The 68,632-nt window shown below is 44.1% G+C and overlaps 1 protein-coding gene across 1 annotated transcript; it reads left to right on the forward strand.

Annotated features, from left to right (window-relative positions):
• Nucleotides 1-33,333: 33,333 nt before the first annotated feature.
• MED18 (mediator complex subunit 18) lies at nt 33,334-42,809 on the forward strand. Its single transcript, XM_053576158.1, has 3 exons — nt 33,334-33,510; nt 34,401-34,547; nt 42,209-42,809. Exons 2-3 carry the CDS (start codon nt 34,475-34,477, stop codon nt 42,760-42,762), a joined length of 627 nt encoding a protein of 208 aa, XP_053432133.1. The 5' UTR covers nt 33,334-33,510; nt 34,401-34,474; the 3' UTR covers nt 42,763-42,809.
• The last annotated feature ends 25,823 nt before the right edge of the window (nt 42,810-68,632 follow it).

Here is a 68,632-nt window from a genome sequence, read left to right on the forward strand (position 1 = left end):
TGGGCTCGGGCAATACTCGAATCTCAGTCTCCCAAATAGCTGGGACAATGGGTGTGAACCACTGCAACTGGCTAAGCATTTTACAACATAAATGAATTCTGAGAACATTATGTTAAGGGAAATAAGTCAGTAACAAAAGATCACATACTATACAATTCCATTCATATGAAACCACCAGAATGGGTGGACCTACAGGGGCAGAAAATAGACTAGTTGTTGCCTACAGTGGAGAGGGGGAGAGTTGAGGGAACATTAACTGAGTGACAATTAATGGGTGCCAAATTTCTTTTTAGGGTGATGAAAGCATTGTGAAGGGCGGCACCTGTGGCTCAGTGAGTAGGGCGCCGACCCTATATACCTAGGGTGGAGGGTTCAAACCCGGCCCCGGCCAAACTGCAACAAAAAAATAGTTGGGCGTTGTGGCAGGTGCCTGTAGTCCCAGCTACTCGGAAGGCTGAGGCAAGAGAATGGCCTAAGACCAGGAGTTGGAGATTGCTGTGAGCTGTGTGATGCCACGGCACTCTACCCAGGGTGATAAAGTGAGACTCTGTCTCCACAAAAAAAAAAAAGAAAGAAAGAAAGCATTGTAAAATTAACATTGCTTAGTCCAGCATGGTGGCAGGTGCCAGTTACTCCAGAGGCTGAGGCAAGAGGATCGTTGGAGCCCAAGAGTTTGAGGTTGCTGTGAGCCGTGTGACACCACAACCCTCTACCAGGGCAACAGAATGAGACTTTGTCTCCAAAACAAAAAAACTGATTATGCTGATTGTTGTTCAACTCTGTGAATATACTACAAACCATTTACTTGTATATTTTTATGATCAAATTATATGGTATGTAAATTATATCTCAATAAAGCTATTATCTACAAAAAGAGAGAGATAATTACAGGAATAGCAGTCCTTCTTTGTTCCACTAAGGTCTAGTGGAGCTAAGACATTATGTCCTCAGGCATTGCTTGGAACTATGACAATCATCTTTTAACCATGAAAGCGAGAAAAACCCTGACATGATAAGAATGGAAAAACACACAGAGAGAAAGAATTTGGGCCCTTGATAAAATCTTAGAGCTACTGGAATTACCAATGCTAGAGCTTCTCTGTGTAGGACTTCTTAATATAAAGGAGAAAATTTTCTTAAACAATTCTGAGTATTTCGTCTTTTTTTAGAGACAGAGTCTCACTTTATCACCCGTGGTAGAGTGCCATAGCATCACAGCTCACAGCAACCTCCAGCTCCTGGGTTTAGGCGATTCTCTTGCCTCAGCCTCCCGAGTAGCTGGGACTACGGTGTCTGCCACAAAGCCTGACTATTTTTTTGTTGCAGTTTGGCCAGGGCTGGGTTTGAACCCATCACCCTCGGTATATGGGGCCTGCGCCCTACTCATTGAGCCACAGGTGCTGCCTGAGTATTTTGTTTTTAATACTTTATTGAGATATTCACATAATATAAAACATAATGTAAATTCACAATAAATAATTAACCATCTTCTTTTATTTCTTTTTTTTTTTTCCTTTTGAAACAGAGTCTCACTCTGTCACCCTGGGTAGAGTGCGGTGGCTTCATCACAACTCACAGCAACCTCAAACTCTTGAGCTCAGGTGATCCTCCTGCTTCAGCCTCCTGATTAGCTGCGACAACAGGCACCTGCCACAATGCCCAGCTAATTTTTTCTGTTAGTAGAGATGGGGACTTGCCCTTGCTCAGTCTGGACTCAAACTCCTCCCTGAGTGCTTACAATTACAGTTACCACATCGGCCCCAACGATTCAATGGCCTTTAGTACATTCACAATGTTGTATAACCACCACCTCTATCTTATTCCAAAACACTTCCCTTAATCCAAAATAAGACCTCTGACCCATTAAATGATTTTTCCTATACTCCCCTCTCTTCAGCCCATGGAAACCAGCAATTTGTATTTTGTTTCTGTGGATTTATCTATTTTTTGCATTTCTTGTGAAACTTCCAAGTAATTCTGTGGATTTATCTACTCTGAATGGTTCATATAAATAAAATTATACAATATATGACCTTCTGTGTCTGGCTTCTTTCACTTAGTATAATTTTTTAAGGCCCATCCAGATCATAGCATAAATCAGTACTTCATGCTTTTTCTTTTTTTGAGACAGACTCTCAAGCTGTCGCCCTCGGTAGAGTGCCATGGCCTCACACAGCTCACAGCAACCTCCAACTCCTGGGCTTAAGCGATTCTCTTGCCTCAGCCTCCCGAGTAGCTGGGACTACAGGCGCCCGCCACAACGCCCGGCTATTTTTTGGTTGTAGTTGTCATTGTTGTTTGGCAGGCCCAGGCTGGATTCGAACCCTCCAGCTCTGGTGTAGTGGCTGGCTGGCGCCTTAGCTGCTTGAGCTACAGCTCCAAGCCTACTTCAACCTTTTTTATGGGTAAATAACATTCCTTTGTATGTATATGCTACAGTTTGTTTATCCAGTCACCATTGACGAACATCTTAGCTATTTTGGTAGTGTTGCTATGAATATGTATGTACAGGTACTTTTCTGAGTAGCTGTTTTCAGTTATTTTGGATATATACCTAGGAAAGTAATTTTAGGGTTATATGGCAGTTCCATATTTAACTTTTTGTGGAACTGCCAAACTGTTTTGCATAGAGGCTGAACCATTTGATATTCTTACCTGCAAGGTATAAGGATTCCAATTCATCTACACCCTGACTAGCACTGGTAATTCTCTGGGGGTTTGTCTTTTTTTTTTGAGACAAAGTCTGTCTCATTTTGTTGCCCTCAATAGAGTGCTGTGCTGTCATAGCTCATGGCAACTTTAAACTCTTGGGTTCAAGTGATCCCCTTGCCTCAACCTCCCAAGTAACTGGGACTACAGGCACTCAACATAATGCCTGGCTATTTTTAGACAGGGTCTAGCTCTGGCTCAGGCTGATCTCAAACTCATGTGTTCAGGCAATCCACCTGCCTCCATCTCTGATTTTCTGTGTTTTAATGAAAAATATTACGGCCATCCTAGTGCATTTGAAGTAGTATACTACATCATTATGATTGTTTTTCTTTTACTTGCAGCTAAACACATAGAAATTGTCACATGTGTTAGAAGTGGTAAAATTGTGGTTCTTGAAAATAGTTTCTTCATTTTGATTTTCTGTTATTTCCAAGTTTTCTATAACCACACTAATTTTTATTAAGTCCTTACAGTGTACCAGGTACTGCACTCAGCATTTTATATGCATAACACGTTTATCATTTACTTCACACAGCAAATCTGTAAGTAAAAACTGAGGGACAAGAGAAAAAGTTGGGCTGGGCACAGTGGCTCACGCCAATAATCCCAACACTCGGGAGGCCAAGGCACGTGGATTGCCTGAGCTCACAGGTTCAAGAACAGCCTGAGCCAGAGCGAGACCTTGTCTCTGAAAGTAGCCAGGCAGGACGGTGCCTGTGGCTCAGTGAGTAGGGTGCCAGTCCCATATACCGAGGGTGGCGGGTTCAAACCCAGCCCCAGCCAAACTGCAACAAAAAAAATAGCTGGGCGTTGCGGCAGGCACCTGTAGTCCCAGCTACTTGGGAGGCTGAAGCAAGAGAATCGCCTAAGCCCAGGAGTTGGAGGTTGCTATGAGCTGTGACGCCATGGCACTCTTCCAAGGGCAACAAAGTGAAACTTTGTCTCTAAAAAATAAAAATAAAATAGGACAGCGCCTGTGGCTCAGTAAGTAGGGTGCTGGCCCCATATACCAACGGTGGCAGGTTCAAACCTGGCCTCGGCCAAACTGCAAAAACAACAAAAAAATAGCTGGGTGTTGTGGCGGGCGCCTGTAGTCCCATCTACTCGGGAGGTTGCAGCAAGAGAATTGCCTAAGCCCAGGAGGTTGCTGTGAGCTGTGACATTATGGCACTCTACTGAGGGTGATAAAGTAAGACTCTGTATTAAAAAAATAAAAATAAAGTAAAATAAAATAAAAAAGAGAAAATGTAACTTACTCCACGATACACACTGTAATTTATACACAGGGCCCAGGATATTTTCCATTAAACTTTTTATTTATTTTGAGAGAATTATAGATTCACATGCAGTTGTAAGAAATAATACAAAAGGATCCCATGTACCCTTCACCTAGTTTCCCCCATGGTAAAATCTTGCAAAAGTATAGTGCAATAATCACAATCAAGATATTCATACTGATACAGTCAAGATACAGAAGATTTCCATCACTGCAAGGATTCCTCATACTGACCTTTCCATACCACCCCCACATCCCTCCTGTCTCCACCCCCTCCTTCATCTCATCAACCCTGGCAAGTAGTAATCTGTTCTCTATTTTTATAATGCTATCATTTCAAGAATTTTATATATATAAATGAGTCATAAAATGCGTAACTTTTTGAGGTTGGCTGTTTTTTTTTTTAGACAAAGTCTCACTATGTTGCCCTCGGTAGAGTGCTGTAGTATCACAGCTCACAGCAACCTCGAACTCTTGGGCTTAAGTGATTCTCTTGCCTCAGCCTCCCCAGTAGCTGGAACTACAGGCACCCGCCACACACCTGGCTATTTTTTTAGGGGGAGTTGCAGTTATCATTGTTGTTTAGCAGGCCTGGGCCAGGTTCTAACCTGCCTGCCGTGGCGTCGGTGGCTGGTGTCCTAACCACTGAGCTATGAGCGCTGAGCCAAGGTTGGCTTTTTTCACTCAGTACGTCATCCTTTGGAAATTCATCCAGGTTGTTGCAAGTATCCATAATTCATTCCTTTTTATTCATGTATTTATTTGTTTATTTATTTATTTTTGAGACAGAATCTCACTCTGTCACCCTGGGTAGAGTGCTGTAGTGTCATAGTTCACAGCAACCTCAACCTCTTGGGCTCAAGTGATTCTCTTGCTTCAGCCTTCTAAGTAGCTGGGACTACAGACATCTGGCACGTGCCTGGCTAGTTTTCCTATTTTTAGTAGAGTCAGCATCTGGTTCTTGCTCAGGCTGGTCTCAAACTCCTGAGCTCGAGCAATCCGCCCACCTCGGCCTCCCAGAGTGCTAGGATTATAGGCGTGAGCTACCACGCCTGGCCATTTCATTCCTTTTTATTACTAAGCAGTATTCCATGCCGAGAGGTATTATTATTATTATTATTCTTTTTTTGAGACAGAGCCCAAGCTGTCACCCTGGGTAGAGTGCCGTGGCATCACAGCTCACAGCAACCTCCAACTCCTGGGCTCAAGCGAGCGAGTCTCCTGCCTCTGCCTCCCAAGTAGCTGGGACTACAGGCGCCCACCACAACACCCTGCTATTTTTTGGTCACAGCCGTCATTGTTGTTTGGCAGGCCCGGGCTGGATTTGAACCTGCCAGCTCAGGTGTATGTGGCTGGCGCCTTAGCTGCTTGAGCCACAGGCACCAAGTTGAGAGGTATTATTTTTATTTATTTAGTCTTTATATTTTTTTAATGATTAGAGTATTCATTTTAATTATAATCTATTCCAAGATATTACAGAGCTAGAAATTAACAAATTTCAGTCAGGATAAAATAGATTTATTGTCAATATTCAGTCATTAATATAACCCAGATAAATGAAACATCACTTCATACAAGGCTCTGCTACTCTAAAATGCTATCTTGATTTCGTACATGTAACATACAATGGTAAATAAAATTATAATGCAAGAAAACAATTACAGAAAATGCAACTATAATAAACCCTTGTATGAAAGTTCTTTATTTTTCAAGCTCTTCGTAGGGAAGAATACCATGCTACTCATCAGAATCCAAAATAAACCAAAATAAAGATCCTTGAGGTGATAATACTCAAAAATCTACAAGATGCACTCTAAAAAACCATGTCTGATGAGAATAAAAAGTGAGACAAAGAAAGCCTTCGATGATGTTGGGGAGGAGGGGGAGAGTAATCAATTAACCTATGTTGGTTTCTGCTGGAATGGCCTCTTTTTTGTTGTTGTTGAGACTGAGTCTCATTCTGTCACCCTGGGTAGAGTGCTGTGTTGTCACTGTAGCTCACAGCCACCTCAAACTCTTGGGCTCAAGTGATCCTCTCGCTGAGTCTCCTGCGTAGCTAGGACTATAGGCATGCAACACCACGCCTGGCTGATTTTTCTATTTTTAGTAAAGATGAGGTCTTGCTCTTGCTGAGACTGGTAGAATGACCTCACTAAACAATTTATAGCACCGACAAGAGGTCTATAGAAGAAGGAGGGGAGGGGAATGGGATTAGTCTTAGCTCTATGTAAAACAATTTCCAAATCAGATCAAATTCAGACAGTTGTAAGGTACTCTTCCCAATGCTCTCTGCTCTTCAATCCTTTTTATAGACTTCCTATCTTATGTCTATGTTTTTTCTAATTTTATCATAAAGGTTTACCAAACATGGGCTGGGTGCAGTGGCTCATGCCTGTAATCCCAGGACTCTGGGAGGCTGAGGCAGGTGGATCACCTGAGCTCACGAGTTCGAGACCAGCCTGAGCTAGAGCAAGACCTCATCTCTAAAGATAGCCGAGTGTTGGGTGGCGTCTGTGGCTCAAAGGAGTAGGGCACCGGCCCCATATGCCGGAGGTGGCGGGTTCAAACCCAGCCCTGGCCAAAAAACTGCAAAAAAAAAAAAAAAATAGCTGGGCATTGTGGCAAACACCTGTAGTCCCAGCTATGCAGGAGGTGGAGGCAAGAGAATTGCTTGAGCCTAAGAGTCTGAGGTTGCTGTGAGCCATGATGCCACGGCACTCTACCATGGGCGACAAAGTAAGACTCCGTCTCAAAAAAAAAAAAAGAAAGCTATGGTTTACCAAGCATACTTTCTGTTTTCTAACATCCTAAGTCCAAACAAAAAAAAGACAGGTATTTTTAAATTTATTTATTTATTTATTTTTTAGAGGCAGGGTCTCACTCTATAGCCAAGAGCTGAAGTACAATGGTGTGATCATAGCTCACTGCAGCCTGAAATTCCCGGCCTCAAGCAATCCTCTTTCCACAGACTCCTGTGTACCTGGGACCACAGGCGTGCACCACTGTGCATGGCTAGAATACATTTTTCTTTAAAACTTGCAATACGAGTTATTTATAATTAAAAAAAAATATTCACAGGCTGGGCATGATGGCTCATGCCTGTAATCCTAGCACTCTGGGAGAACAAGGGAGATAGGTTGCCTGAGCTCACAGCTTTGAGACCAGCCTGAGCCAGAGGGAGACCCCATCTCTAAAAATATCCAGGCGTTGTGGCAGGCACCTGTAGTCTCAGCTACTCTGGAGGCTGAGGTAAGAGAATCACTTGATTTGAGATTGCTGTGAGCTATGACACCTCGCCACTCTACCCAGGGCAATAAAGTGAGATTCTGTCTCAAAAAAATTAAATTAAATTAAAATAAAAAAATAATAAAAATAAAAATAATTCACAAGCTCTTCCACATTGAAACACATACAGCAAAGGGCTGCTGAACTGTTGGCCTTGGGAGAAGCTGAAGCACTTAGTCCGTTCTCTGCCTTGTGGTCTTTGAGGGTTCCCAGCTGCCAAGGTCAGTGCAGACATGCTCTGTGCTCATTTTGCCCACAGGAAGTTGCTTTGCTACCCTGGTGTAGGTGGAATTTGCCCTTTCTTCAATCAGAGCCCTTTTGGGTGTAAGTAACAGAAACCTGCTCAGCTTTAAGCTTACAAGATGAAATCTCTTTATGAAGATACAGGAAGTGCAGCTGAGCAATGTGAAGGACCATAGATAAGAAATGGAAAGTTCTACAGATCCAATCAGCCAGTCTAGGGGGCTAGTTCCATGGTGCAAGTGTAGTCACAGGCAAACAAAATGGTTAAGAGCTCGGGCTCTGGAGTCCAATGACTTGAGTTGAAATCCTGGTTCTACCACTTATAAACTGTGTGACCTTGGGCAAGTTACTTAACCTCTCAGTACTCCAGTTTCCTTATGTTAAAATGGAGTAATAATGGGTATCTACATCATTAGGTTCCCATGGGGATTAAAAGAGTTTATACTTGGGTGGCGCCTGTGGCTCAAGGAGTAGGGCACCGCTCCCATATGCCAGAGGTGGCAGGTTCAAACCCAGCCCCGGCCAAAAACCACAAAAAAAAAAAAAAAAAAAAAAAAAGAGTTTATACTTTAAAATAGTGCCTGGCATGTAGAAAGTTCTAACATTGGTTATACAGTATTATTATTTATTCCACAATTTATTATACAGTATTATTATTTATTCCACAATTAAATGAAAAGGCAGATAAATTGTAGCACAGTACTGGCAAGTGTTCAGTATATATTAGCTAAATGTTAGCCTTCAGGCTTTTTTTTTCAAAGACAGGTCCTTGTTCTGTTATCCAGGCTAGAGTGTAGTGACATGATGATAGCTCATTGTAACCTCAAATTCCTGGGCTCAAGAGATCCTCCTGATTCAGTCTCCAGAGTAGCTAGCACTATAGGTAGGTATCATCAAATGCTAAATAAAAAAAAAATTACGGAGATGGAATCGCACTATGTTGTCCAGGTTGCTTTGAATGTTTTTAACAGCTTTAATAGATATAATACACATACCTTATAAGTATATATTTCATTGATTTTTAAAATATTGAGTTATACACCCATCATCACAATTTTAGAACATTTTCAGGCCAGGTGCAGTGGCTCACGCCTGTAATTCCAGCACTCTGGGAGGCTGTGGTGGGTGGATTGCTCGAGCTCAGGAGTTTGAGACAAGTCTGAGCAAGAGCGAGACCCCCACCTCTAAAAATAGCTGGGGGTTGTGGCAGGCACCTGTAGTCCCAGCTACTCAGGAAGCTGAGGCAAGAGAATCACTTGAGACCAAGAGTTTGAGGTTGCTGTGAGCTACGACACATGGCACTCAACCTCAGGGCAACTGAGTGAGACTCTGTTTTAAAAAAAAGGTGGGGGGGTGGCGCCTGTGGCTCAGTGGGCAGGGCGCCAGCCCCATATACTGAGGGTGGCGAGTTCAAACTCGACCCCAGCCAAACTGCAACAACAACAACAAAAATAGCCGGGTGTTGTGGTGGGTGCCTGTTGTCCCAGCTACTCGGGAAGCTGAGGCAAGAGAATCACCTAAGCCCAGGAGCTGGAGGTTGCTGTGAGCTGTGTGACACCGTGGCACTCTACCGTGGGTGATAAAGTAAAACTCTGTCTCTACCAGAAAAAAAAAAAAAAAGAACATTTTCGTTACCCCCAAAGAAACCTCATACCTCTTATGGATCACCCCTAACCCTTTCATCCCTCCAGCCCTAGTCAGCTACTGATCTGATGTCCTTTCTGTTCCTGTAGATTTGCCTATTTGGGGCATTTCATATAAATGGAATCATACTTCTATAGCCAAAAAAAATAAAAAAATAAATGGAATCATAACATGTGTTATGATTGCAACTGGCTTTTTTCACTTAGCAAAAAGTTTACAGGGTTCAGAGGTAGCAGGGTCAGTACTTCATTCCTTTTTATTGTTGATTAATATTCCCTATGTGGATATACCACAAGTATTAATTTTTATAATCAATAATTCAACCACATTCCTTGAATCATCCTGTATTTACCTATTGCTATTATAACATATTACCACAAATTTAGTGACTTAAAACAACAGAAATGTATTCTCTTACTTTTGGGAAGGCAGAAGTCTGAAATGAGTCTGCCAGGGCTAAAATGAAGGTGTTGGCAGGGCTGGTTCCTTCTGAAGGCTGCAGGGAAGAGTTTGTTTCCTGCTTTTTCTGGCTTCTCATGGCTGCTGCCATCCTTGACTTGAAGCTTTCATCGCTGCGTTGCTCTCTCTTCTTCTATAGTCAAATCTTCCTGTACCTCCCTCTTATGAAGATATACGCAATCACATTTAGGGTTTCTACCAACATAATCCAGAGTAATCTCTCCATCTTGATATCCTTCATTTAAACCCATTTGCAAAGTGATTAAATTATATTTGAGGCAACCTCGATGGGTTCCAAAGATTAGGACTTGGATATCTTTGCCGGCCCTTCTTTAGCCTTCCATACTCCTTGACTAAAAATGTCTCTTTCTCTTCTAATATTAGGAAATGAATCCAGCGATCAATAAGACAAGAGCAATACAACTGGCCTGGTGCTCATGTCTGTGATAGCTGTGCTGGTAGCTTTTTCACTACTTCTGGGTGAGGGGGAAAGGGCATTACAATAGCAAAAGGGGCAGTTTCCATCTGCAGTGGAGAATGGGACAGACTTTGACTCAGGATTCTAATAATAGTTTATGAAGAGTTTTCTATGTTTCAGGAAATCTCCCTCTTTAATCTCAAAAAGACAATTTTGCAAGGTAGGCATTTTATAGAATAAGGAAGTTCCAATTTAGAAGGGTAAGCCACTTTTATTTTTTTATTTTTGATTTCCTTTTTTTTTTTTTAGAGAGAGAGTCTCACTTTGTTGCCCTCGGTAGAGTGCTGTAGCATCACAGCTCACAGCAACCTCCAGCTCTTGGGCTTAGGTGATACTCTTGCCTCAGCCTCCTGAGTAGCTGGAACTACAGGCGCCCACCACAATCCCTGGCTATTCGTTGTTGTTGTTGTTGTTTCAGTTTGGCTGGGGCCGGGTTCAAACCTGCCACCCTCGGTACATGGGGCCAGTGCCCTACTCACTGAGCCACAGGCACTGCCCAATTTTATTTATTTATTTATTTTTTGAGACAGAGTCTCAAGCTGTTACCCTGGGTAGAGTGTCATGGAGTCATAGCTCACAGCAACCTCAAACTCTTAGGCTCAAGTGATCCTCTTGCCTCAGCCTCCTGAGTAGCTGGGACTACAGGTGCCTGCTGCAAAGCTCGGCTATTTTTAGAGATGGGGTCTCACTCTAGCTCAGGCTGGTCTCCAACCTATGAGCTCAATCTACCTGCCTCGGCCTCCCAGAGTGCTAGGATTACAGGCGTGAGCCACCTCGCCTGGCCTAGAAGGGTAAGCCACTTGCACAGCGTCACACAGAGAGTAAGCAGTAAGCATGATATGAACTCAAGTCTGCATGATGTAGGTGCCAAAAGCCCAGGCCCTGGCCAGCAGGCTATGTTGCCTCTTGAGAAACAACTGTTGGGCAGTGCCTGTGGCTCAAGGACTAGGGCACTACTGGCCCCATATGCCAAGGGTGGCGGGTTCAAACCCAGCCCTGGCCAAAAATAAGAAAAGACCAGTTGCTTGGTCTCTAACACATTCCTCTCTTCCTGACATTGGCCCTGGAGTATTGCTAGACCAGAAAAACAACCAGGAGATGTTATATACAACTTAGACACCCCAGTTCAGTCATCCGTGACACCTCAAGGACCAGAGTTCACAATCTGTGCTTGGCTCCCCTCTCAGGGCTTTGACGAGCAACATGTTTGTTAGACACGATGTCCTTTCAAGGCTCAACCAAACAGCCCCAGCCTGCTTACACTGACCAGCGGAACAGGCACAGGGTGAGTCACTACCCAGGTGGTTTCACAACCTGTTTGTGCATTGAGGCAGCAGAGGCAGGAAAGGTCACTGGGAGGCTGGTGTCCTCTTGAGATCCTGGACAGAAAGGTGGCTCCCAGGGACAGGTGCAAGGAAAGCTCAGCTCAACTGTGCCTATCCAGTTCTCACCTAGACATTTCTTTGACTTCTAAGAAGGCTCCCTGATTGACCTGAGATAAAATCCTTAGCCAAGAGAAGTTTCACCAAGCCTCAGTTACTCATCTGTAAAATAGAAAATTTATGCTTATTTAAATGATTTTGTCCTCTACTTGCTGTCCTCTACACAAGTCATCTACTACTATATAACTTAATCTTTCAGCAAACCAACGAGGTAGATGCTATTATTTCATTTTTCTAAGAATCAGAGATGGCTAGCACAGGTCAGAAATCAGCCCCAAGTCTGTAGGGCTAAGAAGCTTGGGTTCAGAAGGAAACAGCAAAAGAAAAGTCTGGCTGTCATTTGCCATTCCATGAGCTGTGAGCTACCAAATGGGCCTTGGTTTCCCATTTGTTCTGTGGGGTGTGGGATAGGAAGCTGCACTACTGAGTCTGAAGGCCTCCTTCACTTTTAAGTCTGTGATCCTATGATTTTATGTCAGGTCTTTCCCTGAGTTATACTTTGAACATGATCTCTGTTTCCTGCACAGCCCATTCTTGAGTTTCCTCTGGAAGAAGAACAGACAGCCCTGACAAAGGGTCCTTCCACCTTGGAAATCTCCCAGCAAGGCACAGCTATTGCTAACAACTTTTTAATGACCTCTATTGAGCCATGTCCACATCTGTAAAATTAGGATGACCGTAATACTGGCATCCAGGCACAGCACACAGCACTGTGCTACATGAATCATGTACATTTCCTTTTTATCTTCATAATGTCCAGAGGAGAGGACGTCACTGCTTGAGGTCAGCAGGTTCGTAGGGGGCAGAGTTGGCATCTCAGCCTAGGTGAGTCTGTCTCTTTGCCCTTTGCCACACTACCTCTCCTCTCTTAGCCTTGATGATAGGAGAGTATGCTGAAATAATGCCTGGAAAGCATTTGATAAACTGTAGAGTGCTATGCACATGTGAGCTTTTACAACTTACAGTCTCTCTTATTCCCATTAAAGTGGGAGCTGGAACCTGAATCTTCAACTATTTTACATCTGACCCTTTCTATGGGTTCTTGTGATACATAATTGATAACTGATGTAATTCTTTTTTTTTTTTTTTTCTTGAGACAGTCTGTCACCCTGGGTGGAGTGCAGTGGCGTCATTATAGCTCAGAGCAACCTCAAAATCTTGGACTCAAGCAATCTTCTTGCCTCGCCCTCCCAAGTAACTGGGACTACAGGCGCCTGTCACTGATACCCAGCTAATTTTTTTTTTTTCTATTTTTAGTAGAGATGGGGTCTCACTATATGCTGGTCCAAACTTGTGAGCTCAAGCAATCCACCCACTTTGGCCTCCCAGAGTGCTAGGATTACAGGCATGAGCCACACTGCCTGGCTACTAACTGGCATCATTCTGGTCACAAAGGACGAGCAGGTGGGATCACTCAACAATGTTATGGCCAAGGCTCGGCACCTGTGGCTCAAGTGGCTAAGGCGCCAGCCACATACACCTGAGCTGGCGGGTTTGAATCCAGCCTGGGCCTGCCAAACAACAATGACGACTGCAACCAAAAAATAGCCAGGTGTTGAGGTGGGCGCCTGTAGTCCCAGCTACTTGGGAGGCAGAGGCAGGAGAATTGCTTGAGCCCAGGAGTTGGAGGTTGCTGTGAGCTGTGATGCCATAGCACTCTACCCAGGGTGACAGCTTGAGGCTCTGTCTCAAAAATAAATAAATAAATAAAAATAAATAATAATGCTATGGACAAACAGGAAGAACAACAATGTTGAGAATTAGCGTGCTGGTGGCTTGGTCATTGCCAAGGACCCTGTGCCCACTTCCTCCTTTGTTTATTCTTAGATTTTCTCCTCCATTATGATTTTTGTCATTTACACATTCTCACTCTTTCACCCGAGAAAATTGGGGTAGAGAATCTAAACAGCATGCAGAAAAGCCAACAAAACACAATTCCTTAATAGCTCACCTACCTAACCTCCATTCTTCTCTCCCACCTGTCAGGGTCTCAAAGAATCACACACCACACCTAACAGCCTTATCTTCTAGTCTAGATTTCTGTAGAAACCTTAGCTTTTTTGGCTAGGTGCAATGGTTCTTACCTGTAATTCCAGCAGTTAGTGGAGGGAGTGGGGGGAGTGGGGGGAGGTGGGTGTAAGGGGGGGCAATGTGGGATGATTACTTGAGGCCAGGAGCTGGAGACCAACGTGGGCAATGGGGTAACATCCCATCTCTACAAAAAATAAAAGGAGCTGGGCACACTGGCTCATTCTTACAATCCTAGCACCCTACCACTCTGGACTGCTTGAGCTCAGGAGTTCAAGACCAGCCTAGGAGGTGGTCTTGCCTGTAATCCTAGCACTCTGGGAGGCTGAGGTGGGTGGCCTGCCTGAGCTCACAGGTTCCAGACCAGCCTAAGCCAGAGCAAGACCTTGTCTCTAAAAATAGCCAGGCGTTGTGGCCGGTGCCTATAGTCCTGTCTACTTGGGAGGCTGAGGCAAGAGAATTGCTTGAGCCCAGGAGTTTGAGGTTGCTGGGAGCTGTGATGCCATGACACTCTACCAAAGGCAGCAAAGTGAGACTCTGTCTCAAAAAGAAAAGACCCGGCGGCGCCTGTGGCTCAAAGGAGTAGGGTGCTGGCCCCCTATACTGGAGGTGGCGGGTTCAAACCCAGCCCTGGCCAAAAACTGCAAAAAAAGAACCAGCATACCCTGTTTCCCCGAAAATAAGACAGTGTCTTATTTTCAGGTGTGCTCCCAAAGATGCGCTAGGTCTTATTTTCAGGGGATGTCCTATCTTTCCTGTAAGCAGGTCTTATTTTCGGAGGCTGTGTTATTTTGGGGGAAACGGGGTATTAAAAAAAAAAAAAAAAAAGACCAGCCAAGGCTAGGCAGAGACCCATCTCTAAAAACAGCCAGTGTTGTGGTGGGTGCCTGTAGTTCTAGCTATCAGGAGGCTGAGGCAAGAGAATTACTTGTACTCAAGAGTTTCAGGTTGCTGTGAGCTGTGATGCCATAGCACTCTACCTAGGGCAACAGAGTAAGACTGTCTGTAAGAGAAGAGAAGAGAAGAAGAAAAAAGAAAAGAAAGAAAGAACAGGGCGGCGCCTGTGGCTCAGTCAGTAGGGCGCCGGCCCCATATACTGAGGGTGGCGGGTTCAAACCCGGCCCCAGCTGAACTGCAACCAAAAAATAGCTGCGGTTGTGGTGGGCGCCTATAGTCCCAGCTATTTGGGAGGCTGAGGCAAGAGAATCGCTTAAGCCCAGGAGTTGGAGGTTGCTGTGAGCTGTGTGAGGCCACGGCACTCTACCGAGGGCCATAAAGTGAGACTCTGTCTCTACAAAAAAAAAAAAGAAAAAGAAAGAGAAAGAAAAAAGTAAAAAGTAAATGCAATAAATAAATCAATAAGGCCGGGTGCTGTGGCTCATGCCTGTGATCCCAGCACTTATGAGGTGGAGGCAGGTGGATTGCTTGAGCTCAGGAGTTTGAGACCAGCCTGAGCAAGAGTGAGATCCCTATCTCTAAAAAATAGTTGGGTATTGTGGCGGGTGCCACTAATCCTAGCTACTTGGGAGGCTGAGGCAAGAGGATTGCTTAAGCCCAAGAGTTTGAGGTTGCTGTGAGCTGTGACACTAAGGCACTCTACAAAAAAGTGACAAAATGAGACTGCCTCAAAAAAAAAAAATCAATAAAATCTGCGATTTCTGGGTATTCCACTCTATTCACTCTTCTCTGCTCCTTTTTTTTTTTTTTTTGCAGTTTTTGGCCAGGGTCAGGTTTGAACCTGCCACCTCTGGCATATCAGGCCAGCGCCCTACTCCTTGAGCCACAGGCGCCAACCCTGCTCCTTTTTTTTTTAGGCAGAGTCTCATTATGCTGCCCTGGTAGAGTGTCGTGGCATCACAGCTTACAACAACCTCAAACTCTTGGGCTTAAGTGATTCTCTTCCCTCAGCCTCCCAAGTAGCTGGGACTACAGGTGCTCGCCACACTGCCCGGCTATTTTTTGGTTGTAGCCGTCATTGTTGTTTGGCGGGCCCGGGCTGGATTCGAACCTGCCAGCTCAGGTGCATGTGGCTGGCAGCTTGAGCCACAGGCGCCGAGCCTGTTTTTTTATTTTCTAATGTATTTTATTTTATTTTATTTTATTTCCTGTGACAGAGTCACCGGGCTAGAATGACATGGCCTCGGTCTAGCTCAGAGCAACCTCAGACTTCTGGAATCAAGCAATCCTCTTGCCTCAGCCTCCTGAGGCACTGGGACTACAGGTGTATATCACCACACTGAGCTAATTTTTCTATTTTTTGTAGAGATTGGGACTTGCTCTTGCCTATGCTGGTATCAAACTCCTGACATCAAGGGATCCTCCTGCCTGGGCCTCTCAGAGTGCTAGGATTACAAGCATGAGCCACTGTGCCCAGCCTGATTTCATAATATTTATTGTGTACCAGAACTTGTGCTTAGAATTGCTCAGTCTTTCCAATTACTCAAAATGGATAAAGTATAGCCAGGCATTGTGGCAGGCGCTTGTAGTCCCAGCTACTTGGGAGGATGAGGCAAGATAATCACTTAAGCCCAAGAATTTGAAGTTGCTGTGATCTCTGAGGCCAGAGCACTCTACCCAGGGTGACTGACCGAGATTCTATCTCAAAAAAAAAAAAAAATGGATAAGGTAATCTGTTGATAAATATTAGACTTTCCTTCTAAAATATTAGAATTCTTTATAACAAGCATGTAATGCTCTTGTAACCAGATAAAACTATAAATGTTTTTCATTATTTTAATCAATTTTATTGAGATACATTTACAAACAATTAAAAATGCACCCATTTAAATGTTGGTTTCGGGCGGCGCCTGTGGCTCAGCGGGTAGGGCGCCGGTCCCATATGCCGGAGGTGGCGGGTTCAAACCCAGCCCCGGCCTTAAAAAAAAATAAATAAATAAATAAAATAAAATAAATGTTGGTTTCATGCATCTTAACAAATACACATACACATAATGAATTCCAAACACCATAGTCATGATATAGAACATTTGTATTTTCCTCAAAGTTCCCTTGTGTTTCCTTTGCAGTCCATTTTTCCCATTCCCTACCCCAGGGAAGCAGAAATTTGATTTCTCTCCCTGTAGATTAGTTTTGTCTGTTCTGGAGCATCACATAAATGGAATCATGTATTAATATATTATTTTGCATCTGACTTCTTTCACTTAGAATGTTTTAAAATTCATCTATCTTATTATATATATCAGAAAGTTGTTCTTTTTATTGCTGAGTAGTATTCCATGGTAGGAATATATCACAGTTTATTTATTCATTCACCTGTTGATGAATGTTTTATTTGTTTCAAGGTTTTGTTTTTGTTTTTTTAGACAGATTCCCGAACTGTCCCCTGGGTAGAGTGTCATAGTGTCATAGCTCACAGCAACCTCAAACTCTTGGGCTTAAGTGATCCTCTTGCCTCAGCCTCCCAAGTAGCTGAGACTACAGGTGCCCACCACAACACTCAGCTAGTTTTTCTATTTTTAGTAGGGATGGGGTCTTTTGCTCAGAATGGTCTCAGAACTCCTGAGCTCAAGAGATTCACTCACGTTGGCCTCCCCAGAGTGCAGGATTACAAGCATAAGCCACCTCACCTAGCCTAATTCAAGGTTTTTCTATTCCTTTTAATTAACACATACTCAACAAAAATTTAGGAAAAAAAGACAAGAGGAGGAAAAATAATTTTGGATCTTGTCAACCAAGGACAAATATTGCTAGCATTAGAGTTTTGATTGTTTTGTTTTTCTTCCTCTGTGTACAGATGTTTGGCAGACTGTATAATTGAAATCATATTGATGTTTGTCACTTTTTTTTTTAAGTCGCTCCTTGGTAGAGTGCTGTGACGTCACAGCTCACAGCAACCTCCAGCTCTTGGACTTAGGTGATTCTCTTGCCTCAGCCTCCCAAGTAGCTGGCACTACAGGTGCCCACCACAACACCTGGCTATTTTTTTGTTGAAGTTTAGCTGGGGCCAGGGTTGAACCCACAACTCTCGGTATATGGGGCTGGTGCCCTACTCACTGAGCCACAGGCACTGCCCCACTTTTTTAGTTAATATTATATCATCAATATTTTCCACATTTTTTGTTATTTTATTTTATTTTGAGACGGTCTCAGTCTGTCACCCTTGGTAGAGTGCCATGGTGTCACAGCTCACAGCAATCTCCAACTCTTGGGCTTAAGGGATCTCTTGTCTCAGCCTCCAAGTAGCTGGGACTACAGGCACCTGCCACAATGCCAGACTATTTTTTGTTGCAGTTGTCATTGTTGTTTTAGCAGGTCTGGGCCTGGCTCGTACCCACCAGCCTCGGTGTATGTGCCTGGCACCCTACTTAATGAGCTACAGGCCACACATTTTTTAATAGCATATAATATTTTACTCCTAGAATGTGACCTCTGTTTGGGCAAGGATTTAGGTTGTCTAGCCACCCTGAGCAAGAGTGAGACCCTGTCTCTACCAAAAATAGAAAAATTAGCCAGGTGTTGTGCGCTGCACCTGTAGTCCCAGCTACTTGGGAGGCTGAGGGAGAGGATTGCTTGAGCCCAAGAGTTTGAGGCTGCTGTGAGCTATGATGCCATAGCACTCTACCCAGGTATTTGTTAAAGACAGGGTTTCATTCTGTCACTCTGGCTATGGCAGGGGCAACATAGTGATATTCTAGCTCTAAAATATATATATGTACAGAGGGTATAATCTGTAATACTCAAGTCACATTTGACTACTACAATTACAAGAGGTGCTCAGCATGACTTGTATTCATCTTTTGTTTTTTTTTTTTTTTTTTGTGGAGACAGAGTCTCACTTTATGGCCCTCGGTAGAGTGCCGTGGCTTCACACAGCTCACAGCAACCTCCAACTCCTGGGCTTAAGCGATTCTCTTGCCTCAGCCTCCAGAGTAGCTGGGACTACAGGCGCCCGCCACAACGCCCAGCTATTTTTTGGTTGCAGTTTGGCCGGGGCCGGGTTTGAACCCGTCACCCTCGGTATATGGGGCCGGTGCCTTACCGACTGAGCCACAGGTGCCGCCCCTGTATTCATCTTTTGTTACTGGTATATATTGAGTAGTACAATTTTAATTCAGTGTTTTTCTTTCTTAAAATGTATATACATTTTTGTGGCTCCCTCTGTGTGTGTGTGTGTGTGTGTGTGTAATTTTAAAAATAGCTGTCTCGGCACCCGTAGCACAGTGGTTACAGCACCGGCCACATACACTGAGGCTAGCGGGTTCGAACCTGGCCTGGGCCAGCTAAACAACAATGACAGCTACAACAAAAAAATAGCTGGGTGTTGTGGTGGGCTACTGTAGTCCTAGCTACTTGGGAGGCTGAGGCAGGAGAATCTCTTAAGCCCAAGAGTTTGAGGTTGCCGTAAGCTGTGCTGCTACGGAACTCTACCCAGGATGACATAGTGAGACTCTGTCTCAAAAAAAAAAAAAAAAAAGCTTATTTTTACATTCTAAAAGCCCAGAACAATGCCTAATCTAGCAGCCACACAGTAAATGTTTTTTCTTTCTCTTTTTCTTTTCTTTTTGAGACAGAGTCTCACTTTGTCGCCCTTGGCAGAGTGCTATGGCGTCATAGCGCACAATAACCTCAAACTCTTGGGCTCAAGCGATTCTCTTACCTCAGCCTCCTGAGTAGCTGCGACTACAGGTACCTACCACGACACTGAGCTATTTTTATTTATTTATTTTATTTATTATTATTATTACTATTATTTATTATTATTATTTTTTTTTTGTAGAGACAGAGTCTCACTGTACCGCCCTCAAGTAGAGTGCCGTGGCGTCACACAGCTCACAGCAACCTCTCACTCTTGGGCTTACGCGATTCTCTTGCCTCAGCCTCCCGAGCAGCTGGGACTACAGACGCCCGCCACAGCACCCGGATATTTTTTTGTTGCAGTTTGGCCAGGGCTGGGTTTGAACCCGCCACCCTCGGCATATGGGGCCGGCGCCCTACTCACTGAGCCACAGGCACCGCCCTATTATTTTTTTTTTTAGAGACAGAATGTCACTTTATCACCCTCAATAGAGTGCTGTGCAGTCACAGCTCACAGCAACCTCCAACTCCTGGGCTTAGGCGATTGTCTTGCCTCAGCCTCCCCGGTAGGTGGGACTACAGGTGTCTACCACAACGCCTGACTTTTTTGTTGCAGTTTGGCTGGGACCGGGTTCGAACCCACCACCCTCGGTATATGGGGCCAGTGCCCTACCCACTCAGCCACAGGCGTGGCCCTGCGCAATTTTTAGATGCAGGGTCTCGATCTTGCTCAGGCTGGTCTCGAACCTATGAATGTGGGCAATCCACCTGCCTAGGCCTCCCAGAGTGCTGGGATTACAGGTGTGAGCCCACCTCACCCGGCCCGCACAGTAAGTGTTGACTGAATTGTATGCCACAACTTGCTATGTCCACATGAAGAAGATGCCAATTCTCCTTATAGTCATCTTTTCATTCATTCTCTTTCTAATGTTTACATTATGCCTCCTCAACCACATTGATTAAAAGTGGTGTCTGGGCTGGGCGCGGTGGCTCATACCTGTAATCCCAGCACTTGGGAGGCTGAGGTGGGTGAATTGCTTGAGCTCTCAGGTTTGAGACCAGCCTGAGCCAGAGCAAGACCTCGTCTCAAAAAATAAAGCCAGGTGTTGTGGTGGGTGCCTATAATCCCAGCTACTCGGGAGGCTGAAGCAAGAGGATCTCTTGAGACCAAAAGTTTGAGGTTGCTGTGAGCTATGATGCCACAGTACTCTACCCAGGGCAACAAAGTGAGACTGTCTCAAAAAAAAAAAAAAAAATTCACATCTGAATTTAGCCACATTCCGGCAACCTGGCCTTGAGCCAGTCACTTTCTTTCTTTTTCTTTTTTTTTTTTTGAGACAGAACCTCAAGCTGTTGCCCTGGGTAGAGTGCTGTGGCATCACGGCTCACAGCATCCTTCAACTCCTGGGCTAAAGCAATTCTCTTGCCTCAGCCTCCCAAATAGCTGGGACTACAGGTGCCCACCACAACACCTGGCTATTTTTTTGATAATAGTTGTCATTGTTGTTTGGCAGGCCCAGGCTGGATTCGAACCCGCCAGCTCTGGTGTATGTGGCTGGCACCTTAGTTGCTTGAGGTACAGGCACCAAGCCTCTTAGTTTGTTTCTTAATCTATAAAATAGATTATCTACTTGACAGAATTGTTGCAAAAAATATAAATGGTATTCATTGGGTAGATGTCTCAGATACCACTTATTTTATTTTATTTTATTTTATTTTATTTGAGACAGAGTCTCACTTTGTCACTCTGGGTAGAATGCCATGGTGTCACAGCTCACAGCAACCTCAAACTCTGGGGTTCAAGCCATTCTCTTGTCTCAGCCTCTCAAGTTGCTAGGATGACAGGAGCCCACCACAACACCTGGCTATTTTTAGAAACTAGGTTTCACTCTTTGTCAGGTCAGTCTCAAAGCTGTGAGCTCAGGCAATCCAACCGCCTCAGCCTCCCAGAGTGCTGGGATTACAGGCGTGAACCATCATGCCTGGCCCTCAGATATGAACTTATTTTTTTTTTGCAACAGGGTCTCGCTCTGGCATTCTGGGTAGAGTGGCATCATTATAGCTCACAGCAACCTCAAGCTCTCAAACTCCTGGGCTCAATCACTCAGTTTTTCTATTTTTATTTATTTATTTATTTATTTTTTGGAGACAGAGTCTCACTTTGTCACCCTTCGTAGAATGCTCACAGCAACCTGAAACTCTTGGGCTTAAGCAATTCTCTTGCCTTAGTCTCCCGAGTAGCTGGGACTACAGGCGCCTGTCATAACACCCAGCTATGTTTAGAGACTAGGTCTTGATCTGGCTCAGGCTGGTCAGGCATGAGCCATAGGCATCTGGCTAAACCCATTTTTTTTTTTTTATTTTTTGTAGAGACAGAGTCTCACTGTACCGCCCTCGGGTAGAGTGCTGTGGCGTCACACAGCTCACAGCAACCTCTAACTCTTGGGCTTACGCGATTCTCCTGCCTCAGCCTCCTGAGCAGATGGGACTACAGGCGCCCGCCACAATGCCCGGCTATTTTTTTGTTGCAGTTTGGCCGGGGCTGGGTTTGAACCCGCCACCCTCGGCATATGGGGTCGGCGCCCTACTCACTGAGCCACAGGCGCCGCCCTAAACCCACTTTTTTTAAAAACCATGTTTAACAGCATCCAAATCCCACAATAATATGGGAATAGCCCGGCACGGTGGCTCACGCCTATAATCGTAGCACTCTGGGGGGCTGAGGCAGGTGATTGCTTGAGTTCATGAATTCCAGAGCAGCCTAAGTAAGAGTGAGACCCTGTCTCTACTAAAAATAGGAAAACTGAGGCAAGAGGATGGCTTGGGCCCAGGAGTTGGAGGTTGTTGTGCACTATGATGATGCCATGGTACTCTACCCAGGGCGACAGCTTGATACTCTGTCTCAAAAAAAAAGGGAATAAAGTTGCTGCATCCTTTGCCATCATAGAGATCCCTCAATCCTCATAACAAGTAGAGGGAAGTACTAATATTCTCCTCATTAGAGAGATGAGGACACAAAGTTCAGAGAGGGAGCTAAGTAGTGATAGATCTTTTTTTTTTGAGACAGAGTCTCACTTTGTCACCCTCAGGAGAGTGCCGTAGCATCACATCTCACAGCAATCTCAAACTCTTGAGCTCAAGCAATTCTCTTGCCTCAGCCTCCCAAGTAGCTAGGACTATAGGCACCTGCCACAACACCTAGCTATTTTTATTTTTTGGTTGTAGTTGTCATTATTGTTTGACAGGCCCAGGCTAGATTTGAACTTTCCAGCTCCGGTGTATGTGGCTGGTGCCCTGGCCGCTAAGCTAAAGGTGCCGAGCCTTTTTTGTTTGTTTGTTTTGAGACAAATTATTACTCTGTTGCCCAGGCTAGAGTGCCTTGGCCTCAGCTTAGCTGACAGCAACCTCAGACTCCAGGGCTCCAGACATCCTCTCACCTCAGCGTCCTGAGTAGCTGACACTATAAGCACCCAACACAACATGGAGCTAATTTTTTCTATTTTTAGTAGAGATGGGTCTCACTCTTCCTCAGGCAGGTCTCAAACTCCTGACCTCAAGCAGTCCTCCTGCCTTCACCTCCCAGAGTGCTAGAATTACAGGTATGAGCCACACCAGGCCTAGATAGTGATAGCATTTTAAACCAAGCAACCTAACTCCAAGGCCCATCTTAAACCCTAAGAACTAATATGTTAATTTATGTCCTTCTGTTTCTCCACAAGGTCTTCTTGGGCTTCCTTATCGCCTCTGGGTTGTACAAAGAAAGACTCTCCCACAGAAATTATTTGAGTTGAAGTTATCTATGACAGCATAAAACCCTTTGACCCAAGGAATGGGTTAATGGCGATGAGAACTTGGGAGACAAGAAAGAAACCCTTTTTACTTCCAAATACACCACAATGCAGTAATGCAGTCTTGCAATTCTGGAAGCTATGAAATGGGGAGACCACCACCTGCTTCCAATGGCTAGTACTCACAGGAAGATTGAATGAGGGATGCAGATTCACAGAACGTGCTTACCCAGAGCCTGGTGCCCAGTAAGCACTCTCTAAAGAGAAGCTGTCGAAGGGCCACCATCCAGGAAATTTGAGACCCAATGGGTTAATTTTCTTTAGACAGAAAACAACACTGACTTCCCTAGACAGCCTGGGAGGATTGAAACCCAAACAGACAGTTATAGTTCAGCTAAAACAGAGCTAATCTTTAATCTTTTATGGATGTGTGTAATACATTAACTATTACAGCCTATCCCCTCGAGGCACCTCAACACCTGGTCAGCCAGAGGCTGGAGCTGGGTTGGCTGGGATAAGTGGAAGGGAGCAAGTAAATAGGCCAATTACCCTTCTGCAACAGACTTTCTTAGGCCTCCACCTTGAGGTTAATAGGATTAAATGGCTAAAACTGCCTGTCACACAGGGGGTGGGGTAGGGAAGTGAACTCTTGAGTCAGCATCCAAGGAAGAACACTAGGCATGAGATTACCTGAGATGTTTTACCTGTCTCTCAGCAAACTAAACTCCTTAAAACAAGAACTGTGTCATTTATTTGTCATTGGGTGTTTGCAGTTCGTGGTTACTATTAATAATGATGTTGTCATAATAGGAGGAAAAACCCAAAGGGGTAGAATTACTAAGGCTAAGTGTCTCTATGAATTATATCATAAAGTTTAACTACTGTATTTTCTCAACTCTAGATGCATTTTGTGTTCATGTTTGTTTGTTTGTTTATTTATTGAGACAGAGTCTCTCTCTTTTACCCAGGTTAGAGTGCTATGGTGTCAGCCTAGCCTACAGCAACTTCAAACTCCTGGGTTCAAGCAATCCTCCTGCCTCAGCCTCCTGAGTGGCTGGGACTACAGGTGCCCACTACAATGCCCAGCTAATTTTTTCTATTTTTGTAGAGATGGGATCTCACTCTTGTTCAAGCTGGTTTCAAACTCCTGAGCTCAAGTGATCCTTTTACCTCAGCTTCCCAGAGTGCCAGGATTACAGGCATGCACCACTATGCTCAGCCTGAAACTTTTATTAAATAAGTATTGTGACATAGAGTACCTAAGAAGAAAGGAAATATAAAGCTCGAACTCCTACTCTGGGCAAGAATTCTTTCTACCATAGTCTGTCTTTCGGTATTTCAACATTTCCATTGGAATGAAACTTACTTCTTATCCAGGCACCCCTTTCATACAAGACACCAAACTGTGATCTGTTCGTTTTTTGTTTGTTTGTTTGAAACAGAGTCTCAAGCTGTTGCTTGAGCTATGACCCACGACACTCTACCCAGGGTGACAGCGTGAGACTCAAAAAAAAAAACAAAACTGTGACTTGGCGCCCGTAGCTCAGTGGTTAGGGCACTGGCCACATTGCATTGGAGATGCTGGGTTCAAACCCTGCCTGAGCCTGCCAAACAAACAAACAAATAGCCTGGCATTGGGGTGGGCCCTGTAGTCCCAGCTACTAGGGAGGCTAAGGCAAGAGAATCAATCACTTGAGCCTAAGAGTTTGAGGTTGCTTTGAGCTATGACACCATACCATACGAGGGCACATAGTAAAATGACTCTTGACACTTACGGGCAAAGTACTTAACTCTTAGGGCCTATTTCCTATCTGTAAAGTGGTCTAAAGTACCCATTGCTGTGAGATCTCAATGAGATAAATATGTGTAAAGCATCTGGCACCTGATGCTCACAAATGTAAGATATTTCCCTCCTCTTTCTCTCTCCTCAATCCACTTGGCTTTGTTATAGCAGTTCCTAAACCATTCTCCTAATAACGACTCTGATTCATTGCATACCTACAATCCACAGTATGTGCCAGGCATGGGGCGAAGAAGCTAAATAACCCGCCCAGGGCCACACAAGCAGTAGCCAGAATTCTATACCTGTCTAGCTCTAAAGCCACATCTTCAAATCTAGATCCTAAAGCAGTATTGTCCAGTAGAAATATGTGAGTGTCACGCTGTACTTTGGGGGGGGGGGGTGTTTATTTATTTATTTTTTAATTATTTTTTGTTTTGAGACAGTCTCTCTCTCTCTCTCCTGGGCTAGAGTACAGTGGCATCTCCATAGCTCACTGCAACCCCCAACTCCTGGGTTCAATAAATACTGTTGCCTCAGCCTACCTAGTAGCTAGGCCACAGGTACATGCTACCATGCCTGACTAATTTTTCTATTTTTCATAGAGACAGGATCTCATTCTTAGGTTGGTTTTGAACTCCTGACTTAAGTGATCCTCCTGCCTTAGCCTTCCAAAGTGCTAGGATTTTCAGGCATGAGACACTATGCTCGACCTCACATATGTACTTTTACATATTCTATCTAGTAGCAGATTTTTTTTCTTTTGTTTTGAGACAGAGTCTCATTATGTCGCCCTCGGTAGAGTGCCATGGCGTCACAGCTCACAGCAACCTCAAACTCTTGGGCTTAAGCGATTCTCTTGCCTTGGCCTCCCAAGTAGCTGGGACTACAGGTGCCTGTCACAAGACCCAGCTATTTTTTTGTTGCAGTTGTTTAGTTGGCCAGGGCCGCGTTGGAACCTGGCCCCATCAGTGTATGTGGCTGGTGCTATAACCACTGTGCTATGGGCACCGAGCCTATTTTTTTTTTCTGAGACACAGTCTCACTGTGTCACCCTCAGTGGGTAGAGTACTGTGGAGTTACAGTTCACAGCAACCTCTAACTCTTGGGCTTAAGAAATTCTCTTGCCTCACCCTCCCAAGTAGCTGAGACTACAAGCGCCTGCCACAATGCCCGGCTATTTTTTGGTTGCAGTTTGATCGGGGCCAGGTTTGAACTGGCCACCACCCTCAGTATATGGGGCCAGCGCCTTACTCACTGAGCCACAGGCACTGCCCTGTTGTTTGTTGTTGTTGTTGTTGCGGTTTGGCCAGGGTCAGGTTCGAACCCACCACCCTTGGCATATGGGGCTGGCGCCCTACCCACTGAGCCACAGGCACTGCCCAAGTAGCACATTTTAAAAAGTAAAAAGAGGCTTGGTGCCCATTGCTCAGGGGTTAGGGAGCCACCCACATACACCTAGGCTGGAGGGTTCAAACTTGGCCTGAGGCCTGCTAAACAACAATGATGACTGCAACAAAAAAATAGCCAGGAGTTGTGGCAAGTGCCTGTAAGTCCCAGCTACTTGAGAATTGCTTAAGCCCAAGAGTTTGAGGTTGCTGTGAGCTGTGACACCACAGCACTCTACCAAGGGTGACATAGTGAGACTGTCTCAAAAAAGAAATACAAAATAAAAAGAAACAGGTTAAAGCAAATTTAGCAAAATATGGTATTTAACCAAAAATATACAAAATAGTATCATTTCAACATGTACTCAATATAAAAAATTCTTGAGATTATTTTATATATAGTTTTTCATACTAAGTCTGTAAAATCCAATATCTTTTTTTTTTTTTTTTGTAGAGACAGAGTCTCACTTTACTGCCCTTGGTAGAGTACCATGGCGTCACACGGCTCACAGCAACCTCCAGCTCTTGGGCTTACATGATTCTCTTGCCTCAGCCTCCCGAGTAGCTGGGACTACAGGCGCCCGCCACAACATCCGGCTATTTTTTTGTTGCAGTTTGGCCGGGGCTGGGTTTGAACCCACCACCCTCGGTATATGGGGCCGGCGCCCTACTCACTGAGCCACAGGCGCCACCCAAAATCCAATATCTTACACTTATAGCATATCTCAATCTGGACTAGCCTCGTATGGCTCTTGGCTACCAAATTTGACAACACACACCTCGAGGAAAGATAGAGTGTTCCAGTTTGGAATTTAAGGGCTTAGAATTGAGACCAAAAAAACAATTTAATTACTGCTTTGCTACCATCTGTCCTTTGTCAATTATTTTCTCAACAAACACAGTGTTTATCAAATGACTGCAGGGTACCAGATATCATTCTAGGTGCTGGAGATATTGTAGTGAATAAAATAAAGCCCCTGCCTTCATGGAGCTTATAATTTTAATGGGTAGGAGAAAGATAAACAAATACATTGGTAAATTGGTAGTGTGTTGCCTGGTCAAATGTGCTCTGAAGAAAAATACAAGCTGGGTGCCTGTAATCCTAGCAATTTGAGAGGTTGAGGCCAGGAGTTTAAAACCAGCTTAAGCAAAAGCAAGATCCCCATCTTTACGAAAAATAGACAAATTAGCTGGGCATGGGACTGTGCCTGTAGTTTCAGCTACTTGAGAGGCTGAGGCAAGAGAATAGCTTGAACCCAGGAGTTGGAGGTTGCAGTAAGATATGATAATAACACTGTACTCCAGCCAGGGTGACAGAACAAGACTCTCAAAGAAAAAAAGAAAATAAAAGAAGAGGAATTCATGTACAGAAGGGTACTGGGGGCAGGGCAGATGGTGAATTGCAATTGTAAATAGATGGTCAGAGAAGGTCTCTCTGATCAAGGAAAATTTGAGCAGAGACAGAAGAAAACAAGGGAAGGAATTGGGCAATTGGGTGAAGGAGAGTTCCAGGCAAACAGTACAACAATTGTAAAAGACTTGATGGGATAGCCGGGCGTTGTGGCGGGCACCTGTAGTCCCAGCTACTTGGGAGGCTGAGACAAGAGAATTGCTTAAGCCCAAGAGTTGGAGGTTGCTGTGAGCTGTGATGCCACGGCACTGTACTGAGGGTGACATAGTGAGACTCTATCTCAAAAAAAAAAAAAAGACTTGATAGGAGAACTCTTGATATATTCAAGTTACAGCAATGAGAATTGTGTAGGCGGAGCAAAGTAGACGGGGCAGGGCCAGGCACAGACAGGGATAGTTGACAATATAAAAATATAATAATAGGACAGCACCTGTGGCTCAGTGAGTAGAGCGCTGGCCCCCTATACTGAGGGTGGCAGGTTTGAACCCAGTCCTGGCCAAACTGCAACAAAAAATAGCCGGGTGTTGTGGCTGGTGCCTGTGGTCCCAGCTACTTGGGAGGCTGAGGCAAGAGAATCGCCTAAGCTCAGGATTTGGAGGTTGCTGTGAGCTGTGACTCCATGGCACTCTATTGAGGGCGATGGAGTGAGACTCTGTCTCTTAAAAAAAAAAAATATATATATATATATATATAATAGCTATCATTTACTGAGTGCTTATATAAGCCAATCTCTATTGCTAAGTCCTTTATAGTTATCTCATTTTATTTTTATTTATGTACTTATTTATTTTGAGACAGAGTCTCACTATGTTGCCCTTGGTAGAGTGCTGTGGTGTCAGAGCTCACAGCAACTTCAAACTCCTGGGCTCAATGGTCCTCTTGTCTTAGCCTCCTAAATAGCGGGGATGACAAGCACAAACCACATCATGAGCTAGTTATTAGAGATGAGGTCTCACTCTTGCTCAGGCTGGTCTTGAATGCTTGACCTCAAGGAATCTGCCTGTCTCGGCCTCCCAGAGCACTAGCATAACAGGCATGAGCCACCACACCTGGCCCCTCATTTTATTTTTGTAAACTCCTTCTTGGAAAGTACTATTATTATCTCTATTTACAAAAAGAGGAAACTGAGGCTCAGAGAGGGGAAGCGAATTGCCCAAGGTACACAGCTGGGTAGTGGCAGAGCACAGGGGAAAGCCTCATTGTGAGCTCTACCCTCAACATCCTTATCAGAGAAACCCATGCCTATAATTCCTAGACCTTACCCAGACATTACTATATTGTAACCTATTTTCTGTTCATCTGTTTTTCAAATCGCCAGCTAAAATTTGGGTATATACTACAGTTACCTCAAAGGTCCTAAAGGCCAACCGATTTTGTAACCTCCTCCAATGATTACAGTGCTGAGGCCTTGTTACTCTCCCCAATATTATGAATCACCAGGTCAATAAGAAGGCATAGCTTAAGCCCTGGGATACATGCAGCTCTAATAACTATCAGAGTTCTGTGCAAGGCCAGTGTTTGTCTATCTTCTCTCCCCACACAGCACACTCTTTCGTGATGATCTCATTCATTCTCATGCCTTCAGCTACCATCTGTAACAGTATGACTGCAATCTTTATCTCTAGCCCATTTGTCTCCCCTGAACTTTGCCATTTGGGCAGCCCATAGACAACTGATGTTCAGTGGGTCTACACACCAGCTCATCTTTCCTGCCTCACCCACGCTGCTCTGTGTTTTTCAGCTCAGATAAAAAGTACTACTGTGGCTATCCAAGATAGAAATCTAGACATTTGTGATTACTTCCTCTCTGTCTTAACCTCTGGTTAGTCATTAAATAATTTCGTCTCTTTTATGTTTTTAAAATCTTTCTCTGATCAGGTATACCTCAGCCAGAATTGTGCCAAAGTTCCTAACTGGTCTTTCTTCTCTAGGCTCTCTTTTGCCAAGCTTTTTTTCACATTGCAGTCAGGGTTAGTTATCTTTTAAAAACTCACATCTAGGGTGGCGCCTGTGGTTCAGTTGGTAAGGCGCCGGCCCCATATACCGAGGGTGGTGGGTTCAAACCCGGCCCCGGCTGAACTGCAACCAAAAAATAGCTGGGCGTTGTGGCGGGCGCCTGTAGTCCCAGCTACTTGGGAGGCTGAGGCAAGAGAATCGCTTAAGCCCAGGAGTTGGAGGTTGCTGTGAGCTGCATGATGCCATGGCACTCTACTGAGGGCCATAAAGTGAGACTCTGTCTCTACAAAAAAAAACAAAAAAAAACTCACATCTAGGGCAGGGCCTATAGATTGCCAGCCCCATATATCGGAGGTGGCAGATTCAAACCCAGCCCCGGCCAAAACTGCAAAAAAAAAAATAAAAAAATGAAATAAAAAACCTCACATCTAATCAGGTGGTGCCCGTAGCTCAGTGGGTAGGGTGCTGGTCACATACACCAAGGCTGGCAGGTTCGAACCCGGCCCAGGCCAGTTAAAAAAACAATGACAACTGCAACCACAACAACCAAGAAATAGCTGGGCGTTGTGGTGGGCACCTGTAGTCCCAGCTACTTGGGAGGCTGAAGCAAGAGAATCGCTTAAACCCAAGAGTTTGAGGTTCCTGTGAGCTGTGACGCCACAGCACTCTACCTAGGGCTATAGCTTGAGAAACTCTGTCTTAAATAAATAAATAAATAAAAACTCACATTTAGGGCGGCGCCTGTGGCTCAGTGAGTAGGGCGCCGGCCCCATATACTGAGGATAGCAGGTTAAAACCCAGCCCCAGCCAAACTGCAACAACAACAACAACAACAAAATTCACATCTATTCTTTATTCTGGCACTCTAAGTCCTCCAGAATCTGAACCTTACTCCTTTGCCAGACTAATTTCTTTTTTTGTTTTTATTTGTAAAGACAGTCTCACTTTTTCACTGTTGGTACAGTGCCATGACATCGTACCTCACAGCAACTTCAAATGCTTGGGCTCTAGTGAGCCTCCTACTTCAGCCTTCTGAGTAGCTGGGACTACAGGCACCAACCACAACGCCCGACTCTTTTTAGAGACAGGCTTTCTCTCTTGATCAGACTGGTCTTAAACTCCTGAGCTCAACAATCTGCCTGCCTCAGCCTCCCAGAGTGCGAGGATTACAGGCGTAAGCCACTGCACCAGGCCACCAGACTCATTTCTTATTCCTCTTAGACTCTATATCCTAATTCACCTTAACTAGATGGCCTTTCCTATATGCTGTTCCCATTGCCTGGAATTCCCTTCCCTTTTTTCTCTATCTAGCTAACATCTCTGGATCCTTAAATTACTGTGGGCATCAATCACTTCTTCTAGGAAGACCTCCCTACTGCCTCCTTAGAGACCCATCTCTAAAAATAGCCAGGCATTGTGGCCAGTGCCTGTAGTCCCAGCTACTTGGGTGGCTGAGGCAAGATGATGGCTTGAGCCCAAGAGTTTGAGGTTGTTTTGAGCTATGATGCCACAGCACTCTATCCAAAGCAACAAAGTCAGACTCCCAAAATAAATAAATAAGTAAATAAACAAATAAATATGCTCAGTGCCCATAGCTCAGTAAGTAGGGCTGCCAGCCACATACACCAGGGCTGGCAGGTTCGAGCCCAGCCCGGGCTTGCTAAACAACAATGACAACTGCAACCAAAAAATAGCTGGATGTTGTGGCCAGCACCGGTAGTCCCAGCTACCTGGGAGGCTAAGTCAAGAGAATCACTTGAGCCCAAGTTCAGGTTGCTGTGAGCTGTGACGCCATGGCACTCTACCAAGGGCAGCATAGTGAGACTCTGTCTCAAAATAAATAAATAAATAGAAATAAATAAGTTAATTTTAAAAACCCAGCTGAACTTCTTTTTTTTTGAGACAGAGTCTCATTATGTCATCCTCAGTAGAGTGCTGTGGTGTCACAACTCACAGCAACCTCAACTCTCTGGCTCAAGGAATTCAACTTCCCACATAGCTGGGACTATAGGTGCCCACCACAATGCCTAGCTATTTTTTGTTGCAGTTGTCATTATTGGTTAGCTGGCCTAGGCTGGGTTCGAACCCACCAACTTTGGTATATGTGGCTGGCGCTGTAAACATTATGCTACAGGTTACGAGCCCCCAGCTGAGCTTTTTATCTTATTACCTTATTGCATCAAATCACATAGTACTACCCCCTTGGTTTAATTCTGTGATTCCCACAACTTGCTTATGAATTTTTTTCCTTTTCCTTTTTGTTTTTTATTTGTTTTTTTGAGAGAGTCTCACTTTTATTGCCTTCAGTAGAGTGCCGCGGTGTCACAGCTCACAGCAACCTCCAGCTCTTGGGCTTAGGTGATTCTCCTGCCTCAGCCTCCCGAGTATCCGAAACTATAGGCACCTGCCAGAACACCAGGCCATTTTTTTGTTGCAGTTTTGGCTGGGGCTGGCTTTGAACCTGCCGCCCTCAGTACATGGGGCCGGCATCCTACCCACTGAGCCACAGGTGCTGCCCCTTTTTCCTTTTTTTAAATTTCAGATTAATATGATGGTTCAAATGATTAGGTTACATTATTAGGTCAAGTTTAAGTTGTAGGCTTATGAACTCTTGAAGGGAGAATGGAGTCAACAGTAAAATGATTGTGTAGACACAGTAGGCTTTCAAGAAATGTTCAATTTAGGCTGAGTGTGGCACCTCATGGCTATAATCCTAGCACTCTGGGAGGCCAAGGAAGGAGGATGGCTTGAATTTAGGAGTTCAAAACCAGCCTGAGCCAAGAGTGAGACCTAGTTTCTACTAAAAATTGAAAAATGAGCTGGACATAGTGTTGGGTGCCTATAGTCCCAGCTACTGTAGTGGCTGAGGCAGGGGGAGTATTTGAACCTAAAGAGTTTGAGGTTGCTGTGAGTTAGGCTGATGCCATGATCTAACCTGGGGCAACAGAGTGAGACTCTGTTTAAAGAAAAAAAAAAGAAAGAAACAAAGAAATGTTCAATTTAGGAAAAAAGAATGAATGAGAAGTAATGTAAGGTAGTTAAAGCAGGGAATTAGAGCTTTAAGTGGTGGTAATAAAGAGGGTGGACTCTGATGTCAGCTGATTATCACAGCCTCTCCACTTGTTGCCTAAGTTTCCCTCCTGCACAATTACAGTAATAATGGTACTTGACCCCTAGGATTGCTGTGATAATTTTTGTATTTTGTTCATAATGTGTTTTTGTACTCTGTAAGACTATATTAGAATACCAGCAGGATGGTAGCCACGGAAGTCGGAATCCTCTCAGGAACGTGTGACAACTCACTTGCCTTAATAAACACTGAATTATTTAATTACTATTTAATTACTGAGCTTGTCCCCTTAAATTCTGCATTCTAGATTAGTGCCCTCATTCACCTTACCCCACCCTGGTACCTCCTCTCTGCACTTTATAAGCCTGACTTATTAGCAGCATTCAGTAAATATTCGCTAAACTTACAAAATCACAGTCCAGGGCGTCTTCCCTTTCTACATTTAGGTACTTTACAAAAAGAAGTCTTTGTTTCATAACATTCTGTTCTACTTTCTGCAGCTCCCTTCCCCCAGGCTCACTCCTTCCTACTACGTCCTCCCCAACAGATCTGCTGTGAGCTCAAAGTTTAAACATAATCTCTTCCTTCATTCCTATCAGTTCCAAATGATTTCCTACACACAAACACCTCCAAGTCGTTGAACTTGAAAACATTTTTTCCTGGAGGACATTTGACATCAAGGATCCCGGTAACTCCTACAAAAACACTGCAGACGCCGCCGCCATCTTTTATATAGCAGCTCCGAATTTTGCGCATGCGCTTCTCCTTGCCTGGAAGAAAAGCAGCTTTGCATCTCGGCTTCCTTACGTTGCAGGGTCGTGGGGTCGCGTCGTCGGCTTCCTTCCGGAAGTTGGAAGAGGAGGAAGTTAGTGGGGTGTACCCGTCAGTGAGCTTACCGGGCTCGGTTAACCTAGGGGCTGGGGTAATTGTTGCTTGAACGCTCCAAGGCGCGCGGGTGGATGTTATTCCTGGTTTGGGGAGAAGAAACTAGAGCGCGCGGAGGCGTGTTTCTAGTGTAAGTTTCACACGTCCTGAATGCCTGTTTAGGAGGACCTAAAATATCTAAAAAGAACTTCATGGCTACGCACAGTGGCTCAGTCCTGTAATCGCAGCCCTCTGGGAGGCCCTGGCGGTGGATTGCTTGAACTCAGTAGTTCGCGACCACCCTGAGGAAGAGTGAGACCCAGTCTCTACTAAAAATAGAAAAATTAGCCGGGCGTATGTATGGCGGGTGCCTGTAGTCCCAGCTATTCAGGAGACTGAGGCAAGAGGATCGCTTGACCCCAGCAGTTTGAGGTTGCTGTGAACTGTGATGCAACGACACTCTACCCAGGGTGACAGAGTGAGACTAGGTCTCAAAACAAAAACAGAAAACTTCACGTTAGATTCTAGTCTGGTCCACACTGACTTGCTGTGTGTATCTTTTGGCCCCTCTCTGAATCTCAGTATCTATAAAATGAAAGGTAGATAAGGTTCCTTAAGTCACTCAAGTCACCCTTCATATCTTCTGAATGTTACTACATGCCCATTATGTCCTTTGAGCCGCATAACCTTTGGGCTTAAATATCATTGACTCCCAGGGTGAGGGATTACATGACTTTTTCAAGGTTACACAGATAGCTTTTGGAGGTTTCAGAATTGAGACGAGAAGAATATGCTGTAACTCCATGATCTCTTTTTAATATTTGTATTATTATGTTTATCTTTTTTTCCTTTTTTAATTTAATAGTGATAACTATTAGACAATTTGTTTATTTCTTATTTCAGTTCCTAGAACTGGCTATGTAAGTAGATACTCAGAAAGTTTTACATGAATGAATGAATCTTGATTTCAAGGCCAATACCATGGCAGATCTGGTGTCTCTCCTCTGTTCCGATGTATAAACAAGTATAACTCTTTTCCAGGTGTATCTTTTGCCTTTCCTGATTGGAGGCTCTGAGTCCATTTCTCTTGTCTTCCACTTGATCAGAAAGACATCATGGAGGCACCTCCAGTAACCATGATGCCAGTCACTGGGGGAACCATTAACATGATGGAATACCTGTTACAGGGTAAGTGAATCAGGGGGCTTGGATTACCTTTTTTCTTTTCTCTTCCACTTCCCTGGAGATGAAAGACTATTTTACAGGCTGACCACAGTGTCTCAACCTTAATCCTAGCACGCTGGGAAGCCAAGGTGGGTGGATTGCTTGAGTTCAGGAGTTGGAGACCAGTCTGAGGAAGAGTGAAACCTCGTTTCTACTAAAAATATCAAATTAGCTGGGCGTTGTGGCCAGTGCCTGTAGTTCTATCTACTTAGGAAGCTGAAGCATACCTGGGAGGATCACTTGAGCCCAAGAGTTTGAGGTTGCTGTGAGCTATGATGATGCCATGGCACTCAACCTGGACAACAAAGGAGATTTTCCTGCTTCAGCCTCCCAAGTAGCTAAAAATACAAGCACCTGCTACAATGCCCAGATAATTTTTTGTATTTTTAGTAGAGACTGAGTCTCTTGCTCCTCTGGTCTCCAACTCTTTTTTTTTTTTTGGTAGAGACAGAGTCTCACTGTACTATCCTCCAGTAGAGTGCCATGACGTCACACGGCTCACAGCAACCTCTAACTCTTGGGCTTACGTGATTCTCTTGCCTCAGCCTCCCAGCTGGTACTACAGGTGCCTGCCACAACGCCGGGCTATTTGTTTGTTGCAGTTTGGCCAGGGCTGGGTTTGAACCCACCACCCTCAGCATATGAAGCCAGCGCCCTACTCACTGAGCCACAGGCGCTGCCCTTTTTTTTTTTTTTTGGTGAGACAGGGTCCCACCCTATGTCCCTGAGCAGAGTGCAGTGGGCATGGTAGCTCACCACAACCTCAGACTCGGGCTGCGGGCACCCCGCTGCCTCAGCCTCCGGAAGCCGCTGGGATTACAGGCGCTTGCCATGGTGCCCGGCTGGGTTTTTCCATTTTTTTCATGAGTCGGGGTCTCACTGTTGCTCAGGCGAGTCTTGAACTCCTGAGCTCAAGCGATTCTCCCTCCTCAGCCTCCCACAGTGCTGGGATTACAGGCGTGATCCACCACGCCCCGCTGGTCTCCAACTCTTAAGCTTAAGTGATCCTCCTTCCTTGACCTCCCAGAGTGCTAGGATTACAGGCGTAAGCCACTGCCCCCAGACCGTCTTATACATTTTTGTGTACAGTTAAATGTGTTAAATATATTCACATTATTGTATTACAGATATCTAGAACATGTTCATCTTGTAAAACTGAATCTTTACCCTTTAAACATTAATTTCTCCTCCTGTCTACTCCCAGCTCTTAGCAGCTACCTTTCTACTTTCTGTTTCTATATATATATATATATTTTTTTTTGAGACAGAGTCTCACTGTGTTGCCCTCCGTAGAGTGCTATGGTGTCATAGTTCACAGCAATCTCAAACTCTTGGGCTTAAGCAATGCTGTTGCCTCAGCCTCCCAAGTAGCTGGGACTATAGGCACCCACCACAACGTTGGCCTGGCTATTTTTTGGTTGTAATTGTCATTGTTGTTTGGCAGTTCCCGGCTGAGTTCAAACCCACCAGCTCCGGTATATGTGACTGGCGCCCTAGCCGCTGAACTACAAGCGCTGAGCCTCTACTGTTTCTGATTTTGACTACTTTAGAGTCCTCTTATGAGTGCAATAATACAGTGTTTGTCCTTTTATGACTGGTTTATCTCAGCATAATGTCTTCAAGGTTAATCCATGTTAAAATATGAGACAAAATCACCATCTTTTAAAAGGCTGCAATAGTATTGCATTGTAAGTTTCTCTCACATTTTCTTTTTTTTTTAGAGACAGTGTCTTACTTTGTCACCCTTGGTAGAGTGCTGTGGCATTATAGCTCACAGCAACCTCCAGCTCTTGGACTTAGGCGATTCTGTTCCCTCAGCTTCCCAAGTAGCTGGGACTACAGGTGCCCGCCACTACACTTGGCTATTTTTTTTTTTTTTCTTTTTAAAGAGACAGAGTCTCACTTTATCACCCTTGGTAGAGTACCATGGCATCACAGCTCACAGCAACCTCCAACTCCTGGGCTTAGGCAATTCTTTTGCCTCAGCCTCCTGAGTATCTGGGACTACAGTCACCTGCCACAACGCCTGGCTTTTTTTTTTTGGTTGCAGCTGTCATTGTTGTTTGGCAGGCCCCGGCTGGTTCAAACCCGCCAGCTCAGGTGTATGTGGCTGGCGCCTTAGCCACTTGAGCCACAGGCGCTAACCCAGCCTGGCTATTTTTTTATTGCAGTTTTGGCTGGGACTGGGTTCAAACCCACCACCCTCAGTATATGGGGCTAGTGCCCTACTCACTAAGCCACAGGCACCGCCCTCTCACATTTTCTTTTCTTTTCTTTTTTTTTTCTTTTTTGGAGACAGAGCCTCAAGCTGTCACTCTGGGTAGAGTGCTGTGGCAACACAGCTCACAGCAACCTCCAACTCCTGGCTCAAGCGATTCTCCTGCCTCCGCCTCCAAGTAGCTGGGATTACCGGTGTCTGCCACAACGCCCGGCTATTTTTTGGTTGCAGCCGTCATTGTTGTTTGGCGGGCCCGGGCTGGATTTGAACCTGCCAGCTCAGGTATATGTGGCTGGTGCCTTAGCCACTTGAGCCACAGGTGCCAAGTCCACATTTTCTTAATTCATTCATTTGTTGATGGACATCTGGGTTGCTTCCACCTCCTGGCTATTATGAATAGTGCTAACATCAACATGGGTGTGCAAATATCTCTTTGAAATCCTGTTTTGAATTGTTTTCACTGTGTACCCAGAGTGAGATTATTGGACTATATGGTAATTCTATTTTTAATTTTTTATTCACCTCTATATATTGTTTTCCATAGTGGCTGCACATTTTATGTTTCCACCAACAGTGCACAAGTGTTCCATTTTCTCCATATTCTTGCCAATGGTTGTTTTTAGGGTTTGTTTTTTTCCTTTTTTTTTTTTTTATTGTTGTTGAGACAGAGTCTTACTCTGTCACCCAGGTTAGAGTGCAGTGGTGTCATAGAGCTCACTGAAACTTCAAACTCCTGGGCTCAGGCATGCTCCTGCCTCAGACGCCCAAGTAGCTAGGACTACAGGCATGCACTACTGTGCCAAGCTGATTTTTCTGGGGTTTTTTTGTGTGTGTGTGGGGGGGTGTCTTACTCTTGCTGAGGCTGGTCTCAAACTCCTGGCCTCTAGTGATCCTACTGCCCCACTTCCCAGAGTGCTAAGATTAGAGGTTGGAGCTGCTGCCTCTTCTGTTTTGGCCTGTTTTTTGTCTTTCTTTATTTTTTTTTGAGACAGAGTCTCACTTTGTCACCCTTGGTAGAGTGCTGTGGCGTCCTAACTCACAGCAACCTCAAACTCTTGGGTTTAAGTGATTCTCTTGCCTCAGCCTCCCAAGTAGCTAGGATTACAGGCACCCACCACAATGCCTGGCTATTTTTAGAGACGAGGTCTTGCTGTGGCTCAGGCTGGTCGCAAACTTGTGAGCTCAGGCAATCCACCCTCCTCTGCCCCTTCAGTGCTAGGATTACAGACGTGAGCCACTGCATGAGCCATGGGCTGTTTTCTTTTGATAGTGGCTGTCCAAAGGAGCTATTATCTCATTGTGGTTTTTTACATTTCTCCAGTGGTTAGTAAAAGGGAGCATCTTTTCATGTGCTTATTGACCATCTGATAACTTCTTGGGAGAATTGTTCAGATTCTTTCACATTTTTAAATCAGGTGATTTGGTTTTTGGTGGTTGAGTTTTAGAGGTTGTTTATATATTGTTGATGTTAACCCCTTCTCATATATATGATTTGAAAATATTTTCTCCAGGGCGGCACCTGTGGCTCAGTCGGTAAGGCGCCGGCCCCATATGCCCGAGGGTGGCGGGTTCAAACCCGGCTCCGGCCAAACTGCAACCAAAAAATTACCCAGGCGTTGTGGCAGGTGCCTGTAGTCCCAGCTACTCGGGAGGCTGAGGCAAGAGAATCGCTTAAGCCCAGGAGTTGGAGGTTGCTGTGAGCTGTGTGAGGCCATGGCACTCTACCGAGGGCCATAAAGTAAGACTCTGTCTCTACAAAAAAAAAAAAGAAAAATAAAAAGACATTGCTAAACTTAACTAAAATTCTAAGGTCATCTAAAATTCTCCTTTATGATCTTACAGGAGTTTTTTTGTTTTTTTGAGACAGAGTCTCACTTTGTAGCCTTTGGTAGAGTGCCATGGTGTCACAGCTCACAGCAACCTCTAACTCCTGGGCTCAAGCAAACCTCCTGCCTCCGCCTCCCAAGTAGCTGGGACTACAGGCGCCCGCTACAATGCCTGGCTATTTTTTGGTTGTCGTTGTTTGGAGGGCCCAGCTGTCGTTGTTTGGAGGGCCCAGGCTGAATTGGAACCCGCCAGCTCAGGTATATGTGGCTGGCGCCTTGGCTACTTGAGCCACAGGTACCGAACCCACAACATGTTTCTTGATTCTGGTGTTTGGCTACTATGAAAATGGTTGCTGTGGGCTCAGTGCCCATAGCACAGTGGTTGCAGTGCCAGCCACATACCCGGAGACTGGTGGGTTCCAACCCGGCCTGGGCCAGCTAAAGCAACAACGACAATAACAGCAAAATACCTGGGCGTTGTGGCGGGTAGCTTGTAGTCCTAGCAAGTTAGGAGGCTGAGGCAAGAGAATTGCTTAAGCCCAAGAGTTTGAGGTTGCTGTGAGCTGTGACACCATGGCACTCTACCAAGGGTGGGGGAAAAAAAATGGCGGCGCCTGTAGCTCAGTGGGTAGGGGCTGCTGGGTTTGAACTCAGCCTGGGCCAGCTAAAACAACAATGACAACTACAACAACAATAACAAAAATGGCTGCTGTGAACCTTCTCATTCAAATTTTTTGTGGACATTTTTTTTTTTTAAGACAGAGTCTCACTTTGTAGCTCTTGGTAGAGTGCTGTGGCGTCACAGCTCACAGCAACCTCCAATTCTTGGGCTTAAACAATTCTTTTGCCTTATCCTCCCAAGTAGCTGGGACTACAGGCGCCCACCACAATGCCTAGCTATTTTTTTTTTGTTGTAGTTGTCATTGTTGTTTAGCTGGGCCAGGCTGGGTTCCAACCTGCCAGCCTGGGTGTATGTAGCTGGCGCCCTACACACTGAGCTACAGGTGCTGCCAATTTTTCTTTTTTTTTTTTTGAGATTGAGTCTATGTCGCCCACCCAAATGTTTTAAACTTCTGGGTTAGACAGTGTGTCCAGCCTAGCTAATGTTTTTGAGCATCTGCTCTGTACCAGTTACTTTAACCTACTTACCACAGTGCTTCCACTTTGGATCATCTCTCTCTCTTCTCTTCATGGGTAGCCAGTCATCTTCTTAAAAAACTGTTTTATAGGGCGGCGCCTGTGGCTCAGTGAGTAGGGCCCCGGCCCCATATGCCGAGGGTGGCGGGTTCGGACCCAGCCCCGGTCAAACTGCAACAGAGAAATAGCCGGGTGTTGTGGCGGGCACCTGTAGTCCCGGCTGCTCTGGAGGCTGAGGCAAGAGAATCACGTAAGCCCAAGAGTTAGAGGTTGCTGTGAGCCATGTGACGCCACGGCACTCTACACGAGGGCGGTACCGTGAGACTCTGTCTCTACCAAAAAAAAAAATAACAAAAAAAAAAACTGTTTTATAGGGCGGCGCCTGTGGCTCAGTCGGTAAGGCGCCGGCCCCATATACCGAGGGTGACGGGTTCAAACCCAGCCCCAGCCAAACTGCAAACCAAAAAATAGCCGGGCGTTGTGGCGGGCGCCTGTAGTCCCAGCTACTCGGGAAGCTGAGGCAGGAGAATCGCTTGGGCCCAGGAGTTGGAGGTTGCTGTGAGCTGTGTGAGGCCACAGCACTCTATCAAGGGCTATAAAGTGAGACTCTGTCTCTACCAAAAAAACAAAACTGTTTTATGGGTGGTGCCTGTGGCTCAAGGAGTAGGGCGCCGGCCCCATATACCAGGGGTGGCGGTGGTGGGTTCAAGCCAGGCCCTGGCCAAAACTGCCAGAAACACACACACGCACACACACACTTTTAAAATTTTATTTAAATAGGGTGGCGCCTGTGGCTCAAGGAGTAGGGCGCCAGTCCCATATGCCAGAGGTGGTGGGTTCAAACCCAGCCCCGGCAAAAAAAAAAAAAAAAAAAAAATTTATTTAAATAAATTAATTAAAAACAAATTTTTTATTTGAGACAGAGTCTCACTCTGTCACTCTCGGTAGAGCGCTTATCATAGCTCACAGCAACCTCAAATTCTTGGGCTCAAGTGATTCTCTTGCCTCAGCCTCCTGAGTGGCTGGGACTATAAGTGCCAGCCACAACACCCGGCTCTTTAGAGGGGCCGTCTTGCTCTTGCTCAGGCTGGTCTTCAACTCCTGAGCTCAAGCAATCTATCTACTTTGGCCTCCCACAGTGCTAGGACTACAGGTGTGAGCCATCATACCCGGCTCATGTTTTATTATTTTTTAAGAATTCAAAGAAATAGCCAGGCGTTGTGGCGGGCGCCTGTAGTCCCAGCTGCTCGGGAGGCTGAGGCAAGAGAATCGCTTAAGCCCAGGAGTTGGAGGTTGCTGTGAGCCGTGTGACGCCATGGCACTCTACCCGAGGGCGGTACAGTGAGACTCTTGTCTCTACAAAAAAAAAAAAATAAATAAAATAAAATAAAATAAAAAAAAGAATTCAAAGAAAAAGACAAGAGACTAGTATAATGAATACTCCGTATTCATCTAGAGTTACCAATTGCTAACACTTTGCCACATTTGCTTTTTCCTTTTATTTTATTTTATTTTTGAGACAGAGTCTCAAGCTGTTGCCCTGGGTACAGTACTGTGGCATCACAGCTCACAGCAACCTCAAACTCTTGGGCTTAAGCGATTCTCTTGCCTCGGCCTCCTGAGTAGCTGGAAGTCCAGGTGCCTGCCACAATGCCCTGCTATTTTTTGGTTGCAGTTGTCGTTGTTTAGCAGGTCCAGGCTGGGCTTGAACCCGCCAGCATCAGTGTATGTAGCTGGCGCCCTCCCCACTGAGCTATGGGCACCGAGCCTTATTACATTTTTAGACAGATACTGCTGCCTACTAAATGCTTGGAGCCTGCTAGAAATTAGCATTATTAGAGAAGCCCTAGAGCAGTGGTTCTCAACCTTCCTAATGCTGCAGCATATTTTCATTGTTAAAAAGAGGTCATGGCCCACAGGTTGAGAACCACTGCCTTAGAGACTTTGTAGTGCTAAATAATTACTCGGCGCCTGTAGTTCAAGCCGCTAGGGTGCCAGCCACATACACTGGAGGTGGTGGGTTCAAGCTCAGCCTGAGCCTGCCAAACAGCAATGACAACTGCAGCCAAAAAAATAGCTGGGTGTCGTGGCGGGCTCCTATAGACCCAGCTACTTGGGAGGCTGAGGCAGGAGAATTACTTAAGCCCAAAGAGTTTGAGGTTGCTGTAAGCTGTGACGCCATGGCACTCTACAGAAGGTGACAAAGTGAGACTCTGTCTCAGAAAAAGAAAAAAAAGGAAATAAAGAAAAAATGCAGAAAAATTAAAAGGGAAAACAACTTTCTCACTTTATGCAATTCTTTGGCAGTGTAACTCCTCTAAAACTCATGTAGTCATCCTGACTTTTTAAGGAACACTGCGCTAAACTGTTTTGGTTTTTCAATCTTTTGCTAATGCCATGACCCAGAAAAAAATGGTACTAAATGGTGTTTTTCCCCTCTTCAGGAAGTGTTTTAGATCACAGTTTGGAAAGCCTCATCCACCGCCTTCGTGGTTTGTGTGACAACATGGAACCTGAGACTTTCCTTGACCATGAGATGGTGTTCCTCCTTAAGGGCCAGCAGGCCAGCCCATTTGTTCTAAGGGCCCGGCGCTCTATGGATAGGGCAGGGGCACCCTGGCATCTGCGTTACCTAGGACAGCCAGAAATGGGAGACAAGAACCGCCATGCCCTAGTGAGAAACTGTGTGGACATTGCCACATCTGAGAACCTCACTGACTTCTTGATGGAGATGGGATTCCGCATGGACCATGAGTTTGTTGCCAAAGGACACTTGTTCCGTAAGGGCATCATGAAGATTATGGTGTACAAGATTTTCCGCATCCTAGTCCCGGGGAACACAGATAGCACTGAAGCCTTATCACTCTCCTACCTTGTGGAATTAAGTGTCGTTGCACCAGCTGGGCAGGACATGGTATCTGATGACATGAGGAACTTTGCTGAGCAGCTGAAACCTCTGGTTCACTTAGAGAAAATAGACCCCAAAAGGCTCATGTGACTAAGAAGGTCTCTCTGTCCGCCTTTGGGGGCCTGTCCTCACCTATTAGAAAAAAGATGATGTTTTAAATGCCCCATTTCACCACTGCCAGCCAGGCATTCTTCCTTCAAGAAGGACAGTAAGGATGTAGTTGGTTCTTTGTACTGTTTTCCTCGGGTGGTGATTTCACTTTCATGATAACCTTTCTAAATTAAAGCCTCAGGATAAAACAGAGAATCTAACTAATTCTTCTGAATAAAGAGGAGAAACTGGAATAAATTAGTTTTGGGGAAGAAAAATCTCTTTTAATTGTTTTACCATTTGTGTATAAAATTTATAACATAAGGGCTGCAAGCTTGTGTTGTATGGAAATAAAGGCTATGAAGAGAAATATCTGTATAATTCTGTCATTCTAATCTTTACTCCCTTACCCTGCTAATTTGGGATGGGTTTGTTACTAATTGCAGCAAAAAAAAAAAAAAAAAGACAGTTTTTTTTAGTTTTAATTTTGATAGAATAACAGTTTTTTTACCTTTCATAAATTAGTGCATTTGTTGTTGAAAATTTTTTAAATACAGCATAGACAAAGTAATTTTAAAAAATCCTATTATCCAAAGAGACATGTTAGTCTTATCTTTTATTTTTTGTAAATTTATGTATATGAGATTTATAAAAATATTCCATATGGGCTCGGCGCCTGTTGCTCAAGCAGCTAGGGCACTAGCTACATATACTAGAGCTGGCAGGTTCGAATCCAGCCTGGGCCTGGCAAACAACATGACAATTACAACAACAACAACAAAAAATAGCTGGGCCTTGTGACAAGTGCCTGTGGTCCCAGCTACTTGGGAGACTGAGGCAAGAGAATTGCTTAAGTCCAAGAGTTGGAGGTTGCTGTGAGCTGTGATGCCACTGCACACTACCCAGGGCAACAGCTTGAGACTCTGTCTCAAAATATTCCATATGGGGCTCAGCGCCTATAGCTCAGCAGCTAGGGTGCCAGCCACATCCCCCTGGAGATGGGGTTTAATCCAGCCAAGGCCTGCCAAACAACAATGGCAACTACAAACAACAACAAAAAATAACCGGGTGTTGTGGCAGGTGCCTGTAGTCCCAGCTACTTGGGAGGCTGAGCAAGAGAATCTCTTGAACCCAAGAGTTTGAGGTTGCTGTGAGCTGTGACGCCATGGCACTCTACCCAAGGTGACATAGTGAGACTCTGTCTCAAAAAAAAAAAAAAGAATTTCATATGGGTTCAGCACCCTTAGCTCAGTGGTTATGGTGCCAGCAACATACACCAAGGCTGGCAGGTTCTACCCCAGCCCAGGCCTGCTAAACAACGACAACGGCAACAAAAAATAACCAGACGTGGCAGGCACCTGTAGTCCCAGCTACTTGGGAGGCTGAGGCAAGAGAATAATATAAGACCAAGAGTTTGATGTTGCTGTGAGCTGTTAGTGCTCTACCAAGGACGACATAGTGAGACTGTCTCAAACAAACAAAAAAATATTTCAGGCTCAGTGCCTGTGGCTCAAGCGGCTAAGGCACCAGCCACATACACCTGAGCTGGCGGGTTCGAATCCAGCCTGGGCCTGCCAAACAACAATGATGGTTGCAACCAAAAAATAGCCGGGTGTTGTGGCGGGCGCCTGTGGTCCCAGCTACTTGGGAGGCTGAGGCAAGAGAATTACTTAAGCCCAGGAGTTGGAGGTTGCTGTGAGCTGTGATGCCACAGCACTCTACCCAGGGCGACAGCTTGAGGCTCTGTCTCAAAAATAAATAAATAAACAAATAAAAAATAAAAAATTCCATATGCACTGGTTTATAATCTTTTTTTACTTACTTAATCATTAACATCTTTCCAGGACATTAGCCTACAGTGTCCTCTTATTAAAAAAACAACTCATTTATTGAGTTCTTATGTGTGAGAGCTATCCTAAGTGCTTTAGATGTGTTAAAACAGATCCGTCTTGGCTTGGCGCCTGTGGCTCAAGCAGCTAAGGCGCCAGCCACATACACCCCAGCTGGCAGGTTTGAATCCAGCCCAGGACGGCCAAACAACGACAGCTGCAACCAAAAACATAGCCGGGCATTGTGGCGGGTGCTTGTAGTCCCAGCTACTAGGGAGGCAGAGGCAGGAGAATCGCTAGAGCCCAGGAGTTGGAGGTTGCTGTGAGCTCTGATGCCCCAGCATTCTACCCAGAGTGACAGCGTGAGGCTCCGTCTGAAAAAAAACAAAACAAAACAGATCCGTCTTGTAAATGAGGAAACTGAAGTGCAGAGAGATTGATTATCTTTCCCTAGGCTATACAGCTACTATTTGGCAGAGCTGGTATTTAAATATTAACAGTTATAATTACTACTTGTATTTTATCATACGGATCATAAATTATTTGATTATTTTTGGATTTTTAGTTTGCTACAATTTTTTGATTTTATAAACAATCCTGGAACACTCCTGCTTTTTGTGTGTGTGTGTGTGAGGAGAAAGTCTCATTTTGTCGCCCTTGGTAGAGTGCTATGGTGTCATAGCTGACAGCAATCTCAAACTTCTGGGCTCAAGAGATCCTCTTGCCTTAGCTTCCTTTTGTAGCTGGGACTATAGGCATGCACCACTATATCCGGCTAATTTTTCTACTTTTAGTAGAGATGGGTTTCGCTCTTGTTTCAGGATGGTCTCAAACTCCTGAGCTCAAGCAATCATCCCCCCTCAACCTCCCAGAGTGCTCAGGTTACAGGCCTAGCCACCATGCCCAGCTCTGAATGGATTTTCTTAAAGTGACAGTTCTTCATGGGATAAATACTGATTATTTTAATACTTGTAATAGAATTTTTTTGTGTGTGTGTGGTTTTTGGCCAGGGCTGGGTTTGAACCTGCCACCTCTGGCATATGGGGCCGGCGCCCTACTCCTTTGAGCCACAGGCGTCTCCCTGTAATAGAATTTTTAATACTCTGGAGAGTGTGTGGTTTACTAAAAATTTTACTTACTCAAGATTTTCATTTTCTTCTGGAACCTCAACTTAGTTACTGTCTTAGTTGAATTGCATTGGACAATTTATAATTCTCTTTGAACCTAAGTTTGTCACTTGAAAGAGTATATGAACTAAATGTCCTTTGTTAGTATGCTTTGGGCTGTAAGTCACAGATAATCTATCCAAATATATTTAAATATTTAATGACTTAAATGGTAAAGATAGTATTACTGTAGCTAATGATAAATTCCAAGACAAAGTGACTCCCAAGTTGGTTAAATGGTAATTTCACCAGCAATGGGATCCTTTCTTTTCTCGCTCCTTTTTGGGTCACCCTCCGTAGAGTGCTGTGGCATCACAGCTCAAAGCAACCTCCAACTCTTAGGCTTAGGTGATTCTCTTGCCTCAGCCTCCTGAGTAGCTGGGACTACAGACGCTGGTCACAAAGTCTGACTATTTTTTGTTTCAGTTGTCACTGCTGTTTTAGCTGGCCGGGGCTGGGTTCCAACCTGCCACCCTCGGTATATGGGGCCAGCACCCTACCCACTGAGCCACAGTCACCGCCCCAACACTGGGATCCTTTTCTTGGCTGTTCCCTACGTGTTTGCAAAACAGTTTCCCCTGCCCTCACTCCCCCAAATTGCAGATTGCAGAAGTGAATAAACCGGTGCCTGTGGCTCAAAGGAGTAGGGCACCGGCCCCATATGCCGGAGGTGGCGGGTTCAAACCCAGCCCCGGCCAAAAAAAAGCTGCAAAAAAAAAAAAGAAGTGAATAAACCTTATTTCTCCTTCAGGCAAAGCCCCTTTCTTATTTTGTAGTCTTCCCCTTTATTTATAAATTCTACTCTCATTCCTTCTATGCCAGTGTTTCTCAACCTTCCTAATGCTGAGAGCCTTTAATATAGTTCCTGTAGGTCACAACCTACAGGCTGAGAACGACTGCTATGCTCTAGGCACCCACTCTGATATGTTCAACGTATACATCTCAGGAATAGAGTTCTGTTACATTGAACAGTTTTTGTTTTTCATTTAAATTTTTTCAATCTTTTGCTAATTGTATGACCCAAAATGAAAGATGGGACTCAATAGTTATTTTCTCTTCAGGAAGTGTATTAGAGCACAGTTTGGAAGGCCTCATCCACTGCCTTCACAGTTGGTGAAGATAGTTTGTGAACATAGAACCTAAGACTTTCCTTGACCATCAGAGGGTGTTCCTCTTTAAGGGCCTGTAGTCTAACCCATTTGTTCTCGGCCTAGCCCAAATATACAGAACAATAAATGATACTGTTCTTTTTCTTTTCTTTCTTTCTTTTTTTTTTTTTAGAGACAGAGTTTCACTTTATCATCCTTGGTAGAGTGCCATGGCATCACAGCTCACAGCAACCTCCAACTCCTGGGTTTAGGCGATTCTCTTGCCTCAGCCTCCCGAGCAGCTGGGACTACAGGCGCTTAACACAACGCCCGGCTATTTTTTTGTTGCAGTTTGGCCGGGGCCAGGTTTGAACCCACCATCCTTGGAATATGGGGCCAGCACCCTACTCACTGAGCCACACGCACCACCCAATACTGTTCTTTTTCTTAGTTTAAAAAAATTACCATTGCCTTTGCGATGTGTTCTTGTTGCTATTTGGAAACCTAACTCAAAACTTCCAACTACCCAGTTTCCCAGAAAATAACACCTACTTACAGGAAAGATAAGATGTCCCCTGAAAATAAGACCTAGCGCATCTTTGGGAGCACACCTTAAAATAAGACACTGTCTTATTTTCTGGGAAACAGGGTAGTATATACTTTCATATTAATAGTAGAAGTATTAATGTTTAAGTAGTGCTTAACTCTGTGATAGGTGCTTTAAATGTTTCAATTCACATACTTCTCACAACACTATGAGGATTGTTATTATTGTTCCCATTTTATAGATGAGAGTGAGGCACAAAGAGATCACTCAAATTTTTTTTTTTCTGTCATCCAAAATCAGAACTAGTAAGCGGTAGACCCTGATTCAAATGAAGCAGTCTGTCGCCAGAATCCAGGCATATAACCACCACATGTCCACCACATTTAACTCATTCAGTCTCTTTGATGGTAGAAACCTAGATTGCCTTCAACTGTTTACTACCATGAAAAATGCTAAAATAAGCAAATTTGTAGATTGGTGTGAAAATTCCCTTTGCCCACATGGCTAGGGCCATACTCAAGTTTGCCAAATATTGCCAGATTACTTTTCAGAACGGCTGCACCATTTACTTTCCTATTGCCAGTGTACAAGAACGCGTATTTATGGCTTCGCCAGTCCTTAGTGTTAGCCATCTTCCTAATTTTTGCCAGATTGATGGATATAAAGTGGCAGCTCCTGGTGGTTTTGATTTGCATGTCTCTGATAATTAAATTTGAGCCTTTTTTGAGCCACAGGCGCCGCCCTTGAGCCTTTTTTTATTTGCTTCTTTGTAATAGGATATAAACATTTTTAGTATGTGAAACTAAGGTATCTATCTATATTTGACTATTTTTTCTATTTGATTTCCTGTCTTACTGATTTTCAGGAATCTATGTATATTCTAGACATTAATCTTTTGTTTTAAATATTGCAAATATGGCCTAAATTTTGACCTTATGGTTTCAAGTCTTTTTTAGGAAGTCTTTACCCTAGGTAAAAAATAGATTTTTCCTATATTTTCTTACATTAGGTTTTTTGTTTGTTTTTTTTTTGTGGTTTTTGGCCGGGGCTGGGTTTGAACCTGCCACCTCCGGCATATGGGACCTGCGCCCTACTCACTGAGCCACAAGCGCCGCCCCTTATATTAGTTTTTATAGCTTCCTCCTTCTTCTTTTATACTCATTTTACAGTTAGTTTTTGTTTTTCAAAATTACTACTGGAATTTTTATTGGAATTTCGTTGAACATGTCGCAGGGGGTCCTCAAACTGCGGCCCGCGGGCCACATGAGGCGGTGTGATTATAATTGTTCCTGTTTTGTTTTTTTACTTCAAAACAAGATCTGTGCAGTGTGCACAGGAATTTGTTCATAGTTTTTCTTTAAACTATAGTCCAGCCCTCCAACGGTATGAGGGACAGTGAACTGGCCCCCTGTTTAAAAAGTTTGAGGATGCCTGAGTTAATTTGGGAGAGAACCAATGTCTTTGCATGGAATACTTTCTCCCAAGAATAGTTTTTGGGATTTTTTTGCAGTTTTTGGCCGGGGCTAGGTTTGAACTCGCCACCTCCGGCATATGGGGCCGGCGCCCTACCCCTTTGAGCCATAGACACCACCCAAGAATAGTTTTAAGTTAGGTGTTTAATCCACTTGAATTTCATCTTTTTTTTTATTTAGACATAGTCTTGCTCTGTCACCTAGGCTGGAGTTACAGTGGTGTTTTTTTGTTTGTTTGTTTGTTTGTTTTTATTGTTGGGGATTCATTGAGGGTACAATAAGCCAGGTTACACTGATTGCATTTGTTAGGTTAAGTCCCTCTTGCAATCATGTCTTGCCCCCAGATACAGTGGTGTTAATCATAGCTCACGCAACCTCAGACTCCTGGACTCAAGAAATCCTCCTGCCTCAGCTTCTCAAGTAGCTGGGACCACAGGCATGTGCCACCATGCTTGGCTAATTTTTCTATTTTTTTGTAGGTATGTGAGTCTCACTCTTGCTCAAGGTGATCTCCAACTCTTGGCCTCAAGCAATTCTCCCACCTCAGCCTCCCAAAGTGTTAGGATTACAGGCATGAGCCACCACACCCTGCTTGGATTTTATCTTTTATATAGTTTTAAGTAAAAACCCAACTTTCTTCTCCCTACAGTGAAATAGTTATTCTATCATCTAAAAAGCAATCTCTGCAAACTAGCACCCCCAAAACATTAGCTTTCCATGTACATACTTTATTTTTAAGCTCTCCATTCTATTTCATTGGTCTTTTTCTTTGTTTCTGTGCCAGCAACACAGTGTTTTTATTGCTGTGGTTTTGTGGTACAGCCAGTTCTACCAGCAGGGCAGGTATCACTACTTTTTAAAAATAGACTTAGCTATCAGAGACCTTTATCCTTTCATATTCATTTTAGAGTGTCTTTTAGTTTTTCAGCATTACTACTGGAATTTTTATTGGAATTTCATTGAACATGTATAGATTAATTTGGGAGAGAACTAACATCTTTGCATGGAACACTCCCTCCCTAGAATTCAGCATGGCAGACTTCCTTTACTCTTTTAGATTTCTGCTAAAATGTCAGAGAAGCCTTCCTTGACCATCTAAAATTAAGTAGCACACTAAATCTCTGTCACTCTTTATTATTTCTTTATTATCTAATTTAATTTTTTTGTAGCATTTATTACCACCTGACTTTATTCATTCACTCCTTCTCTACTAGAATGTAAAATTAGTGAAGGCAGATGTTTTGTTTTGTTCTCTGCTGTAATCATAGCACCTCCAAAAGTGCCTGAGCTTCTGGAAGGCACTCTGAATGTTTATTAAGTAAATGAATCATAATTTTTGCACTATTTAGGCTATTCCAAGTATAATTGATCTTCCTATGTCCTGAATAGAGTTAATTTTTTATTTTTTATTGAGACAGAGTCTCACTTTTGTCACCCTGGGTAGAGTGCCGTAGCAACCTCTAATTCTTGGGCTCAAGTGATTGTCTTGCCTTAGCCTCCCAAGTAGCTGGGAGGACAGGCGCTCACACAAAGCCTGGCTATTTTTTTTTTTTTTTTTGTAGAGACAGAGTCTCACTTTACCGCCTTCAGTAGAGTGCCATGATGTCACAGGACTCACAGCAACCTCTAGCTCTTGGGCTTCCGCGATTCTCCTGCCTCAGCCTCCCGAGCAGCTGGGATTACAGGCGCCTGCCACAACACCCGGCTATTTTTTTTGGTTGCAGTTCAGCGGGCTGGGTTTGAACCTGCCACCCTCGGTATATGGGGCCGGCGCCCCACTCATTGAGCCACAGGCACCACCCAAAGCCTGGCTATTTTTAAAGACCGGGTCTTGCCCTAGCTCACGCTAGTCTTGAACTCATGAATTTAGGCGATCTACCCGCTTTGGCCTTCCAGAGTGCTAGGATTATAGGCATGAGCCACCGCGCCTGGCGTTTTATTTTTTGAGACAGAGTCTTACTCTGTCACTGGGCTAGAGTGCAGTGGCATCATTATAGTTCACTGCAATCTGAAACTCCTGGACTCAAGCAATCCTCCTGCCTCAGCCTCCCAAGTACCAGGGACTACAGGTGCCCACCACAACGTGTGACTAATTTTTCTATGTTCAGGCTGGTCATGAACTCCAGGCCCCAATCAATAATTTCACCTCAGCCTCCCAAAGTGCTAGGATTACAGATGTGAGCCACTGAACCCGGCCTATTTTATGTTTTTTTTTTTTTTTGTAGAGACAGAGTTTCACTTTATGGCCCTCGGTAGAGTGCCATGGCATCACACAGCTCACAGCAACCTCCAACTCCTGGGCCCAAGCGATTCTCCTACCTCAGCCTCCCGAGTAGCTGGGACCACAGGCACCCGCCACAACGCCCGGCTATTTCTTTGCTGCAGTTCGGCCAGGGCCGGGCTTGAACCTGCCACCCTCGGTATATGGGGCTGGCACCCCACCAACTGAGCCACAGACGCCGCCCCCTATTTTATGTTTTAATTGACAAATAATAATTGTACATGTTCCTGAGGTACATAAAGATGTCTCGCTACACAGAATGTATGGTGGATCAGATCATGGTGATTAGCATATCCATTGTCTCAAACATACATTATTTCTTTGTGTTTGGAACATTCACTATCCTCCTTCTAGCTCTTTGAAACTATGTTATTGTTACCCACAGTCATCCTACTAGGTCACGTGTATCTTTCTAATACCCTTTCACCATTGCCTTTTCCATTCATCTCTGCCTATGTGACTCCTACACAGAGAAAAAGCAAGATCAAGCAATGGAAAGCCCATAACATGGTGCTCAAGAGATCAGGCTTGAGAGATATATGTAGGTTCCAATTCTAGCCATGCCTTTCACTCACTATGTGACCTCAGACATATTGCATTACATCTTGAAGAATCTATTTCCTCATCTGTCCAATTGAGAGTAATGATACTTTTATTGCAAGAGGATGCAACAAGCCTACACTGTGGGAAGGTTTTCAACATGGAACCTGACAGGTCACTGGGATTTTCCCTTTCTGTCTTTCTGTGATCATTCCTGGAGGTCACAGGAATGTCCTTCCTCTTACCTCTGACTTTTGACACCAGTTAAGTAGCATCATGCATTTCACATTTCATCATGTTCTCTGTGAAGTAGTTCTAGAATATGTCTGTATATTTTGGCTTTTAACTTCACCATTTAATAGCTGTTTATATCTTGGGCAAGTTATTTAAACTCCCAGAAAGTCTATGTTCTCATCTGTAAAACAAGTATAATTATAGGATTATCCCTGTTTCATAGGGTTTTCATACAAATTAAACCCCTAGCAGAGGGGTAGGGTGCCTGTGGCTTGAGGGGCGGGGCGCCAGCCCCATATGTTGGAGGTTGTGGGTTCAAGCCCAGCCCCAGCCAAAAACTGCAAAAAAAAAAAAAAAAAGTTCAAATAATAAATATATTGAATAAAAAAATTGTCCTTTAAAAAAAAAAAAAAAGACCCAGCAGAATGCTTGGCACATTAAGTGTTTAGCACGTGTTAGCTGTTCTCAGTATGGCTCCTAAGGGGAGGAACTGTGTGTGTGTTTTTTTGTTTTGTTTTGTTTGAGGCAGAGTTTCACTTTGTTGCCCTGGGTACAGTCCCATGGCATCATAGCTCACAGCAAACTCAAACTCTTGGGCTCATGGGATCCTCTTGCCTCAGCCTCCAGAGTAGCTGGGACTACAGGTACCCTCCACAATACCCAGCTGTTCTTTTAGAGACAGGGTCTTGCTTTTTTTTTTTTGAGACAGAGTCTTACTTTGTCACTTTTGGTAGAATGCTGTGGAGTCATAGTTCACAGAAACTCTTGGGCTCAAGAGATTCTCTTGCCTCAGCCTCCTAAGTAGCTGGGACTACATGCGCCCACCACAACTCCCAGCTATTTTTTTTTTTTTTTTTTTTTTTTTTTTGTAGAGACAGAGTCCCACTTTATGGCCCTCGGTAGAGTGCCGTGGCCTCACGCAGCTCACAGCAATCTCCAACTCCTGGGCTTAAGCGATTCTCTTGCCTCAGCCTCCCGAGCAGCTGGGACTACAGGCGCCCGCCACAACGCCCGGCTATTTTTTGGTTGCAGTTTGGCCGGGGCCGGGTTTGAACCCGCCACCCTCGGTATATGGGGCCGGCGCCTTACCGACTGAGCCACAGGCGCCGCCCACTCCCAGCTATTTTTAGAGACCAGGTCTTGCTCAGGCTAGTCTCCGAACTCCTGAGCTCAGGCAATCCACCTGCCTTGGCCTCCCAGGGTGTTAGGATTATAGGCACGAACCACCACATCTGGCCAGGAACTGTGTTTTTAGTATAGCATAATGATTAAGAACATAGACTTTGAGGCAGGATACGGTAGCTCATGACTGTAATCCTAGCATTCTGGGAGGCCAAGATGGGTATTGCTTGAGTTCAGGAGTTCGAGACCAGACTGAGCCAAGAGTGAGACCCCATCTCTACTAAAAATAGAAAAACTAGCCAGGTATCAATGGAGGATGCCTGTAGTCCCAGCTACTTGGGAGGCTGAGGCATCAGGATCACTTGAACCCAAAAGTTTAAGGTTGCTGTGAACTACGATGACACCACAGCACTCCACCCAGGGTAACAGAGTAAGACTTTGTCTCAAAAACAAATAAATTGGAGTAGGGCGCTGTCCCCATACACCAGATGTGGTGGGTTCAAACCCAGCCCTGGCCAAAAACTGCAAAAAAAAAAAAAAATAATAATAATAATAAAATAAATAAATAAAAGGTTGGGCGCCCATAGCTCAGTGAGTAGGGCGCCAGCCACATACACTGAAGGTGGAGGGTTCAAGCCTAGCCTGGGCCTGCTAAACAACAATGACAACTGCAACCAAAAAAAAAAAAAAAGTGACCGGGCATTGTGGCAGGCACCAATGGTCCCAGGTACTTGGGAGGCTGAGGCAAGAGAATCATTTAAGCCCAAGGGTTTGAGGTTACTGTGAGCTGTGATGCCACGGCAATCTATTGAAGGCGATATAATAAGACTCTGTCTCAAAAAATAAATAAAATAAAAATAAAAAAGAAAGAAAAGAACACAGACTTTGGAATCTTGAGTTCAAATCTAAACTCCATTGCAAGTATGTTGCTCTCATCTTTTTTTTTTTTTTTTTTAGAGACATTTTGTCACCCTCGGTAGAGTGCCGTGAAATCACAGCTCACAGCAGCCGCCAGCTCTTGAGCTTAGGTGATTCTCTTGCCTCAGCCTCCCAAGTCGCTGGGACTACATGCACACACCACAACGTCTGGCTATTTTTTCGAAATAGCCAGGGCCGAGTTCGAACCCACCACCCTCAGTATATGGGACTGGCGCCCTCCTCAGTGAGCCACAGGCGCCACCTTGGACTTGGTTTTCTTATCTGCAAAGTGAGTATGATCACTGCACCCTGTTCCTAGAAAGCATTGTAGGGATTAAATGAGATAATCCACTCATTTACCACAGTGCCTGGGATAAATATTGGTTTTTTTGGATCAATTATTATGTGCCTAGCACTGTACTAAATGTTTTTTTGTTTGTTTGTTTTTGCTTTGTGCTAAATGTTTTTTTTTTTTTTTTGTAGAGACAGAGTTTCACTTTATCCCCCTCAGTAGAGTGCCGTGGCGTCACACAGCTCACAGCAACCTCCAACTCCTGGGCCTAGGCGATTCTCTTGCCTCAGCCTCCCGAGCAGCTGGGACTACAGGCGCCCGCCACAACACCCGGCTATTTTTTTGTTGAAGTTTGGCCGGGGCCGGGTTTGAACCCACCACCTTCGGTATATGGGGCCGGCGCCCTGCTCACTGAGCCACAGGTGCCGCCCTGTGCTAAATGTTTTTAATGCTGTTCTTAATAGTTTATTTTGGCTTGGCACCTGTAACACAATGGTTATGGTGCCAGTCATGTACACTGAGGGTGGTGGGTTCAAACCTGGCCCGGGCCAGCTAAACAACAATGACAACTGCAACAAAAAAATAGCTGGTGTTGTGGTGGGCACCTGTAGTGCCAGCTATTTGGGAGGCTGAGGCAAGAGAATCGCGTAAGCCCAAGAGTTTGAGGTTGCTGTGAGCTGTGGTACTACAGCACTCTACCGAGGGCAACATAGTGAGACTGTCTAAAAAATAAATAAATAAATACTTTTCTATCAGCCCCGTAATCCCTACCTGGCATAGCACTACTCTTATAATAATCTTCCAAACATTTGTTGAATGAATGAGTGAATTAGTGAATGCTGACTTGTAGGCTTAAAGAATCTTGCCTGTGTAAGCTGGTTTGTCCTAGGTTAACATTCCCCATTCCTCTTCAGTGAATTGGTGTATAACACATGAGGCCCAGCATCTGTAAAATATAGGAAATTATGGAAAAGGGGAGATTTTAGACCCTGGCTTTTCTTTTTTTTGTAGAGACAGAGTCTCACTTTACCGCCCTCGGTAGAGTGCCATGATGTCACAGGACTCACAGCAACCTCCAGCTCTTGAGCTTCCGAGATTCTCCTGCCTCAGCCTCCCAAGCAGCTGGGACTACAGGTGCCCGCCACAACGCCCGGCTATTTTTTGGTTGCAGTTCAGCCGGGGCTGGGTTTGAACCCGCCACCCTCCATATATGGGGCCGGTGCCCTACTCACTGAACCACAGGTGCCACCCGACCCTGGCTTTTTTACTCTAAAGAAATCGTTCACACTTTAGTGCTCTAACTTTTTTCTCAGAACTGAAAAAAAAATGTTTTCAGTTGTTGTAGGCAAAAATGTTAAAATTTACAACATTTAGGGTTATAGAGAAAGCAGAAAAAAGAATACCTTTTTTGCAGGAAATAAAAATCAGATCAACTGTTCTTGTATGGATTTAGCTTAAAATAATTAGGAATGTTCACAAGGTTTAGTACAAGGCTGGCCATCTTAGTGATGTATATGATAGCAAAAAAATGGAAACAATCTTGGCTCGGCGTCCATAACACAGTGGTTACTGCACCAGCCACATACACTGAGGCTGGTGGGTTCAAACCCAGCCTGACTAAACAATGACAACTGCAACAAAAAAAATAGCTGGGCTTTGTGTTACGTGCCTGTAGTCCCAGCTACGTGGGAGGCTGAGGCAAGAGAATCGCTTGAGCCCAAGAGTTTGAGGTTGCTGTGAGCTGTGACACCAGGGTACTCTACTGAGGGTGACATACTGAGACTCCATCTAAAAAAAAAAGAAAGAAAAGAAAAAATCTTGATGTGTAATAGAAGGGATAAAAATAAATTGATAGCTCGTCCATACAGTAAGATATAGACATTCAAAATGAATTTGTAGAAATGAATTTAATGACATAAAAAATATTCCAGATAGTTAATTTATTAACTATGTGACCTTACACAAATTACCTAACTCCTCAGTCTTCTTATCATTAAATGAGAATACTAATATTGCCTTTCTTATAAAGTTATCATGAAGTTTAAATGAGTTATTATGTATAATAATATCTGGGATAGTTCCTGGCCCTCAGTAAACATTATATAAATATAAGCTATAATTATTATTGTGTGAAAAAAGTTTAAAACAATATGTGCAGCATGTGTTCTTTTTTAAGTACATAGAGTAAACGGTCTGAAACTAAATACATACTTCAAATGAAAGTCAATACTTTGGGCAGTGCCTGTGGCTCAGTGAGTAGGGCACCAGCCCCATATACCAAGGGTGGCGGGTTTAAACCCAGTCCCGGCCAAACTGCAACAAAAAAATAGCTGGGCGTTGTGGGGGGCGCCTGTAGTCCCAGCTACTTGGGAGGCTGAGGCAAGAGAATCGCCTAAGCCCAGGAGTTGGAGGATGCTGTGAGCTGTGACGCCATGGCACTCTACCGAGGGTGACAAAGTGAGACTCTGTCTCTAAAAAGATAAAAATAAATAAATAGGGTGGTGCCTGTGGCTCAGTCGGTAGGGCGCTGGCCCCATGTACCGAGGGTGGCGGGTTCAAGCCCAGCCCCGGCCAAACTGCAGCCAGGAAATAGCCGGGCTTTGTGGCGGGCGCCTATGGTCCCAGCTACTCGGGAGACTGAGGCAGGAGAATCGCTTGGGCCCGGGAGCTGGACCCTGTGAGCTGTGTGAGGCCACGGCACTCTACGGAGGGCCATAGGTGAGACTCTGTCTCTACAAAAAAAAATAAAAAATGAAAAATAAATAAATAAATAAGTTAAAAAAAAAGAAGAAGAAAGTCAATACTTCAAAATGTTTGTAGTTAGAGCTTAGTGTTGCAAATAAACTGTAGTTCTTCATTCTTCTTGCCTCCTTTTTTTTTTTTGAGACAGAGTCTCATCTTGTCACCTCAGTAGAGTACCAAAGTGTCATAGTTCACAACAACCTCAAATTGTTGGCCTCAAGCAATTGTCTTGCTTTGGACTCCCATATAACTGGAACTACAGGTGCCCACACAATGCCCAGCTATTTTTAGCGATAGAGTCTTGCTCTTGCTCAGGCTGGTCTTGAGTTCAGGCAATCTACCTGTTTGGGCCTCCCTCTCCCAGAGTGCTAGAATTACAGGGTGAGCTATCACTCCCGGTCTCAGTGTTGCCTTTTTTATTTTTTTAATGATGAATATCTATTTCTTGTGTAACTTTTAAAAATAGTAATTTTTTTCTATTTTTTGAGACAGTCTCACCATGTTGCCTTCGGTAGAGTGTCATGGCATCACAGCTCACAGCAACCTCCAACTCTTGGGCTTAAGCAATTCTTTTGCCTCAGCCTCCCAAGTAGCTGGTACTACAGGCGCTCGCCACAATGCCTGGCTATTTTTTGTTGCAGTTATCATTGTTGTTTCCCAGGCTGGATTCGAACCTGCCAGCCCTGGTGTATGTGGCCAGCACCCTAGCTGCTGAGCTACAGGTACCGAGCCAAAAAATAGTAATTTTTTAATAGAAAAAGAGTATTGTTTTAGTAGGGGCATAAGAGTATCTGGGACTTTCCTCTCTGTGCCCTGTTTTTTAGCCCATATGGCCAGTGCAGGAGTGTGTAGGAGGGGTCAGCCTCTTTCATCCCCTTTGAAAGAAGATCTTGCCTCTTCTAAAAAAAGAGAGAAGAGGCTCAGCATATGTGGATCAAGCGACTAAGGTGCCAGCCACATACACCTAAGCTGGTGGGTTTGAATCCAGCCTGGGCCCGCCAAACAATAATGGCCGCAACCAAAAAATAGTCAGGTGTTGTGGCAAGCACCTGTAGTCCCAAGTACTTGGGAGGCGGAGGCAGGAGAATCGCTTGAGCTTGGGAGTTGGAGGTTGCTGTGAGCTGTGATGCCATAACACTCTACCTAGGGTGACAGCTTGAGGCTCTGTCTCAAAAATAAATAAATAAATAAAATAAAAAAAAGAAGAGAGGATCCTCAGGATGCCCTTAGGGCAGTGACTGGTTCTTAACAGCTGTGGGGCCCAACAGTGTAGAACCAACACTGGACTCTAGAGGTAGACAGGATGTGAGTCACCACACTGGCCTTTTGTCAAGTTGACTATAATTGGTTCTCTGTTTTTCCTTGGTGGTGTGAATGTGAACTGATGAAACTATTTTAGAAAAACAAACAAATATTTCAGAAGATAAACATCTAAATAAGTAGTTCCTTTCAAAGTACTTATTTTGAGAAATCACACATTTCAAAAAGTTTGCCATTGTTCAAATGATTTCTTAAATTTTTGGAGGGGAGAAGTCAAATTAATTGATTTTAAAATTGTTTTTTGTGAAATATTTTTCTAGTTCCATGATTTTTAATAAGAATCTTGGGCAGTGCCTGTGGCTCAAGGAGTAGGGCGCTGGCCCCATATACCGGAGGTGGTGGGTTCAAACTCGGCCCTGGCCAAAAACTAAAAAAAAAAAAAACTTGATATCCAGTACTTTTTTTTTCCAGTACTTTTTAAGTTATAGTAAAATGGGTATTCTCATGTTTCTACTCACATTATAGGTCAGTAAAAACCTACCGGAACGCAATTTGGAAGTAAACATCAAGAACCACAAAATGACTGTCAATTTAAAATAAATTAAAAAAAAAAGAACCAAAAGAGCACATATACTTTGACCCAACAGTTAACACTTCTTCAGGTAATCCTGGTTGAGGTAATAAGCTAAGTATAGAAAAAAAAGAAAAGCAGTGCACTTAAAGAAATTTTGATTTATTTTTTATGGCTGACTAGTAGTCTATTAGCATATAGAACACATTTTCTTTATCCGTGTGTCTGTTGATGGACATTAGGTTGATTCTATATCCATGTGAATAATACTGGGAAAACACATGCGTGTAGATTTCCCATTTCCTTTGGATTTCAGTAATGGGATTGCGGGATCATATGATGGTTCTATTTTTAGGTTTCCCCTTAGATTTTTAAAATTTATTTATTTATTCATTCATTCATTCATTCATTTTAGAAATAGGGTCTGTTACCTAGGCTGGAGTGCAGTGGCACAATCACAGCTCAATTTAACCTCCTGAGTTCAGGCTATCTTCTACCTTAGTTTCCCAAGTATAATAACTAGTACTTACAGGATCTTGCTACTGCACCTGGATTTTTTGTTTTTTGCAGAGATATGGTCTGGCTGTGTTGTTCACTGTTCTGGAATCCCTGATCTCAAGTGATCCTCCTATCTCAGCCTGTTAGAGTGCTGGGATTATAGGCATGAGCCACTATGCCGAGCCTATTTTCAGTTTTTTGAGAAATCTCCATACTGTTTTTCATCGTGGTTGTACTAATTTACTTTCCCATCAACAGTGTATAAGAGTTCCCTTTTCTCTACATCTGAGTCGACATCTATCATTTTTTGTCGTTTTAATAATAGCCATTCTAACTGGGGTAAGATGATATCTCACTGTGGTTTCGATTTGTGATGCTGAGCATTCTTTCTTTTATCTGTCAGTCATTTGTATGTCTTCATTGGAGAAATGTGTACTCATGTCCTTTGCCCACTCTTTTTTTCTTTGCCAATTTTTTTTTTTATTTTATTTATTTTTTTTTCTTTGCCAATTTTTTCATAGGATTGTTTGTTTAGGGGCGGTGCCTGTGGCTTACTTGGTAGGGCGCCAGCCTAAGAGTTGGAGGTTGCTGTGAGCTGTGATGCCATAGCACTCTACCAAAGGCCATAAGTGAGACTCTGTCTCTACAAAAAAAAAAAAAAAAAAAGGATTGTTTGTTTGTTTTGAGACAGAGTCTCAGTATGTAGTCCTTAGTAGAGTGCTGTGGTGTCACAGCTCACAGCAACCTCAAACTCTTGGGCTTAAGCAATTCTCTTGCCTCAGCCTCCGGAGTAGCTGGGACTCTAGGCGCCCGCCACAATGCCTGGCTATTTTTTTGTTGTAGTTGTCATTGTTGTTTCAGCTGGCCCAGGCTGGGTTCGAACCCGCCAGCCTGGGTGCATGTGGCTGGCGCTGTAACCACTGTACTCAGACACTACGCCCTAATTTTTCTATTTTTATTTTATTTTATTATTTTTGTTCTTTCTTTTATTATTTTTGTTTATTTATTCTTTTCTTTTCTTTTATTATTTTTATTCTTTCTTTCTTTTTTTATTTTATTATTTTTTTGAGATAGAGTTTCACTTTATCACCCTTGGTAGAGTGCTGTGGCATCACAGTTCACAGCAACCTCAAATTCTTGGGCTTAAGCTATTCTTTTGCCTCAGCCTCCCAAGTAGCTGGGACTACAGGCGCCTGCCATAACGCCTGGCTACTTTTTGGTTGTAGTTGTTATTGTTTTTTGACAGGCCCCGGCTGGATTCAAACCCATCAGCTCTGGTGTATGTGGCTAGTGCTTTAACCACTTGAGCTACAGGCACTGAGATCAAAATATCATTTTAAAAATTATTATTGTTTTACTTTATATTTTTTAGGGACAGGGTCTCACTCTGCTGCCCTGGCTGGAATGCAACGGCGCCATTATAATTCACTGCGATGACAAACACCTAGGCTCAAGGAATCCTCCTGCCTCAGCCTTCCTAGCATCTGGGACTACAGAAATGTGTCACCACACCCCGCTAATTTTTTTTTTTTTCTTGTAGAGACAGGTTTCCTTATGTTACCCAGGCTGGTCTTGAACTTGTGGGGCTTCAACTGATCCTTTCTTCTTGACTTCCCAAACTGGGTTAATATGCATGAGCCACTGCTCATGGCCAAAATTATTTTTTAATTCACAAGTTTAAAATATACATATATAAAAAAAAAAAATAAAAAAAAAAATAAAATATACATATATAAGTATTTGTGGTTTACAAAGTAATGACTTGATACATGTATACATTGTGGAATTGTTAAGCTAATTAACACATGCATTACCTCACATACTTTTTTTGTGGCAAGAACACTTCAAATCTACTCTGTTGGCAATTTCTTTCTTTCTTTTTTTTTTTTTTAGAGACAGAGTCTCATTTTGTCTCCCTCAGTTGAGTGCTATGGCATCACAGCTCACAGCAACCTTCAACTCCTGAGTTTAGGTGATTCTCTTTTGCCTCAGCCTCCCGAGTAGCTGGGACTACAGGCACTCGTCACAATGCCCAGCTATTTTTTGTTGCAGTTTGGCTGGGGCCGGGTTTGAACCCGCCACCCTTGCTATATGGGGCCAGCGCCCTACTCACTGAGCCACAGGCACGACCGTCTGTTGGTAATTTCAATTATAAAATGTATTAATTATAGTTATTATGTTGTACATTAGATCTCTTAAACTTATTTACCATGTCTAACTGAAATTTTGTATCCTTTGACCAACATTTTCCCAATTCCCCCACCCTCAAAATACTATATTTAATTTTAAGAGACATATTTTCCCCACATTTTTACATCTATGAAATCAGAATGCTTAGCATGGTTTGAAGTACAGTCCAAGCATGCAGTGAACATTATAATACTATCTTAGGCTTAGTGAAATACGGTGATATGTGTAATACACTTTGAAAAGTGCCTGAAATAAAGTATGGAATACATGGGCAGCATCTGTAGCTCACTGAGTAGGCTGCCGGCCCCATATACTGAGGGTGGTGGTTCAAACCTGGCCCCAGCCAAACTGCAACAAAAAATAGCCAGGCGTTATGGTGGGCGCCTGTAGTCCCAGCTACTTGGGAGGCTGAGGCAAGAGAATCACCTAAGCCCAAGAGCTGGAGATTGCTGTGAGCTATGACACCACTGCACTCTACCAAAGGCAAAAAGTGAGACTCTGTCTCAAAAAAAAAAAAAAATATATATATATATAGATATAGATATGGAATACATGTTTACTATTATACATACTAAACACAGCTAACATTCTGAAACCCGATTGTTCCACATAATCCAATCTCGTAGCCATTCTTGTACATCAATGTAAGTATATCTACCTTAGTCTTTTTAAAGTTACATGATATTCTATAGAACAGATGTACCATTTAATCTTTCCTCCATTGATAGATATTTATTTTTCACATTTTTCTGAAATATTAATAGTGGATACCCTGGTAAAACATCCCTCCTATATACTTCTGTTAGTATTTCTTTTTCTTTCTTTTTTTTTGAGACAGAGTCCCACTCTGTCACCCTCAGTAGAGTGCCGTGGCATCACAGCTTACAGCAACCTCAAACTCCTAGGCTCAAGCAACTCTCCTGCCTCAGCCTCCCAGGCAGCTGGGACCACAGGTGTCTGCCACAACTCCCAGCCATTTCTTTTGTTGTTGTTGCAGTTGTCATTGTGGGTCAGCTGGCCTGGCCAGGTTCGAATCTGCCAACTTTGGTGTATGTGGCTAGCACCAAAGCACTGTGCCATGGGCACCGAGCCTTCTGTTAATATTTCTATAAAATAAAAGGCCTATAAGTAGAATCACTGTCGCATACTCATGTGGAAAGTATCTAATAGAAATTTCCAGAGTGAAAGAGGCATGTGAGTGATTAATCAGGATCCTAATTTAGGCAGTCATGGGAAGCACACTCAACTTGAGGACAAAAGACCTGGATTCCAGTCGTGGCTCTATCACTTATCCTGGGATATATTGTTTGTTCTTTCACTCATTTATTCAAAAATATTTACTGAATTCTTCCTACTCTGTGTCAAGTGCACTGTTAGGGGTTAGGAATACAGAAATGAATAAGGCACAGTCCTTGCCCTCAAGAAATTTACAGTAGGCTGGGCAACTGTAATCCTAGCACTCTAGGAGGCTGAAGTGGGAACTCCCTTAAGCTCGGGAGTTCCAGACTAGCCTGAGCAAGAGTGAGACCCATCTCTACTAAAAACAGAAAAAAGAAAACTAGCAGGGCATTGTGGTGGGCACCTGTAGTCCCAGCTACTCAGGAGGCTAAGACAAGAGGATCGCTTGAGCTCAGGACTTTAAAGTTGGTGTAAGCTATGATGCGGAGGCACTCTACCCAGGAAACAGAGTGAGACTCTGTTTCAAAAAAAAAAAAAAGAAAAAAATTTATAGTAATCAGCAGATAGACATAAACAGATGCTACTTGCTAACCAAGTGACCTTGGAAATTTGTTTCATCTCATGAATGTCTTCCCCGCCACCCCCACCCTTGGAATGTCCATACACCACTGGGTTGTTGTGAAGAGTAAGTGAAGTGATGGGAGGTGTTTTTGCACAGTGCCTAGCACATAATATCAATTAATGGGAGCTATCATTATTGGGATAGGATTAGGAAGAGGATTTTTGTTATAGTAAGTCATTTGTTACACTTGCTATGATAGAAGTTTTACCTCTCTGAACTGTTCTACAGTGTTAAACGAATTACCGAGACAATAATTTAGCATATACTAAGTGGCACCCAATAGATATTAGTTTCTTTTATTGCATTTTTTTATGTTGTGACAAAAGGTCAATGAGCAGATGGAAATGCAAACATTAATATGTTTGAACACAAAAGTGCAAACATCACTGTGTTTGAACACAACATTGATCTCCCTGGTCCATGTGTCACAGAGCCAATTCTGTGCACTTCCTTAGCCACCACACAGATTTCACCTCTGGCCATATCTGAACATCTGGCATGAGAATGCATACCTCCCTGCTCATAGCCTCTAGTAATCATGGAGCCAGGATATTCATATGGGCCAGAGCTGTTGGCTGCCTCCTGTGGGGTTCTCTTTCTCCTGATTTACAAAGCACAACACAGTTTACACACATTCTTGAAGGGGTTATTTGTTTGCTTGACATTGATTTTTGCAAAAGAGTTTCTTTTCTTTCCCATGTGTATATAAAATAACAATGAAAGGAAATGTGTCTTGATACCAAAGATCCTGAACATTAGTTTTTTGTTTTTTTTTTTTAAGACAAAGGCTCAAGTTATCACCCTGGGTAGAGTGACGTAGTGTCATAGCTCACAGCAACCTCCAACTCTTAGGCTCAAGCGATACTCTTTCTTTCTTTTCTCTTTCTGTCTTTCTTTATTTATTTCCTTTCCTTCCTTTCGTTCGTTCTTTCTCTCTCTCTCTCTCTTTTTTTGACAGAGTCTCACTATGTCACCCTGGCTAGAATGCTGTGGCGTCACAGCTCACAGCAACCTTCAGCTCTTGGGCTTAGGTCTCTTGCCTCAGCCTCCTGAGTACCTGGGACTACAGGTGCTCACCACAACACCTGGCTATTTTTTTGTTGCAGTTTGGCCGGGGCTGGGTTCGAACCCACCACCCTGGGTATATGGGGCCGGCACCCTACTCACTGAGCCACAGGCGCCACCCATGAAGCACAATTTTCTTATCTGGGAAATGTTAATGTCAGTGTTGTTAAGCTAATGATACTACCATTACAGAATAAATGTAAAAGTTAAAGGAGATAATACATGTAAACTATTTAACAGAGCTCACTGCTTCTAGCTTTTAGTTACCAATTGATTATTTATTTATTTAGCCTGATCATAAAGAGGTCAGACACAGTGGTTCGCACCTGTAATCCTAGCGTTCTGGGAGGCTGAGACAGATGCATTGTTTGAGCTCAGGAATTCAAGACCAGTCTGAACAAGAGCGGGAACTCTCCCACACCCCACATCTTCTACCCCCTTCCTCCCATCCCCTGTCTCTACTAAAAATAGAAAAATTAGCCAGACATTGTGACACCTGTAGTCCCAGCTACTCGGGAGGCTGAGGCAGGAGGATCACTTTACCCCAAGAATTTGAGGTTGCTGTGAGCTACAATGACACCACAGCAGCACTCGAACCAGGCCAAGAGTGAGATTCTGTCTCCTCCCCCCCAATTTTATTTTATTTTTTTCATTAAAGTACCTCATGTTGTGCTTGGCACACAATTGATATTCAAAACATATAGCTATTGTTGGGCGGCGCCTGCGGCTCAGTTGATAAGGTGCCGGCCCCATATACTGAGGGTGGCGGATTCAAACCTGGCCCCAGCTGAACTGCAACCAAAAAATAGCTGGGCATTGTGGCGGGCGCCTGTAGTCCCAGCTACTTGGGAGGCTGAGGCAAGAGAATCGCCTAAGCCCAGGAGTTGGAGGTTGCTGTGAGCTGTGTGATGCCATGGCACTCTACCGAGGGCCATAAAGTGAGACTCTGTCTGTACAAAAAAAATATATATATATAGCTATTGTAATAAGTTACCTACAGTTTCTAACTGTCAGGGTTATAGCTTTATTTGTTTTTAAAACTTTGCTAGCGATTACATGATCTTTAGCCTAGTACTTAGGAACTTGTCTTGTCATCTCAGTGACTGACAGGGCCTGGCACCATGCCTGTCACATAGTAGACACTCAGTATACAGCTGCTGAATCACATCACATTGAAGTGAACATCCATTTAGAAGTAGCATTAGAGCTGTGTCACTAAATAGCTGCCATTCCACATTGACAGCCAACCATGACACAGACATGCTTACACAGTTTGTAAGCCACGATTTCAACTTCTGGCATTACTGATATCTCAATTAATATTCTATTCCACTCTAAGAGTCTATGGACTCTTAGAAAGAAAGAGTAAACTAATAGAAATGTCTACATTAGCAGCAAAGTGAATGACCTTTGTTCTAGGTAGATATAGATAAATGGCTCCGGCACTGGCTAGTGGCTTGGTTATTTCAACTCTCTGAGTCTAAGTTTTCTCATCTCTGAGATTGGGACAATAATAGCACCTATCTTATCAGCCTGTTGTGAGAATAGTGCCTTCCATCTGCTGTTCTCTTTGCCTGAGACACTCTTTCCCATGTTTCTCCTTGATTATTCCTCCTGCTTTTTCAGAATGACTGTCACTTCTTAGATAATGACTTCCCTGCTGCCCGTGGTAGCTTGGGTCCATTGTACTCCTGTCTAGCATTTGCCAGTTATTCTTTATTTTATTTATTTGTTATGTATTTTTTTTAATAGAGACAGAGTCTTACTTTATCGCCCTCAGTAGAGTGCCGTGGCATCACACTGCTCACAGCAACCTCCAACTCCTGAGCTTAGGCAATTCTCTTGCCTCAGCCTCCCGAGTAGCTGGGACTACAGGCGACTGCCACAACACCTGGCTTTTTTTTTTGTTGTTGTTGTTGCAGTTCGGCCAGGGCCGGGTTTGAACCTGCCACCCTCGGTATATGGGGCCAGCTCCTTACCCCGTGAGCCACAGGCACCACCCTGTATGTATGTATTTATTTGAGACAGAGTCTCACTATGTTGCCCTCAGTGGAGTGCTGTGCTGTCACAGCTCACAGCAACCTCAAACTCTTGGGCTTAAGCTATTCTTCTGCCTCAGCCTCCCAGGTAGCTGGGACTATAGGTGCCCACCAGAACACCTGGCTATTTTTTGTTGCAGTTGTCATTGTTGTTTAGCTTGCCTGGGCCGGGTTCGAACCCGCCAGCCTCGGGGTATGTGGCTGGCGCCATAACCACTGAGCTACAGGTGCCAAGCCTTCTTTTTTTTCTACTTTTTCTTGTTTGCTTTTTAAATTATTTTATTTATTTATTTATTTATTTTTGAGACAAAGTCTCACTCTGTCCACCTAGGGTTGAGTGCCATAACATCATAGTTCGCAGCAACTTCAGACTCCTGGGCTCAAGGGATCCTCTTGCCTCAGCCTCCAGGGTAGCTGGGACTACAGGTGCCCACCACAATGTCTGGCTTTTTTTTTTTGGTAGAGACAGAGTTTCACTTTATCGCCCTCAGTAGAGTGCCGTGGCGTCACATAGCTCACAGCAACCTCCAACTCCTGGGCCTAGGCGATTCTCCAGCTTCAGCCTCCCGAGTAGCTGGGACTATAGGCGCCCACCACAATGCCCGGCTATTTTTTTGTTGCAGTTTGGCCGGGGCCGGGTTTGAACCCGCCACCCTCGGTATATGGGGCCAGCGCCCTGCTCACTGAGCCACAGGCACCGCCCCTTTTTTTTTTTTTTTAAGTAGAGAGGATCTCACTCTTACTCAGGCTGGTCTCAAACTCCTGAGCTTAAGCAATCTGCCTGCCTTGGCCTTGCAGAATGCTAGGATTACAAGTGTGAGCTACCTCACCCAGCCATTATTATTGACCTCACTGGTGGTTTTGGAGATTAGATGACATCAAATATGTAAAGCAACAAGACAGTACCTAGCATAGAGTGGATGGTTAGTAAATGGAGTGAATATTATTATTATTATTATTACAACAAAGTATTGGTGCTTAGACTGTGGGAATATGTGGCTTAAAAGAAAAAATAAACAAAAAGTATTGGTACTGAGATTATTCATCTTGAGAACTCTATTATAGTGGGAGAAGCAACAAATTAGAGATAGGTATTATGAATTTAGCTCTGTATCTCACTTGTTATACTCCCTTGGATGAAATGTTTAGTCTTTTCATTTTTTCACTGTTAAAATGAACATAAGATACTCACCTTGGTGTCCCGCTCAACTTGGTTCTCAAAAAAAAAACCCTTTGCCAGACCTAAAAGGCTGTCCCATGTATGCCCAGAGTTTCTAAATGTAGATCATGTACTGCCCTTGTACTTCTCCACTTTCTCATCTATTTGTTGACTTCTGACCCTTCTCCTTTCTGATCCTACCTACCTCCTCAATTTGTTCTCCTAGCATCTAGCTCTAATATACTTGTCCTCAAGATAAAGACTAAAATCCTGAAGATGCCGACTGAATCTTCATCATCTGCATGCCATTTTGCTCAGTGTGTTCCAGCCACCTAACTACCTTGAAGTTTCCTACAGGCACTAAGGTCCATGACCCAATGCCTTTGTACACACCAGTCCCTCCGCTTGGAGCATTGTCCCCCATCTCTTTATCAGACTAACCCCACTCTGTGTCTCAGCCTTAACATCACTTCTTCAGCTAGCATTACTTGGCTCCCTTGGAAGAAATTAGGTCTCCCTGCCACCTTCCTTATAGATTAGTTATGATACATAGTGTCAGATTTTCACTTTTTTTTTTTTTTTTTTGTAGAGACAGAGTCTCACTTTATGGCCCTCGGTAGAGTGCCGTGGCCTCACACAGCTCACAGCAACCTCCAACTCCTGGGCTTAAGCGATTCTCTTGCCTCAGCCTCCCGAGTAGCTGGGACTACAGGCGCCTGCCACAACGCCTGGCTATCCCTTGGTTGCAGTTTGGCCTGGGCCGGGCTTGAACCCACCACCCTCGGTATATGGGGCCGGCGCCTTACCAAGACTGAGCCACAGGCGCCGCCCACATTTTCACTTTTTTTTTTTTTTTGAGAAAGAGTCTCACTTGGTTGCCCTTGGTAGAATGTCGTGGCATCATAGCTCACAGCAACCTCAAACTCTTAGGGTTCAAGCAATCCTCTTACCTCAGACTCCCAAGTAACTGGGCCTAAAAGTGCTCACCACAATGCCTGGCTATTTTTAGAGACTGAATCTCGCTCTTGCTGTGGCTGTTCTTGATCTCCTGAGATC

The sequence above is a fragment of the Nycticebus coucang genome, chromosome 22 (assembly GCF_027406575.1).
Source record: "Nycticebus coucang isolate mNycCou1 chromosome 22, mNycCou1.pri, whole genome shotgun sequence".
In the NCBI taxonomy this organism is placed as follows: domain Eukaryota; kingdom Metazoa; phylum Chordata; class Mammalia; order Primates; family Lorisidae; genus Nycticebus; species Nycticebus coucang.

Coding starts and splice junctions, on each gene's coding strand:
- MED18 (XM_053576158.1), top strand. CDS start 34,475: ATGGAGGCACCTCCAGTAACCATGATGCCAGTCACTGGGGGAACCATT. Junction 34,548..42,208: donor GATGGAATACCTGTTACAGG/GTAAGTGAATCA, acceptor TCCCCTCTTCAG/GAAGTGTTTTAGATCACAGT.